We start from the raw sequence: 72089 nt of genomic DNA, 5'->3' as shown, positions 1-72089 counted from the left end.
ACCATAGAAATAAATCTGTTAATTAAGCACTTGACTGAGGCCCTGATCTTTTGAAGTACATAGCATATAGGATAGACAATGATCATTTCTACAGAAAAAGATATAAATTCAAAAGCATCTTTTAAGCTTGCAAATATTTTTTCCCAGATTGATTTTTATTCTATACCTGAAGAATTTGGGGATACTGAAACGAATTACTCAGGTTGTGGTGGTTTCTTGTCACACTGAAACATGGCTTGCCAGCCGCTGTGTAAGTAAACATCCAGAAAAATTTGTATCTCTGAACAAATGAGCACTGAAAATATGTCATGTTTCACACATTATCATTCAGCACACACATTTTTAGAGAAATTGCTTTCCTACAGCAACTAGATCGTTCATAGGCCTTCTGTATTTTTCTGCTTCTGCATTTTCTATGTCTGCTTCTACACTTTTTCCATCCATATCGCTGAAGGGTTAACTTATTTTGTACCCTCCTCTTCCTCTGCATTTATCTCACAGGGAGCATCTGCGATATTTGCAGCCACCCTACAAGTGAAATGGCAGGCAGGCTCCTCCGAGATTGCATCAGCACTCTGTGAGCAGCTGCTAGGGGAGCGCACAGACACAGTGCACTCTATCTATCTTTTCCCAGAGTCTCAGACTATTTTCTGTATGATAGCCCTTTTTCCAGCTGGTTGAGAACTGGAAGTCCCAAGGCACCTCCAATAACTCTGCTTGTGGGGTGATAGGCTGTTCATTGAACTATTAGCAGAAGCATTAATTTCTCTGACCAAGAGTTAGAAATTATAATAAATCTGACTGATGCTTCATCTGATAGTGATTTGTGAAGCCTTTCATTTTGAATATATTAATCTAAACTGCATTTGATGAAATAACGAGGAGGAAGTAAAACCATCTTTACTTAAAACAACATAAATACTTCACGGAAAATGTCCTGCTTCTAGACAAAAAGTAATTCAAAATACACATGCATACATGCAAATTTGTAAAACTGCATCCCACAAGAACTCTCAACAACTGGCTTGACAGTTTTACTTTAAAAGAGAGAATAATTGTTCATAATAGTGCTAAATAAGTTGTTTTCATTCTGGAAAGTTAACTATTCAATTTCTATGTTTGAAGCAGAATATCAACTAGGGACTCCAGGGGATGTTGTCTGCTTCTTTTCATCTTCAACAGATGAATCTTGCCTATGGTGCTTGATTCATGACTCAAGAGAATATAAAATGCTATTATAAAATAAAAGATATCTACAATGAAAATACAGTTATAGATTATTGCACAGAACTGTGATGCTCTTCAGAGGGTTTTATAGAATAGAATCTTCAAATTCCATCTTTTTTTCTGCAATGAAAAGCAAACTCATAAGACTTTTAGTTGACTTATAAAAGAATCAATCATATTTGGAAAGTTTGTGCATGGGTAGCTTAGTCTTTTGTTCCTTAACTTTTTGCTTCTGAGAGACAGATCCTCTGATAGTTTTAAATATCTTAGCTGAGAGTGGAAAAACATAAGGCAGGATTACAAGACCAGAAATATTGATCAGATTTCAAATTCAGATCTAATTTCCTGTACCAATGAGGGCTAGCTAAAGATGCTTTAGAGGAAGTCTAAGAAACCTGTAGCAGACAGCATGAGATAGTCTCTTCCTGCTTTTAGTTTCAATCCAGTGTTAAGCTGAAGATTTAAGCCTGAAAATTAACAGGAGACAGGAGATTTAAATAAGAAAATTTAGCAATCCTCATCAATTAGTGCTACCTGTATTGCAATTAACTCAGTAGACAGTGTCCTATTATTTCTCCATATATCCAGTCCTGTTTCTTTGTTCTGATCCCTTTCTCTGGCAATGGATTCTGCATATTTTTGAACAGTATTTTTTATTAATTTCCTCTTTGCTTTTCAGGTCTACTATGTGGTACCATTGCTCTTGTATTATTACAAATGAGAACAAGCAGTTTGCCTTAAGTATCTTCACATATTTTTGAATAATTTTCTTTTTTATGCACCTATTTCCTTGGCTAAGTGACCCTAATGTTTTGTCTCCATTTTCATACAAGTGTTTTGTCAATTTCTGACTAACCTCTCTTCACTCACCTGTGGCAAGGCAATGATTTTCTTAATACAGGACAATTGGTCCTCAAACCCATATTAAAGGTGAAATCTCATTATCATTTAATTTAGTTTTACTGCAGCCATTTTCTTATTATTGACTACTGTTTATCACATGCTCAAACACTGAGGGCTTTTTGCTGTTGTTTTTTAGTCAGGCACTGCTTTTTATTTGGAGCAGATGAGCAGATGAACATACTAATATTTAATTCTTCAAATTTAGAAATATGAATTGTTTTTTCTTTATATGTTTTCTCCTTTGGTTTTGAGATTTGAATGTAGGCAGGAAAACAACAATTCTTTGTTTTAGCTCCAGAAGCCCTTCTTCCATCAGCCTTACAGCACAGTAACAACTCTGTCTCACAAGACAGGCTGAACACAAAGTATTGCAGGTCTTCTGTCCAGACAGTCCATCCCAACAAGAGGCTACATCCCAGAAGATATTGTCTGGTCAACATAAAGAAAGAACTGCTAAATCTATAGAGTTTGTAGCAAGCACTAAAGCAAGCTAAGCAAGCTTTTTTTTTTTTTTTTTTGAGTTCTTTATTTGTATTTAATAATGTTTCTTTAGTGAGAGAAAGACACTGTAGCCAGCTAGTAATGCAGATAATGTAACTTTGAATAATAATGATTTACATTTGGTAAATAATTTTTTGACTCTTCCTTGGAAAAATCCAGGAATTCAAACTCTAAAATTTCTGATATCAAAAAAAATTTCTTTTTTTTTTCTCTACAGAGTCTGACCAATATTTAAATTGCTTTGCTTAGTGTAGGTGAGGTCAGCAGATACACCCCTAGAATGTTACACTTTGGGAGGATATGGTTTTTTACGCATGTCACAATAGGCCAGGTTACATCTGTGCCAAGACAAAAGAAAGCACCAGGAAAACATCAACCCAGGCTGTTTTCTTACTGTGTTTAACCTTCTGACCCTCACTGCAGTTCCTCATCCTGTCTATGAGCTTGATAAAACAGTAGCACCTACATGGTCACCCTCACCTGTGCCATGCCAGAATCCCAGGTACCGTTAAGGTCAATACACAACATGTGCCACTGAAAAAAACCTATTCCCTGATTTATTTAATTTGTGGAGTGGTAGAGGGAGAATTCGGGGTGGGTGTAAATGCAATTTCTCTGCACTCACATATGGAATTTCTATGAAAGACTGGAGGGCAGATGTAAACAGACCAGAATGTTGGGACTGAATCTGAAAAAAAAAAAAAAAAAAAAAAAACAGGGAAAAAAGTGTTTATACATGTTACAAATGGATGTGGGAGTCTAGATAAGTCCTTGCCTTTTGCCCAGGCCTCTGGCAGCAGGCAGTAGCTTTGTGGAGGTGACCAGCACCCCAAAACTCCACTCTCATTTGGAAGTTCTTAAATAATGGCTGATTTGGTCTATTATAGAATGAATTATTTATTCAATAGACAGAAAACTAAAAGATATGAGACTTAAAACAAATAGTACACAGGAATAAAGACAAAAAGAGAAGCTACCAGTAGATACATTCAGCGCAGGGTGAAAGGTACCTGTTAATGTTACAGCTAGCGAAGAAATAATAAAAGTTGGATTCAATGTATCTCACCATCCAGTTGTTGATGGTGCACACATCGAGATCCTTTCCCTCAATCCCCAAGGAAGTAACCACAAAACCTGTGTCCAGATTCTGGGAAGAAGTCTCCCACACTTTCAGGTTGTGTGCGTAGAAGGCGACTGTGATAATTCGTGTGTCTTCTATAGTCTGTAAAACAGCGTCTCTTCATCAAGAGTATTTCCTTTATCTCTTCCTACATTTTCTCTCCACACTAAGATGTTGATTCTTACCTGAGGTCTGAGACCTTTTGGGGCCAGAGATAACCATTCGCTGGACCTTTCACCCCAGGTTTTCTCTTTAAGCTCAGCTGTCTGTTGTAGAGAGAAGGAGGAGGCAGATGTCCTGACATGATACATTTACATTTCTCTTTAAGAGCTCAAAGTAAAACTCCAGGGAAACATAGATGGATGGATGGATGGATGGATGGATAGATGGATAGATAGATAGATAGATAGATAGATAGATAGATAGATAGATAGATAGATAGATAGATAGATAGATACATACATACATACATACATACATAGACATACATACATAGAAGTATAGAGATTTGTTAGAAATCCACAATTATTTGTTAAGCAATGTCTTTGCTGAGGAAATTTCTCTGGCAGGCTTGAACTCCACAGTTCATTCCACAGAGCTAATTTATAAGTTGTTTTCATATGTCCAATAATGTTCACAGCTAAAAAAGAGAAAGAGCTTAAAGTTTTTTAAGGCAGAACTTGTTTTACTTTCTATGCCTGCATAGTTTGATAGATATATACTGAGTTGATATAATTTTCATTGTGTGAATAATGAAATAATAACTATAAGTGCCTGGCAGAAGTTTATTTTTTAAAATAAATTGGATTAATTATACACCAAAGGCATGAGCTATCGGCATAAATAGTACTTATTATTCTTGGAGTATACTGAATAATGGGAGTGAGAACAATTATTTTTCCTAAAATGGTGTCTCCAAGTCAGGACTGAAAAAAAAGAGCTATAACTAAAAACAAGTGAATGACAAGGAGTTGTAAACTTCCCTTTATACTAATACAAGACTGTCTCTCAAGCCTAATCAATCACAATGTAACACATGATAACACAAGTAGCTATTATGACAAAAGAACATCTACATGATAATTGACATTTCCAGGCCTATTAGATTGTTATTAAGAAAATTGTGATGTACATCTAGGAAACATAACCCTTCTATTTTTCCAAAGTGTTATTCAAAGATGCATTTATTTAGACAGACATTATTAAACTGTCAGTCCCTGTGCCAATAATTAGCAAACAGGAAAACTCTACAAAAACCTTCACACAGACTTGGTTAATGTCACACTGTTACTGAGCAAATAAACCATGATAATTAAAATACTTACCCCTGCAACTCAGCCGTCATCTACGGGTTTGGGAGTTTATCTAATGTTCATTGTGGAAGTCAGTGGCACTGATAAAATTCAGTCACATAATCTTACAATAAAAAGACCATGTAGATATTAATCATATACATGTTCTTTGATCTGCACAACCAAGGCAATTGCAAAACTAGTTGAAAAGCCACATTTCTATATTCTTAGCAACTAACACTTTGCCAAAATACAGCTATTATTTGGAGCTTAAGAATTGCTAGATATATATTTCATGTCCAGCTGAAAACCTACTCAAAATTCATAATTTTTACTATAAACTTGTGCAAAAGATGCAAGTCCAAACATTTGTGGATTCAGTATTGATATTGCTCATTGAAAAGACTTCTAATAATATCTGTCTAGTTATAATTTTTTTACCACCATAATCTTTTTTTAAATCTAAGAAAATTATCATCACTTTCTCTTTAGAGATGGTAAGTAACAAGGTGCTTCACAGAGCATAAGAAAATGTAAAAACCTTCTCAATTAAAAAACACTCAAGAAACACTAATTTATACCAAGAAATTATTAAAGGCAACTTTTTCCTTTAACAGAAATTTGTAATAGGTGTGGTTTTCAACATATTTTATAGAGAAAAAAGATATTTCTTCAGTCAATGATAGATAGTCATCTTGCAGGTCAACATATGCTTGTGTGGCTGATATTGAAGTCAGGGCTTCGATGTTCGTGATTTCTCAGAAATGAGGACTGTAGGATAAAGATTGAATTCAACTGGGAAAAGAAAAAAAAACAAAACAAAAAAAAAAAACCCAAACCAACCAGCCAACCAAGCAAAACAAACAAACAAACCCCCAACCAAACCAACCAACCAACCAAACAAAACCATCAAAACAAAACAAACCAAAAAACCAAGAAGTTCATATCAAGATGGAAAAATAAGGTGGTGAAAAAAGTGAAGTTCTGCGCCAGAGGTTGAATAATCCCATGCGGTAATACAGGCCGGGCTCTGCTTGCCTAAGCAGAAATGTTTTGTCCATATGATCCCAGAAACTCTTTTCCAGTCTAAATTATTCTATAAACCTATACCACAGTAACAATTTAAAAAAACTGTACAGCTTGACAGACGGCATGAGGGGAAGAGCCACTGTAAGTAGTTGGCATACTTTAAAAGAAATTACATGAAATCTTATTTATTCTTCTCTCTCCATAGAATTAAAATTCTCTGTAAACAAATTCCATGTCACTGGATTTTATTTAACTTGTTGCTTATAGCTCTTAACTTGTCTTCAGCAACTCTTCAGATTTAATTAATTGCCTTGTTCTTGTCATGAAGTCAAATTAGAGTGTTCACAAAATAGTTTTTTGTTATTCTAAATTATATCTTCCTTTATTCTGAAATTCCAGCATGTGGAGAGTTACCATTCTAATTGCTCCCAACAAAAAATGTACAAGACGAAAGTTTAAATCACTTATTTTTACTGTCCTAATTGCCAGCAAACTGTTGGGATTTGATCTAAGTAGAACTCTATCTGGAGTCAAAGGAAAAGTCTTATAATTTAGACAACTTGTAGGATTGCATTAAATATGCTCACTGAATGAGTGTTCACTGACAGCTAGAGAGGGATCATGAATAACTAGATAATGAACATCAAATTTCTACACAGATAATTGAAATTATTATCATGGCTTCTCCCAGTTTTACTCTAAGTAAAGTAGTTCTAATCTTGCGGGGCTAAAGCAATAGAAACCAAGGTAAGAATATACCCATGCATTGTGTAGACTCCTCAGGGGAGTATTTATATTGGGAGCAATGAACCAACTGGAAGTACTAGGATTAAGCATTGAGCATTTGCAAGATTTTTATTTTTGTACTTCCATGGGCCTCTTACAGTGTAGAGACAGCAGGCCTGACATGGAGGTGCCTGCATGGCCTTCCCTGGAATCCTGAAGTTTGCCAGAGAGACATATGTGACGTTGGTGACAGGTGTCCAGTGACACCAAGGCATCCCTCCCATGTCACCGGCTGGGTGGTACAGCTGCTGCCACCCACAATGTCTAGAAATGTGGCAGCCAAGCAATGAAAGGTCATGTAATACATGAAGGCACCAGCCTGTGGCTGTGTGTATTACCCTGTTAGGCTAGAATCTGTTTGCACACAACTGAAGCTTCATAATTACCATACAGTTTTTACTCAGAAAAGGGCTAGTACAAGTCAGTGTTCCTCAGGGCCATTCAAACACCATTTTCTGTGCAAATTGACCTTTTGGTTTCAAAGCTTTGATTACCCTGTGAAATGGAGGTATGGAGAGGAAGGAACTTATCAGATGGCTTAATGAGCCCAGATAGCCCTGTGCAATTTGAGTCTGAAAAGCAATAGAAGTGCATTATCTTGGCACAATACCAGAGTGAAGACAGTGTCAGGCAGCTCCATGTACTGAGGTCTTTTAACCAGTTCCAGGCTGGCTGTTTAGGGCCATTACTGATCAACCATGCTATGTGTGTCTTTAAGATCAGTTTTCTAACCTGCTCTGCAAAGACACTTGGACAATATTAAAAAAAAAAACAAATTCACATGCCTGTATTTTTTCTGATTTTAAGGAGCATTTCTCCCTTCCAAATGGTCAGATTTGCATGAAATTATACATAATTGTTTCCCTCACTTGTTTTAGAATTTCCCATCGCTAATAAATATTGCTGAACAAGACAGGTTTCTGCCAAATTCTAACACTGAACACTGACTGCACTGAACAGGACATTTCTCTGTGGAAATCCAGTAGAAAAGACTTCAGGTAGATTATTTAGATGAAGGCATTATAGAAATTCAGCTTAGATCCAGGGCAAATCTGAAGGACTTCATAAAATGTGGTTGGCCTATTTCTTGTTGTGATTACACATTTATTACTTTTTTCCCAGACTACTCTTAGTTTTGTTTGTTTAGGCAAATGAGCCCTCTTATTTCTACATGAGGTTTTATTTCAGCTGTTCAGTACACCGCTAGCCAATACGAAATCCAGGTCCACATAAGGACTTGGTGAAGAAAATTATTCAAGTAATAAGTCCATTCACACCTTCGGTGAATAATGGTTAGATATCAAAACTCAAAGCACTGATATCCTCTGGTTATGAATATTGTGCAAAATACCCAAATAGAATATGAGAAAAAGAAAATACTAAAAATAAATATTTGAATTATTTGCATATGCCTGACAAAGAACAGAATTTAATGGCTATTTCCCATTTAGAAATACAAATGTTTTCCCATAACAGTTTCTGAACTCATGGCAGCCCTGTATATTGACAGTATTTGTTGCTGGTACATTCAGATTTTATACATCTATGAGCACACGAAATGAAAGGTATTTCATCCTGCACAAGTGGAAAATATGCCTATTGCAACTTACCAATTTGTTAGTGAAACTAACAATTCACTAGGGTTAGAAATGTCAGAAGGTTGCAAATATGTGGGAGGGGATGCTATTTATGGTAAAACAAAACATAATTTCAAAGAGTAAAATGATAGCAGTAATAATAATAACAATAATAATAGGAATAGTAATAATAGTAATTTAATCTGAGTGTCAGTGAAAATGTCTTGGCGTAGAATATTAACCTACAGTTAGTTTCAGAAACAATATTTTCTGGCATATTTTAAAAACAGATAAGAGAAGGAAAGACATTGTTAAATACAAGATAGCAAATATTCAGTAAATACTACTTTGGGGAAAAGTTCTTTGTATGAAGAAATCATTAGATCATTTTCATCACTGAATTTCACTTTTCTAAAAACAAAGATCTATCAGGATGATTCCTGCAAATACTGAAATCAAGAGGCTGCAAGAAATTAACATATTTCAGATGTATTTTTTGACACATGCTTTCCAAGCTGATGTAAGAAACTGTGGGAGATGGACTGGAACGTGACAGTTCCAGTGTAACTGTCAGGATCTAACCAAAAACCACAGTGAAGAACACTAATGGCTGTGAACCACGTTCCTCAGAACAGCTTCAACCAGTCTGCACTAATAACAGAGCGTGTACCCCTCGCTGATGACGCTGTGCTTAATTTATAGAGCATCCACCACATGCAATAGGTTACTGCTATCACCTGCAATAGTGAAATCAAAACATCCAGGCTGACATAGACAGATTTGTATCCCCACCTCCCCGCTTTATAAATAGCAGCCAAAAGAGCTATAAGCAGCTGTCAACATGAATCTTATTCATCTGTCCAACAGCTAGCACTTTTCATGCCACTGAATATCTAAATGGGCAGGTTCTGCTCCTATGAAGCATTTAAAGGAATTTAAAGAGGTTGTCATTCTGACACTTTAGATCAGAACATACCTGTTATTTATACTGTGTGCATTAGTGCTTGTGCTTGTGTGTGTATTTTAGCTCTATATAAACACAGGCAGACTTTTTACCTCACTCAGCTTTTCCTGAGTTTCTGTTAAGTGAATGGATTATTAACTTCTCTCTGGAAGACTTTGTGGGCCAGATTCTCTCAGTAGAAAAAAATAATTATGACCAACTTACAAATAAAGAAAATTGAGATTTAAGGAATAAATGTCTATGGACTATAAACTAATGCCTTCTAACATCACCTGTCTCAATACTTAGTTAGAAAGAGGTAGGACAGAGGTGTTGTAACCTTATTTTAATTATTCACATATTAAAGAGATGTGGAGTGGGAAGACCAAGTTCTCCAATCACGAAGGTCTCAATTCTGTTTCTGCTGAAATCAAAGTGACTAGAAGTAAAAGGGTAGAAGAACAGGGGAACTCATAAAAAGTGCAAAATTGTGTATTTACATATTGAAGTTTTTTTTTTCCCTATGGAAAAATTAATATAATCAGGAGTCCCAACATATCCAATACCTGATATGTAGTTAAGGATATTGCATTCACAATAGACTGGTTATTTCAATAAATGGATTGCCACAATCTTTTCTGCTGTGTAAGGGAGTCAGTGCACAACTGCTTCCTTCTTCTTTCCCCACACCATGCCAGCTGTGACCAATTATTCCATTATCTTTCAGATGTTTTTCAACACCTCACAGAATAATCTTCTCCATAAATTTATCAGACACTGAAGTGAGACTTCAGTGACAGGCCTGTGGTTTCCAGGTTTTCCCCTCTTGTTCTCTTTGAAAATCAGGTTGACACTGTCCAGCTTTCATTCAGCTGGGACTTTTTGTTCTTAAGCAGCAAGACTGCTGAAAAATTATCGAAGGAAGTTTTGTGTTGACAACATCTAGCACTTTGAGGATCCTTCGACAAATATCATCAGACCCCATAGATCTTTAGGGATCTAGCTGTGGAAGACAGAGGCAAAAAATGTGTTAAATACCTCTGCCTTGTTAATGTCCCTGGTTGTGAGATGACCATCCTCATCCTATAATGGATTAAATGTTATTTTTACTGTTTACTGCCATTATTTTATTGGAAAAAACTCTTGATTTTCCCCCACAATTCTGTCAGCTTCAACTTGAGTTTTAGCCACATGAATTTTCTTCCTACAGTGGTAAGCAGCATCTCCATATTCTTTTCATGTCACCATACTTTGCTTCCACCAATTGACTCACCTGGAACATGTACTGTTACCAGAATTCTTGGATAGCTGTAACAGAAATAAAATCACAGTATTTGCCTGTCACCACAGCCAGAAAACAATATTCTTACCGTCCAGTACTTATAGTACTATCAGTGCAGCTCCCTTTTTTTGTCTTTATGTGCATGGCTAAATTATTTCATGTTTTTTCTTGCTCTGAAAGATGAAATGTAGCATGCTGTTTGATGTGGTACAAGTACTTAATTGGCAGGCATGGAATTGTACTAGCTTTTTGGTAAATTTAACTGAAATTTTCCTCTGTAGTGGTGCTAGCATTTTAAAGGGAATTTTAAGACAAACTGCAGTCAGCCATAGATTGTCTGGTTATAGAACTACACTGGTAGGAGCGTGTCAGGGACCAAGAATTAAATGCTAGACTGTAAGCAGCTGCATGTCGCAGGAACTCAGTGTAGATGTAGGATCTAAGAACAATCTTGTTTCCTTTGATAACACGAAGAAAAGATTGATGATTAGATGTCTCAAGCCTTCACTTACAGTTGTTATCGCAGTGTAAAAATTAAGGTTATCCTCAAAGACGTATTTAAACCTTTTTAAAGTGTGATTAGTCATCCTTTGAATGTAATGCAGTTAATCATTTGCTTAAAGGCAGATACATGCCTTAAATGCCTTGAAACAATAGGAAGCTAATTAAATTGATTCAAAGTTTATTAGTTAAATAAATTGAACAGAATCACTTAAAAAGCATTGATCATAGTAGCAGGATGACTGATTGGCTCTGTCTTGGTGCACCAAATGAGACTCAGGCAGAAAATTGTGTGCTGTGGATAGGGGTAAAACAAAGATGCCCACACTGTTAGTCACGAAAGTGAACTCACCACCCACTCCTACAAGATTTCTTCCTCTTTCTATAAGAGTGTCCATATGGTGGACTTCGTATTTGAATACAGAGAAGATCTACAGATTTTCTACTTCTCTTGAAAGTAAATGAGAGATCAGTAAACTGCATGCCACAAATGAAACCCAGGAGCAGATAAAAGGTCTTGGTGCCTTTCACTTGTTACTGCATGCAAATTCTCATCATAGAGGAGAAACTGTAGAGCCACATGTGTGATACAGGTGTCAAAATAGTATGACTTATTTTCAAGGCACAGGAATTACCAGTTTTGAAGAGAGATGGAATAATCTGAAAGCGGGTGTGATGAAACAATCAGATGATATGCAAAGGGGCAAGATGTCTTAGAAATAGTTTTCAGTAGTGGGGGCTGAACCAATAACTTCTGGAAGAATATTCAGATTGGATAAAATGTGAGTGTGATGTAAATTTAAAAAGAATATCAGAAACACCTAAAACATTGTAAAATGCTGCTGTTACTATTCCAGATGACTCCTGTGTTGGGATTACATGGCAAGGTTCTGGCAGTGGCGTCTACAGGGCTGGCTTCAGTGACAAACTGCCAGAAGCTTCTGCAGCTCCAAAATGGACCCACTGCTGGCCAAGGCCAAGGTCATCAGCAACAGTGGTAGCACCTCTGAGATAACAGATTTAAGAAGAGGAAAACACTGCTATGCAATTGCAGCTGAAGGGAGAAGTAAGAATATGTGAGAAACAGCCCTGCAGACACCAAGGCTGGTGAAGAAGGAAGAGCAGAAGGTGCTCAAGGCACCAAGGAGAGATTCCCCTGAAGACCATGGGGAAGACTGTGGTGTGACACGCTGTCTTCCTGCAGCCCATGGAAGCCAACGACAGAGCAGATATTTACATGCAGTCTGTGGAGGAGTAGTACTCCATGCAGGAGTAGGCGGTTGTCCCAGGGAGACAGTGACCCTTTGGGAATTTCATGCTGGAGCAGGCTCCTGGCAGGTGTATGGACCCATGAAGAGACAACCCCACACTGGAGCAGGTGTACTGTCAGGATTTGTGACCATGCCAGGCCACTCTGGAGCGGCCTGTTTCTGAAGGACTGCGCTCTATGGGAGGGAACCCACTTTGGAGCATTTTGTGAAGAACTGCAGACCATGCGAAGGAGAACATGAACTTCAAATTATAGAAATTCATGGAGGACTGTCTCCTGTGGAAGGAATCTGCTGGAACAGGGGTAACATGCGAGGTGTCCTCCCTCTGAGGAGGAAGAAGGAGAAGAAACAAGAAGTGATGAACTAACCAAAATCCCCATTCCCCATCCCCCTGAGCCAGAGGGAGAGAGGAGGGAAAGAAAATTTAGGCTAAAATTTAACCAGGAAGAAGGGAGCAGTGGGCAGAAGGTGTTTCCAGGAGTTGGCTTTAGTTCTCATCCCCCCATTCTGATTTGGTTTGCAATAAATTAAACTGATTTCCCTGCATTTTGCCCATGACAATAGCAGGTGAGAGATTTCTCCCTGTCCTCATCTCAACCCACAAGCCTTTAGTTATATTTTCTCTCCCTTGTCCAGCTGAGGAAGGGAGTGGCACAGTGGCTTCGTTAGGCACTGGGTATCCAGCCAGGGTCAAACCACTACATATATGCAAATATGTCATATTGTTACAGTTTCTTTAATTATTCCCTACTGATAATTATTTAGTCTGAAGGGAGCATACAAGAGTTTAAAATTTTCGTAGAAACTGTGAAATCCATTTTCTACTAACTTCATAGTTACCTTCTGCCAGATGGATTTTTCACTGTTGCTGCACACATTGACAAGTGAAAACTTTGTCATTTCCTAGAAGTGCTGATATGAGCCCTCATACTTAGTCTGAAACTTGTGTGGGAATTTGCTTTTCTTGCATCTCTTGACTCAATTTCTTGCCTACCACAATAATGAAAAAGACAACATCTACAAAATATATACTACAATACAGATAATGTTTAGCATTCCTGTGACAACATTCTAAATTTCCATGTTTTTCTAGACTCTATTACAGTGAAATAATGGACTGCCACTTCTTCTTAGAGTCAGAGAGCCCTGAGCCCCAGAATGCACATTAAACCACCTAACAAGCTGGTACTCAGGGCATTCAGTGGGCATGTGGGAGTCCCCAGTTAAGATTGCTTGTTCTGCAGTCACCTGAATAAGACAGCATAGGTTACTACATACTATACCCCACACTTCCCTGGTAAAATACTAAGGTATTATCCCGTGGACCAATAAAAGTAGTGTCAAAAGTGAATTATCTCAAATAAGGATGATTAAGAGAAACTTTTACAACTCTTGAGGACTAAAGAATAACCTGAACTTGACAGAGCAGTGACCTGTATTTCCATCCTTCTGTCTTCTCAGCAAGAACTTTGTAAATGTCTTCATAGTCCAAAATGTACTTTTTACAGTAATATATTTCATTAAAACATTTCTATGTCAATCCAGCATTTAATAAGTATAACACAGCTGTGTTTCATCAGCAGGTATTCAAGAACCTACTAACTGTTATATTCAATTATATTTCTGAGATAATTGCAGAAATTGGAGAGATATTGTAAACACACTGTTGTACTTCCACTAGGAGCTTCCCCAGCCCATGCCAGAATAGATCTCAGTACAGTAAATTTTGGTGAAAAAATGTGCAATGCTTTAGTTCAGTCAGACTTACCTCTTATTTTGTCAATTCGTCAAGAAAATATCAGTAATATAATTGGGACAGTTGGAGAACAGAAGTTCCTGTAGATGAAGAGTTTAGCTTCTCTTTTCTATGAAATGTGACTATGTCTGTCATAGAAATATTTGCAGTCATTAACAATCTCACCACACTAAAATGAAAACTTTCTGTGAAGTTTTAACAAAGTGCCTTACTTTGTCTATTTATTTGTTTCATAAAATCATGCAGCATGATAATATTTCAAAATTAGTTCAATGCTAAATTTGGCATCCCCAAAAACATGTTCCAAACTAGTTTTCAAATGCAGAAAGAGCAAAACAACTGATAAATTTCAATTACCTACAAATAGATGAGCTCTGGTGAAGTGTGCAAAGAATAGAAAATTTCAAGTCTTTAAATTCGTTAAATTGGCTAAACAATTAAAACAGATCTGTTGATACATAACAAGAAAAAATTATTTGAAATTAGGATCTCACAAAAAGAACCCTATTAAGACTTACAAGTGCAATAGAATCAGAGAGTACAATAGAATCAGGATTTTATATGCAAAATATAAACAATCAAGATGTGCTCCATAGTTCATAGAAAGATGAGTCTCCTGTTGAACACAGTTGCAAAAAAAAAAATGGTTTTACTGCATTAGATTTGTCTTCTCAGGCTAAAGAAAAAAATTTCAATAGCCTTAGATATTATTAGTTACTTTTAAATTTTTTATCTCAGTTATGGTATTTTCTTTTTTAAAAAAAATAAGGGTACACTTGTATTAATTTAAAAAATCTCAAACAGCTGCCTTCAAAAAAACCAAACAAACCAGTTTACATGATACAAGTTTGTTGTGGAAAAATATAAAGCATTGATAAAAAAGAGAAAAGGTTATCCAAAGCCATTGTGTATATTCAACTGTCCTTGCCAATTCTTATGTGAATTACACCAATTCTAGAACATTCCAGGTACCTTCTTGGACTCCATTGCTTATTGTTAACTTAATCTTAAGAAGATAATGAGATTCCCACTTTTGCCAGTGCAATGCAGCATACATCTGAAGAAGAAAGAACATGCAGCCATGACTTACATTCCTCAAAGGAGCAAAGTAAGTAGAATTTAACCTTTAAATTAAACTATTAAAAGCAAGTAACAATTATTAACTTCCCAACTTTTATCACTTCATTTCCAGAGTTTTTCTGCATTTCATTTAAACTTTTTATGTCCTTAGTCATATTCTGTAAACTTTCCTACAGAATAAAAGCTCAAATGTGATTTATAATTGCATCTTTCAAGTCTCTGAACCTCTAGGTGGGTGTTGGGGTAGTGATGTCCCTCACTGCAAGCAAAAAGCAAATTAAGGACCACTTTTAATGAAGCTGAATAGCCACAAGTCTAGGGGTCTAATGAGATGCATCCCAAAGCAAATGGCTGATTTTGTCTCCAGGCCATTTTTATTTTCACTGTCCATAGTATTTGAAAGGTCATGGTGGTCAGGCAATATCCCTGGATATTGAGAAAAAATAAATATCATTCCTATTTTTGCAAAGAGGATGAAGGAACATCCTGTGAACTACAAACTAGAGGACTCTCTTCTGTGCCTGGAAGGTCATGGAGCAGGTCCTCACGAAAGCAATGTTAAGGCTCATTTATGACAAGGAGGTGATCCAAGACCTCCAACACATCTTTGCTGAGGGCCAACCATGCCTGCTCAATGTGGTGTCCTGCTGTTATGGAGTGACAGTCCATATTACTGGTTGACAAGAAAAGATGAGCCATGTCATCTACCTAAACTTCAGTAAGGCCTTTAACATGGCCCCATGCAGCATCCTTATTTTCAAATTAAAAAGACATGGCTCTGAAGGGTGGACTATTCAGTGGCTAGTGAACTAGATGGATGAATGGATGGAACTAGAGGGTTGCGGTCAGTGGCTCTATGGCTAGGAGGAGGCTGGTGACAAGTGATGCCCCTCAGGGCTCTGTCTTGGCACTGATGCTCTTTAATATCCTTAGCAATGACAGTGAGATCAGGAAAATCAACCACATAATAGGCTGAAGCACAAGAAAGGTGGCCCGCAGGTCAAGGGAGATGATTTTCCCTCCCTACTCTGCCCTTGTGAAACCCCACCTGGAGTACTCTGTCCAGTACTGCATTTCTCACTTGATATTCTTTTATCAATTTGTTATGTCCTTTCAAAATCCTGTTTGTGTGCATGGGAAAACTGTGTTTCACAAAGTATTACTTTTGTTTTGACATTTTCTCTGCTAGCAGTATAATGATCAACAGAAACAAGCATTTTTTTTATATTTCCATTTCCACTGAAGGTGATTAAAAACTAATTGTCTGTCATTTTGTGTAACTGTGGTTTTATGTGTTGAAAATGTTCATGACAACATAAAAAATGGTTTTGATAAAAGCATAATATTTTTGAAACTCAGAGAGTGATCAAAAGTGAAGATGGAAAGAAAAGAAATTCAAAACAGCAATGCAATTTTATATGAATATTTGACTATAAAGTTTTCCAATTCAGTCTGAGCTTCACCTTATTTTAGAACAAGTTCACAAGCATTTTGTTTAGAGTGTGTGACCTGGTCTCATTAGTTATGAAGAAAATTCAAATGGTTCAGAAGTTGGATGCTTCAGTAAGTTAACTAAATCACTTGAGACAAGGACATGCAGGTAGTATTCTCCCGGGTAAAGAGCATTTTCGAGCCTGTCAGAAGCCTTTTTACTTCCAAAATAACAGGCAGATTATTGCTGCTCTTTTTCATGTAATAAGGATGATGTACTGGACATAATGGCGTGCTGAAAGTGTGTTACTCAAAACACTGAGACAGAAAAAGGTTGTCAGGTGTTAGCACTTCTATTTTAAGGAAATATTTTCATGGGGAGGCAGTATTTTTTGAGACAAAAAGACTAGGAGAACAGAAAAGTAAAGCACATTCTAAAATTTTTCTTTCCTCATATCATGATTGGGAAATATTCCATTGAACTTTTAGAGTCAAGTAATACAGTGTGCATACATACAGCTTTTGTGGACTTTTAGGAGTAGAAGAGAGGGCATGTAGAACTTCAATACAGATAAACCCTTAAATTGTGGATCCAGAGAAATTTCTGTAGTTCATTATAGGGTATCCATTAAAAATGGAGAAAAAAACTCCAAATGTATTCAGAATTTCCTTCATCCAGTGTTTGCTAAGAGCTGGTTCAGAAGCATCATAGGAAGCCCACAAAATGATTTTGTGAAAAGTTCATAACCAAACCCATGCATGTATACTTCCCCATGGGCATCCATCTACTGCATCTGGGCAGAATCAAACTAGTAAACAAATATTCAAAGTTATACCTAAATTTTGAGCAATTCTGTGTGAAAGCCAGTCGTGTAAATGAATACAATGGTTTTGGAAACCACTGCCAGTGGTTACAACATGGTGAGGTGGTATCTTCAGATATATACATATATCAATCATACAATTTAGAGGTGTAGAACAAATACTGATATAATTCCCTCTCCTGACCCTAATAATTCTTCAGCTCTACTGCCTAATCTAAGCTATGGTATCCATGTCCAAGTCCTCTTGAATAAAGAAGTTACCATGTTTTCTCTCAGCAGTAAGGTTAATTTATACAGAAAAGTACTTCAGAAATTCTTGAGTGAAAATTAAAAAAAAAGCAGAAGATCAGGGACCACAAAGGCATTTAAACTGAATTTTAATACCTAATTCTGTCCTGTTTCAGTATTTACCTCTGTAGCAAAATATTAGGGTGCAATTAAAAAATGAACATGAGTTACCACTTTTAAACAGAAATAAGAATCCCAGCTACAGGGGCAGTTGACTGCAACTTTTCTTTTGATACTATTCCCCTGAGTCTGTAACAGTGTAATTGAAAAAAAAATGACAACTAAAAGAATCCAGACCAAATTTCATCTTCAGTTTGTTTTCTCTTATTTTTGGCATTTCAGTTTACCCTTCAAAAAGCAAGTGAGATCACTGTTGGGGAAATAGCGTTTTGTCTTTTCTTTTAAAATTTATGAAGCTTTCCTTGGGGTAAATTTAGCAAACTTTTTTCTCAAAATAAGACACTTATTTGAGAAAATAATTTATTTAATGAAGGGGGAGTGTTCTTGTTCTTTTTCTTCATAGGCAGGAATCAGATATTAATCTAAGTTGAATTCTGTGGTGATCCTTAAGTGATTAAGATATTAAAATTTGCTTAATAAGCAGCTTGACATGCCCCTGCTTTTAGGTGGCCAGATGCTTCTTAAGTTATAGCAAAGTGTCATGTTTTCCACGGTATGAATTTGGTCATGTGAATATAGTAAGAGGTGGTTGGTTGCTGTAGTTCACGTTGACCCACTACACATGGGTGCAGCCTCATTTCGAGTTTTGGGTGCCACAGTAGAAGGACATCAAGGTCTTAGCATCCAAAGTAGGGCTACCAAGATGGTGAAGGGTCTTGAGGAGAACCCATACAAGGAGGGCTGAGGTCAATTTGTCTCTTCAACCTGGAGGAGACTGAGGAGAAACCTCACTGCAGTCTACAATTTGCTTGTGAGGGCAGGAGGAGGGGCAGACACTGATCTCTGTGATGACAAGTGACAGCACCCAAGGGAATGGCCTGAAGTTGTCTCAGGGAAGGTTTAGATTGGATATGAGGACAAAATTTTTCACCTTGAGTGTGGTTGGACACTGGAACAGGCTCCCTAGGGAAGTGGTCACAGCACCAAGCCTAAGAGAGTTCAAGAAATGCTTGGACAATCCTCTCAGGCACATGGTGTGACTCTTGGGGTATCCTGTGCAGGGCCAGGAGCTGGACTCTATGATCCTACGATTCTAAGAGGTCATGTGTATATGTATTTGCCGTAAAGCCACACATTGAAAGACCCGATTTAGAAAGCATTTCCTGGGTATAAAAAGATAAAAATAGGTTTCCATAAAATAAATATCTTTTCTTTCTTCTCATTAAATTATACTGCTTTCTCCTTTCTCTTTCTGTTTTTTTCTTTCTCTTTTATGTCTATCATATGGGCAAGAATTATCCCAACACATAGGAAAAAAAAAGGGATTTGGGATACTACAGCAACCCTGGAATCAAAAAACAATATGATACTTTTTGGCGGTGCACATATTTGAGATTTCCATTCATCATAGTAGCAGCATTCCAGAAACACCAGCTTGCTAGCAAATGTTGGCAAACAGTTCCACTCCAAAGCTGTTCCACTCAAACTATACAGTAAGTAAATTTGCCTTGACATGCCAGAATTTTGATTTTCTTTGCACATTTTATCTATGCATTGGTACAACAAAACTGCATGGGGTGTTTAAATTTTAAAACATACTATACTAATCTTTCAAAAATTTTCATTAACTTCCATACTGTAAATTAATACTTTCATACAGTTAAAAATACTGCAGTGAAATGGACTTTCAGCATATGATGCAGTGTCCTGCAGAGTATCAGCAGTAGAAAATGTGTCCTTAATAACATGTACATTAAACTTATAGGATTACAGTATTTGCTTTGAAAATTTAGTTCTATACCTGTCAACCTTTCAACTAGAACAATGCAATTTCTGTAGAGGATGCTCTTTGTCTTATTTTAGAAGGACAAGAACTATACAGATTTAGATATCCAGAAGAATTGCAGTGAGCCTGTGTTTCTATTTCATTTGGGGACTGCAGAATCTGTTGGTAAGTATCTATTCTGTGTGCCATTATAAAATCTACTTTAATCCTAACATTTTACCATACATTTAATTGCTATTTCATTTAGGGTAATTTCCTACAGAAAGGGTCTATAAAATTTAACAGGCAATGATAACTCTCTTACTTTCAGTTAACCAAGACATGAAATTTGAATTTAATTCATGTTATATAGTTAATTGTCCTTGAAAGTGAAGAAAGAAAGGCAAGACACTGGGAAAAAGATTTTAAGATAGTATGACTTCATTGTATTTCACATTTGGGAGATATCAGTCTATAAAACAGTCAGTGTAGGTCATTCCTCCTGCATAGCTTTGCCTAGACAGGAATGTCATGATTCAGTTACAAGAAGCTTTGTAGAGGTGGTAGGAGCAAGGACACTGTATAGAAGAGGAATTTAAAAGCAGGTCATGAAGAGATGGTATGAGGAAAGCCAAAATTCAGCTGGAATTTAAACTTGAAAGTGACAATGTGGGCAACAAGAAGGTCTTCTACCATTGCATAATTTCAAACATTTAAGGGAAATGGAAGCCTATTGCTCAATGAGGATGGTGATTTAATGGCTGGGGATACAGACTAGATTGAGGTATACAGTGTCTTCCTTGCCTGAGGTTTTTCAGACAAGATCTCACAGGTGTCTGTGAGCAGATGAAGAATTCAAGGAGGGGGATGACCACATGTGGATGAGAATTGAATCAGGGGTTATTGGAGAGATTTCAGTCCATACAAGACACCCATGGTTAACTCCAAGAAGTACAGCCAATTTTTTATTGGCTGTATTTACAAGGTCTCAATCTATCATCTTCAAAAGTGTTTGAAGACTGGAGAGACCACTAACAAATGAAGAGAGGTAAATCCTGTAGCCATTCTCAAAATGGTACAATGGTGGTTCGAGAAACAAGAGTCCTATCAGTCTCATTTAAGTCCTTGGAAGAATCTCAGAGAAAGTATCATTCAGACATCATTCTTGTCCTTCAGCAAGAAAAAAAAAAATCTTAAAGGGGTTGTTTTTTAAGAGCAATTATAATAGCAGTAAAAGTTATTTGGTTCTCACATAAATGACAGATGACTTTCCCATAGTTCTCATTGGCATGCTAAGGAGGACACCAAAATAAAATTATTCAATTGTTTTACTTATAAACCTAAAAGATGCTTGTGGTTTTGGTGCCACAAGCATCTTGCTAGTCACCTACTTCATTAGAGAGCAGCAGATGGATTCGCCCCTTGGGAGGTCCTTCACTCTTAAAAAAATTACTGAAATTTTTCACAGAATTTTTTTAACCCAAATGCAAGGCAAGAATTTTTGATTATGCAAATAAATGAAATTATGAATTCCTCTACGTTCTTGAAAGGAAAAAAATAAATAATTTTCTTTGTCTTTCAATTTACCCTGAACTTAGTGCATAACAAATAGGCAAAATAAAGTCTGAATATTCGATTTAGTCAATTGCAGGTTTTTTTCCAACTAAAACTTTTTTTGCTTGCATGTTTGTTTTTATGCACTGTGTAAAAAATTGGATTTCAGCTACAGCTTTACTTTTTTTCTTATAAGAAGATTCATTTCTGCCTGTGTTGTAATTTTTGGTAAAATTTTAAAAGATTTTTTTTAAAATGCATCTCAAAATTTAAGTTTAATTCTCCCTAACTTTTCTTCTCATGAGCTACAGCATTCTTTCCCACCAGATTAAAACAAAAAAAAAAAAGTCGTTTTTTAAACAGTTGTAACCAAATAAAACAAGAAATGTTTGCTGCAAAAAAAGTCTGAAAATATATGAAAAATACAAGTAACAAAGACTCTTCTATCTGTTCTATTTTGTCAATGTCCTTGAAGAGCTTATTCCATTCATTGGCTTTACACTTGATCAATGTATCAAAGCTAAACATCATTAATGTACTATGACAGTTAATTCCAGACCACTTTGTTTTTCCTCCCTTGACCTTACCTAAGTTTCTGACTTCTTCTCTGATGTTCAAATGTACAAGAAAATATACCAGTGGATAACAGAATATACAAGGTTGCATGTAGACACTCCTACAGCTATCCCACTTTCAGCTCAGAAATTACACTGTTTTGCCTGTTCTGTCTCCGTATTCCTTCTTGTTTCATTAATGACAGTGAACAGGTGCCACACTCTCTGTAAAACAGCTTTCACCTGGATGGAACAATAGAGCTTTAACCACTGATAAATAACTTAGGAGATTAAACCAAGCTTCAAGCAGCATAAGCCCATTGAACAAGTCGATTGCATGAATATAATGAGATTTTGTGTAACAGTTATAGGTCAGAAAATGACAGCCATGAGAATAATTTTAAAACCATGAGAGTTCAAGTAATAGCTTTTCATCAATGGGGAAAATAATCTGGTGTTTTATAAGGCAGTAACAGCATTTTAACACTGATTTCCAAGCATTTGATGTGTCCTGCATATTTTCCAAATTAATTGAATTTATAATGCCAAATTATAGCACAAATTTAATTTAAAACTGTTGTAAAAAAAGACACAGAGCTAAGAAATTATTAAGCACATGAGAATAGTATTGACTGGACAGTTTCACACCATGTCAGATTTTTAATATTGGGCTGAGACCCCAAGAATTAAGACATCTGTAATTCATCAGTGACAAAACTAAATAAGAAGATAGGTACCAGCTGCCCTCTGATCAGAGAGAAGAAAACTGTTTCACTAGCAGAGCTCCAGTAAGAAACTTGCTCTTCAGATTTGAGAGCTGTGACAAAGAAAAGCTCTCCAAGAGTGAGAGCTCGCTGCTATTAACCTTGTTGGCCTGAAACAAGCAGGAAATGATAAAAAATGTCAAGCTGCTCCAGTCAGGGGAGGCAAATCAATTGCAACGATCATACAGAAATCATGTTTTTAACAATGTCACTTCATTGTGTGCCTGTGATAGTATGAGTACGAGGAAAAGAAAATCCGTGGAGGCTGAGTAGATCTGAGAAGCATGGAATAAAATCTCTAAAGAGGACGCCACAAGTGTCACCATTCTGTGGGCATCCAAAAGAGCTACAGATGAGTGAAAACTCATACAAAATGGAAATGTCTGATATTTTTCTGCATATAAGTTTTTTCATTAGCTAATAGCATGGGTATTTGGTGAAGCTCAAAAAGCAGGGGAAGAATAATCCTTGGACTTAGTAGAAATTCAGTGCTCATAGTTAATTGTTTCTCTGTTATTTTCAATCAAAAATATGTTTTAAGACCAGTAGATTGCAGGAAATTTTCCTGCTTCATTGCCCTCTCTGTTCCTCTGTGTTGCCCACAAATTATATAGTGTTGGAACCCAGGACATCTCTCTGGCTGTGCTGGATGGCTCCTTTCAGGGGGCTCAGAGACCTTGGCACAGAGCCCAAGACCCCTGTGCCTTTGATTTTGACCCATGGAAAAAAATTACCAACCTTATATGAGGAATTACAAGCCATGAAAGTTTAAGTAGAGTGATAGTTAGTTTATCACAGGGTGAAAAGTAGCATTTTGGGGTTTTTAGAATGGGGACTTGGGGTCCCAAGATACAGGAATTTGGGCATACCTTATCCTTCTTTGTCCTTCTTCCTAGCCTATATCTTCTGGGTGATGGTGGTACTTTTGGATTGGTTTAGAGTAGGAACACAGTGTCTAACATAGGTCATAGGTATTGGAAAATAATTGTAAATAATGTACACATAGCTTTTAGTATAAAAGATAACTCCGCCTCTGAAGGCGGTCAGTGTGCCTCAACCCAACCTGCCAGACAGACCTCATCAGGTTGGAGAAAGACTGTAATAGATAAGAAATAATAAGCAACCTTGAGAATAAGAACAAAAGAATCCTGACTCCCTCTTCGGCTGCCGGGCTGGGAAAAGAAACTCTCTAACACATCTCAGGGTCATCATGACCAGCAGAGACCCCTGAGAATACAGAGCACATCTCAGACTCTGCACATCACTCAGGAGAATACCTCTTTTCTCTTAGGAGGGTCAATTTTCCCAGCTCATTTGGATTGAGAAAAAAATGAAATTATGTTGTTTTCCATTGAGATATTTCTGTTTAGTGTCTTATGGAAACGGGAGCCTCTGTGTGAAAGGATTGTGTGACACAAACCTATCATTCTGGAAAAATAGTGTATCTTCTGTGGGATTCCTCTGTGATATAAGAAAACGCATGTAAAAGGTTTTGACAGATGGCTGCTATTTAATTTGAGATTCCTGCAGAATAACTTGCAGATATGCACTGTATTCTTCTCTTTGATGATGGTCACAGAAAGCTGTGCTCTAAACACAAAGTACTGAATAATGTTACTATGAATCTTTTGTGTTCAAAATCATTAGGAAATTTTAACAATTTGAGCTTTAAACTTGCTTTCATATAATTCCTGTGTCATAGAAAACGTGAATAATAATTCTTCACTTTATGTGGGTGTTCTGAAGATGAGTTCTGGAAAGGAATAAGAGCATTGATGTTGAAGCACTTGAGGAAGAGTTGTTATAAAAGAAACCAAGCCAAACACCACAAAATCCCAGACTCAGTTATGTTATATTTTGAGATTGTTTATATAAAGCAAAGTAATATGTGAAAAGGACATGAAGGGAATAAACAGAAGTTCTAAAAAATAATTTCTCTGTGAATGATAGAATGACATTATTATTGAATTGATCATAAAAATATATCACTATTGTGAAAATACATGCAAAAAAATACATGGAATTATGTTGAATTTTCTCTTTTGAGTTCCTGATTGTTGGCATTCTAACAACTTACTTTTCTTTTTAAATCTGTATTAGAAGATAACTGAAGATATATGTCAAAGTAATGCAGAAAATAATAGCGGCTATTTTTTTAATAAGTGGGTTATTATTTCAAGTAATTATAAAAAGTGTTGCCACTGTTCAGTATTTTGTATACCTTTATAAAAGATTTCAAACAAAAATGGAGTTCATTTATAAAGTAGAAATACACAGAAAAGCCTTAAGTCACCCACTGCAAGCACTAAGCTTAATTTTACATGCTTGGTTATTCAGGTATCCAAAGGATACTTTAATATTCATTCAGGAGTAATTTATTCAGTTAGACATTAACTTAATGATCAGTAAGCTAAAATCGTTGTACAGACTGTTAACAGACATTTGAGGTAGAAGAATAAAGCAATGAAGCAAATCAAACCAATAATCTGTGACAAGTTCAGCTCCTTAAAGCGACAAAAAAGACAAAGTGGTTTGGACAAAACACTTGAAATACCAAGTCTGCCATTATTATTCCTGATGTGCCATGTGCGGTCACTACAAAAAGGCAGAAGTAATCTCTATATTTAGATTCTAAATCTAGCAGAGCAGTTACTCCTAAGTACAGGTATGAATGGTTTATCACAGGACAACTTAATGGTTGATATTAGAAGGGACCTCTGAAGATCCCCTGGTCCAATACCTCTGCTCAAGAAGGACCTTTACAACCAGTTGCCCAGATACATTTCCAGATTTCTTTTGAATGTGTTCAAAGTAGGAGACTCCATAAAGTAGGAGACTCCCAGGGCAATCTGTTCCAGTGCTTGGTCAGTCTCACATCAAGCAGGCATAACCAAAACTACTGTTCTATTGAAACACCATATAAACAAATATTTCCCAAACATAAAATCAGAAAGACAGTGTAGACATGTAATAAAACATTATGTTTATACAATTTTACATATACATGCAAAATATGTGAAATTTTGGGCAAAACTGCATAAGTTTAACAGTATAGCTTGTACCATGGTGCTGATATGGATGAGGTTACTGGTGAAAATGAAGAAATCAGAGAAATTCAATGGTAACACGTGAAATTAGAGTAAGAGAATGGCCCACAATGAGAAAATGTCATTTTCTAACTACTTAGAAAAGTCTTATACAAATAGAAGAGGATGTTTTAAACTGAAAAAGTCTAAAGAGACCTTATGAGTCTACAAAGTCTTTAAAAGGAATTATAGACTAATATACACTAAGGAGCACGCACAGTGATTAACAATGGAGACAGCCTCTGTGACTGTTTGGACACTTATGTACTAGAACAAACTGCCATGGGAGAACATGAAATCATCTTTGTATGGGATAATAAAACCTAAACAGAATCTCATGTATTACTGAGGGGTGCAGAATGAATTTTTTTCCCAGATAAAAAACAAGACAGTGACCACTCAGGCATTTTTATTGCAGAATTATTCTATGTGCTTTACACAACTCTCTTCCACACCCTTAAAACAAGCAACTACACAAATGAGTCCCTTCATTTCCAGCTTGGTTTATACTTTAAAAAGGGCACTGTTTTTCAGAAGCTTTGATTATTATTATTCCAGAATTTTCCTTATGTATTTTGTGGCTTATATGAGACAAGATGATGAACTGAGTTGAAAATGTTTCTCTTTTTTTCATGAGATCATGCTGACAACAGAATTACTCTAGAAACTAAATAAAAAAGGGAAATTTTTAATATATCATTGGAATTAGTAGATATAAAATTCTTCTGCAAGCATTTAAAAATATTTTTCATTAACAATTGAAAAAATCCCTTTACTCTCATTAATTTTTTATCTGTAGAAACACAGCAATATAAAAATATAAAAATAACACTTAAGAAAATGTTTGTGAAAGAAAGAGAAAGAAAGGTTTAGAGTAGAAAGACACCACCATGCGTTGATTGAGACAAGACCTGATAGCTGCAATTTTGAGTCCTTTGGTTGAACTGATGGTTGCTCTCTTGATCCGTTGGGGTGGGGGAAAGCCCATGAATCACAAATTTTAGTGGGTTAATATTAGCTCAGATTCAGGTGGAATGCCCAGGTACTTCTCCTGCAGTGGGTAGAGGTTTGCAACATCGTGGATCTGTTGCAACACTGTGGATCATGTACAGTCCTCTGGTGGAAGGCCCCAGAAATTATTCTGGGGCACTTTGAGAGAGATCTTTGGTGGTTCATGACCCCTTCTAAGACATGACAGCTGCCTCTCACATTATCATATTTGAGCCAATTAGGCACCATCAGAGGGGATGAATGCCTTCAGGCCTACGTGTCGGTATTTGGATGCCTTTCCTGGGGGATTTTCATACCTGAGCCAGTTGTGTAAGGGAGGACACTGCCATGATAAAAAGCACTACCCCACCTCACAGAATCCACTTTTTATAGGCCTGTTCCCTTATCTGGCTCAAACCCCAGCTTGCAGCCTTCAGAGGTGTGCCTGGGCTGTTACCTCACACCCTGTCACCAAAGCACCTGCTGCTTTTGCAAAGTCATTAACCATTGTTAATGAGTCATTAACCATTAACATTTCAGTTTCTCACTATGCTGTTCTGCTGTTTTCAGATTTCATCATTTCTGGTTGGTGGGTTTTTCAAAGCACCCAAACTTTATATTCCTTTCCTCTCAGACAAGATGGATAGTTAAACAGACAATGTAATCTGCAATCTGATTGACAATGCCTTTGTTGCGGTGACTTTTCTCTGCTTGTAAAGGAACACAATCACCTTGTTAACTTCTTCCATTGAAGATAAGAACACAAGTTCAGTTGCTGGTCTTAACAGCGTAGCCAATCATTGCAAAATAGATAATATTAAGACATATCACCATTAAACAGAATACCACTTTGAGAAATTATGTCCAGCTTTTCTTAACGTGAAACGTATTATGGGTTTTCTTTTCAGAAGCATCATTGCAATACTTCTTATGTTAATGAATTAATAAGAATTCTGTGAACTTCAAAAGGCAAAAGGCATTTGACTATCTACTCTTTATTTTTTTTTCCTGAAGTTTCCTTTATAACTTTATTAATCTCCACCCACAGAGGAAACCTGAGTTTTCCAGAAAAAAAATACCTTCCGTAATCATTCTTTTTCCTCACTTGCACTGAAATATGTCTTTCTTTCCCTTCTCTAGAATACACTTCACCTCCTTATTGATCGACTAACAATTCCAAAATGATGCAAAACAATTAAGACTAACTAAAGAAGAGACAAAGTAAAAGGAACTGGATTAACACAACTAAAATATAGAAGCTGGATAAAGAAAAGTCAACAAGAAAAATGTGGAGAGCAACATAAGTCACACAGAAAATATGCATGAAGATGCATTAAGGAATAGAGAATTTTGAAATAAGGCAGCTGGAAAAGGTCATAAGGAGCTATATGTGTTTACACACTTAAGATTCTTGATGGAATGAAGACACACCATGGCAGTGGAGCTGCAACCAAAGAGAAACAATTGAGAAACAACAATTTGATCCTTCCAGGTAACTGCTCGGAAGTTATCAGCTGTGATCCTGCGGAGTCTGTAAGTTTGACCAATAGAATGTGAGAGAATCATAAAACACATGTTCTACAGTGACTCTTTAATTTGGAAGCTATATTTTTTTCCCTGTGACATCCTTTTTCACTTTTCAATTTTATTATTTTGCAAAATATTTAGCGTGAGAAAGTTTTGGAAACAAGTAAGGAGGATTTGGGTTATTGCTTTTTAGTGACCAAAATTAAAGAGTGATGCTTCATTATTGACTAGACCAAAATATTAATAATAGAACATACTCCACATTAGTATTTTAAGAAGAATAATATTGTTTGCCAAATCATAATATAAAAACAACTACAAAAATAGCAAGCGTTGTGGAATTAATTCTGAAGACCTTAAAACTTATGGTGATTTAGACATTGAACAGCATCAGCTCAGCAGGGGATGTTCACTGGTTCATATGACTTTCCACAGAGGCTGCTCTTACTTCATACAACCAGACTTCCAGCTTTGTCTCCACATAGAGTACGTGCTCAGAAACGACAGCTCGGAGTTTGTGCCATGAGGTCTGATGGCAGTGCTCATCCAGTTGCTTTAGAGGTGACTTTTTAAGAATGCACAAGGCTCTCTTTCTCTATCTCCCTTGGGGCTCGCAGGAAAGATGTTTCACTCGTGTCTCCCATGCAATGATTCTCTGGCTGCTTTTTGGATTTTTTTCCTTTTTTTTTTTTTTTTTTTGGCATAGGTGAATTCCATGCAGCAATTTAACTAGCTCTGAACTCCTTGCTTTTAATCATACAGTTCCTTATACCTGTATATTCTTTTCATATCTTAGATTACAGAATCTCTTGAAAGTCCTATAAATTTAGATATGCCTGTTTCTGGGAAGAATTATTAATTAATTATTCTATTTTATTATATTCTGGGAAGAATAATTAATAATAATATTACTTATTATTAATTATTAACACAGCCACATTATTAATATGTGGCTGTGTTTTAGATCAAAAATACATAATGTTTGACAATTGTTCACAGGGAAATTGCTTCTGTATAATTTAGTGTAACTTGAAAACTGTAAAAGAACTGTACTGAGATTGCATATATACTTTCATTTTTTAGTAGAGTCTGTATTTTCCTTGATAAAGAATGAAAGTTGGTGTATTGAAGTGAAACAACTTATGTTAGGGAGTTACCTTTGAAAGAGAAGCAAGCTTAAAATTGCCAGTGTTAGGATTAATCTTCTTTAGAGAAATGTTTTAGTCATGTTAGGCAGAAGACTGGGACTTCGTCTCCCTTTTTTCATTCCTATTCATATTTCCAACTGACCAGTTAATAACCTCTTAAGAAATTAATTGCTGCAGTTGGGTACCTTAGACATCCATGGACGTATAGAAAAGGATCCAGGTCAATGAACATGAAAAATTCCAGACAAAAAGACAGAACAATAATGACAGAAAAAAATAAACAAACAAAAAAACCTTAAAAAAAATAAAACATACAAAAAAAACCCCCAAAGAAACCCACTCCATTTTATACTGTTTTACTTAATTTTCATGATTTAACTAAAGGCATCAATATGGGGCTCTTTCTTGTTTAAAATTAAACAGCTAGGGTGTTTCTGTAACCATTCAGCAGCTGTACTGAAAGTGTTCAATACAAACATTTGACTGAATTGACTGTACAGTTTAATGATTTGTCAAAATTTAATTTTAATTTTAAAAAACTATTGAATGTAATTTATTAGCACTTGTGTGCACCAAAGCTGTAGAATGCTACAATTTGACATTCAAAGTATTTTCTGTCCAACAGATGCAATTATTCTGAAAATATTCCCATCTTATGAATATTTTGAAGTGGATTATCAAAGGTATTTTGGTATTTATAGATGTATGTGAATACTACAACTGGGTAGCATTTCCTCTGTTGCTTTTTCTTAAATGAAGCGTAAGTATGATACAAAGAAAGTTGTTTATCATCTAATTTGTAAAGCAAAATTTTTTGTCCCACACATCCAAGAAAACCAACCAGCTCAAAATAATTTTCTGGTTTTATAGTGTTTTTATGACATGGCAGGATGGGTTGAGGAGGGGACAGCAGTGGATGTTGCCTACCTTGGCTTTTGACGCTGTACGTAACATCCTCATGGGTAAGCTCAGAAAATGTGAGTTGAATGAACAGTGAATCAAGAACTGGCTGCATGGCAGAGCTCAGAGGTCATGATCAGTGGAGTAGAACCCAGCTGGAGGCCTGCAGTCAGTGGCACTGCCCAGGGATCAATACTGGGACTGGCCTAATTCAGCTTGTTTATCAATGACCTGGATGAATGGAGAGAATGTACCCTCAGGATGTACCCTTTGATGATGATGATACAAAACTGGGAGAGTGGCTGATACAGCTGGAGGCTCTGCTGCCAGTAAGTGGGACCTTGATAGGCTGGAGAGCTGGGTGGAGAGAAACCAAATGAGGTTCAACAAGAGCAAGTGCAGTGTCCTGTACCTGGGGAGGAATAACCCCAAGTACCAGGGCAGGTTGGGGGCTGACCTGCTGGAGAGCAGCTCTGCAGAGAAGGACCTAGGAATCCTGCTGGATGACAAACTGGCCAGGAGCCAGCAGTGCCCTTGTGGTCAGGAGGGACAATGGGACCCTGGGATGCTTTGGGAAGAGTGTGGCCTGCAGGCTGAGGGAGGTGATCCTCCCCCTCTGCTCAGCCCTAGCCAGGCCCCATCTGGAATGCTGTGTCCAGTTCTGGGCTCCTCAGTAAAGGAAAGACAAGGAGCTACTGGAGAGGGTTCAGCAGAGGCCACAGAGATGATCTGGACTCTGAGAGGGGATCTCATCAATACATATAAACATCTCAAAGCTGGCTATCAAGAGGATGGTCCCAGAGCCTTTTCAGCGATGCCCATCAACAGGATGAGAAGCAATGGCCATAAACTAAAACAAAAGGACTTACAAATCAACATGAGGAAGAGCTTCTTTATGTTGAGAGTGGCAGAGCACTAGCAGGCGTTGCCAGGGAGGTCATGGAGTCTCTGTCTCCGGAGATATTCAAAACTCCTCTGGATATATTACTGCATAAAGCTCCAGGCGACACCAACTTGGCAGGAGGGGAGGAATAGATGATCTCCAGAGGTCCCTTCCAATCCTAAAAAATCTGTGATTCTGTTTATCAGAAGACAATTTTGTTGAGGAATATTTAAAATACTAGTGTAAAGATGTGAAATACTCATGGAAATGGATAAAAACATCTAAATCTAAACCAGTTTATTTTGCTTTGAAGAAGAGTTTTCTAACTGACCTAAACTATCACTGTTAATTTTAACAAAAATAATCATCCATATTTTTATTCTTGGTATATGTATTGATACACAATATCGTATGTATATCAATTATAGAACTGTTTTCCACCAACTCTCACAGTTTGCTGTGAATGCTGAAAGCTGGTAATATTTCACTGTATTAGATAACACTGAAATTATTTCTGAAGCATCCTAAGGACCTGGTACAAATGAGGTGAGCAGGTTTTAGATGTCTAACCTACGTAAATGCACATCTAAACAGTATAATAGAAGACTATTTTCGGGCACACAGTTGTATTTTAAATCTGATGCTTAAAGAGCAACACAATATAAAACAGTATCTTTAGAAAGAGATAATGAGTAGAAGAATAATATTATTAATTGCTATGCCCTAACAGTACTGTCATGAGATAATTAAAGCATGAAAAATAAAATGTGAAATTGCAGGGGGATAATGAGAGGACAAACAAGATCAAAGCTCCTTAGACAAAAAGGCCTGAGTGGTAATACTTTGTGGGCTACTTTTCAACTGAGAAACATGACAAGAAAACACTCTGTCTCATTTTTTTAATGCATGAGAAATGCTAATACAAAACCAGAAAATAAGCTTTAGGATCTCTGTCTCTTCTAAGCTCTCCCCTCATTAAAAGCTCAATAGGAGTTTTAATCTGTTGACACAGTGTGAATAGAAACTATAAAGATCACAACTATTTCTGTCATTTATTTTGTGAGCAACAAAGAAATTTGGCATAAAGAGCACATATACAAAAAATAGCTGAATTATGCAGGGGCAATAAATTAACACGCATATTATGACTGCATTGGCAATTATTCCAACCCGGAAAAAGAAATATTCTTATTTTAATTTTTCTCAGCTTGAAATCAACACCAAGATTGCAAATTGAAGGGTTAAGTTGGTTTTTTTCACCTCTAAAGAAGAAGTAGTTCAAACCCCCACAATATACATGTACATCCAACTCAAACTTACGATGAAAAGTCACAATATTTTAAACTTTTCATTTAAACAACAAAAAAGGTGGTTTTAATTAAAAAAAAAATGTTACGTAGATTTATAGATGCAATCGCTTTATGACTAATATTTCATTTTTAAATAAATCATCCTTTCTTTTCAGTTTTCAGGAAGGAATAATCTCCAGATAAAGTCCCAGTCTTATACAGCATGCTTTACTTTGAGCAAGGTATGTTCAAGTACATGCTGAATTAAGGAAAAGTATATTAGTCATTAGCCGTGTCCAAATGATTCTTAGCAAAATCTGAGAAAATGTAGGGCTTATGGAACATCACAATAACCTTGTTCAGTATCACTAAAAGAACCATATTCCAGTGAAACAAAGCAAAGTTCAACCTGTATCTGCTGATTTTAAGTTTAGTGTTGTATTTGTACAATTTCTGTGTGAATCAAGTACACCAAAGTGTCAATTACTTTGACAGAATTTCCTTGAAGTCTCATAATTATATTTTAACCACTGTCTCCATCAACACTGAAAATAAAGCATTAACAGACTTTGTAGCCTGAGACCTAATAAATCAGATTATCCAACTTCAATGGCCTTTATGGCCTAGAGATATAATGCTTTTCTCCTTTCAGATCCCCAAAAGCAGTGCTTCTAGTAGCACTGAAGTTCTTCAATTTCATCTTAAAAAACCACAAAAACAAACACAAAAAACCCCAAAAAACCACAGAAACAAAACCAAACCAAACCAAACAAAAAAGAAAAAAATAAACAGAGAAAAAAAAAAAAAACAACCCCAAAGCAACAACAAAAAAAACCCTACAGGATTTTTACTTTTCAATGAACTGTTTTGTTCAGATCGTAAAAGTTAAGCAAAGAAGAGAAGCACACAAATATACATGGGCTTTATTCTAGCAAGATATTCTGATAGTGAATTTTGACTTTGAAAAAATCAAGGACAACTCCTTTGTCTTGTGCAAAGACAGTTCCTCAAAAGTATGACCATTGAGATGAAGAACCTGGGTAAATTATTTTGCCTATCTCAATCAGATTTCTTCCTTCTTTTCAAGACAGCATCACTGCTGAAAATTCTATATCGTCTCTGTTTGTTTTCTTTGGAAATTTGTCTCCATGTCATAATTTTACTTGCTTATTTTCAACAACTAGATAATGGTGTTACCTAGTTCCCTAGTGAGGGGAACTGTGAAGGAGGGTTTTCAATATAATGCTCTGTTGGGAAAATTTTAACCACATTTTTATGACTTTTGAGAGTAGTAAAGAGTTAAAAGGCACCATGCTGCAGTAAAGGATGGTAAGAGGCTTATTTACTATTCAGCAGTATTGTTTATCCAAATAAAAAATATTGCCATTAACCTACAAAGCAAGGTGTTTCTTTCAATTCAAGTTGTTTTGGTGGGTGCTTGGAGCAGGCTGTGTCCCCATTGGAAGCCTGTGCTGGAGGCAGGCTCATGGCAGGACCTGTGGCACCATGGAGAGATGGACCCACGCTGGAGAGGGTTTTCTGGTTGGACCTGTGATCCCACAGGGATCCCATCTCTGCCTGAAGGACTGTACTCTGTGGAAGGGCCCCATGCTAGGGTGAAGTTGAGTCTGGGAAGAAGGGAAGGGTACGGCAAAAGCGCACAAGTTCTGTTTTTATTTGTTGTTAACCTACTCTGACTTTTGATTGGCAATAAATTAAATTAGTATCCCCAAGCCAAGTCTGTTTTACCCATGATAGAAATTGGTGAGTGAGTTCCCTGTCCTTTTCTCAACCCACAAGCATTTTATCACATTTCCCATCCTGTCTTGATAAAGAGGAAAGTTGATAGAGCAGTTTGGTGGACACCTGGCATCCAATCAAGGTCAATCCATTACAGAATCTCAGATCTTTTGATGAAATAACAAAACATGTGCTTAAACTCTGATAACTGAGTTTGAAAATGCCTTATACATAAATTCAGACTGTTAAGTTCTAAATTGTTATTGTGCAACCTATATTGACTTATTTGCAATTGCCCTTTTCTTGAAAATCATCTTATTAGTGCAGAAATGCAAGATTTATGTGAAAATAATGTGCAGGCAATAGAATATTTCACCTTTAGAGATAAAAGTGGTCTACTACTATCTAAAGCTGGAGAGAGTCGGAGTAGCAGAGGCATAAACTCTCCTTGTGAAATCCCACCACCAATTTTAGATGTTACATTCCAAAACCAAAGGTATTTTGGTATTTATAGAGGTATGTGAATTCTACAAAGTCTGGATTTAAAGAGAAAAAGACAACCTACCATAAAAAAAACCCTACAAATATACATATGCTGACATATTATGATAATTAGACTCACTAAATACATGTTCAGATTGGGTTTTGTAAAGGATTTGAAACCACTGTAAAAAGATGGTGACAGACTCTTTACCACTAGAGCACTTGTACTTTCTTGCCCTAAGATGTTTGCATACTTTTCAAAATCTTCTGGTGCTGAGATTTGCTTTTAAAAAAACAGCTATATTTGAACAAAAAAGTAATAATGCATTGGTATTTAAGAAAATAGAGTGTTCCATGTCTTTGCCATCTTTTGAGAGAGAATATTTAGCTCCAGAGGGAAAAGCTGACAAAACTGAAGTCAAAAGAGGAAAAGATTTGGAGGCTATGACTTATCAAGGGAAGGGAAGGGAAGGGAAGGGAAGGGAAGGGAAGGGAAGGGAAGGGAAGGGAAGGGAAGGGAAGGGAAGGGAAGGGAAGGGAAGGGAAGGGAAGGGAAGGGAAGGGAAGGGAAGGGAAGGGAAGGAAGGGAAGGGAAGGGAAGGGAAGGGAAGGGAAGGGAAGGGAAGGAAGGGAAGGGAAGGGAAGGGAAGGGAAGGGAAGGGAAGGGAAGGGAAGGGAGAAAAAGTAAAAAGTAATGCAAAGAATTATGGAATCAACTTTGCTTTCCTTCCAATGTGAAAAGCAACAGAAGCCTTTCGTAAAGTCAGGGTGTAATTCTGCTCTGTTGAATAAAATGATTCAATTGTAACAGTGGAAAGACTGTGTACATAAGCCATGAATCAGTTAATAGACAGCCATGAATATTGAAATGTGCTTTCTTCAGAGATGAAAGACTTGGATATGAAAGTAATCACCTATCAGCCTTTTACTGTGACAGAATAGGTCATTGTACCAGACAGAGTGTTTGTGCAGAGTGGAAGAAAAAAGAGCCATGTTGTGCGTTTTTTTAGTTTAGTTTGTGGTTATTTGTCTGAAGGTGGGGAAGCTCTGAGTCAAATAACTCAGCCTTTGTTTTGCCATTTCTCTCTCTGTTCTACATAAAATCTGGGATTCATCAGGCCCTTTTCCCTTCATAAATCATCTAATAACTTTTGTTATATCTATCCCTGGTATGGTTTTCCTTTCTCAATGTGTCTCTGTGCCTTGTGTCTTGTCTTTTGGATTTTTCCAAGAAGCCTTCTGTAACTCTCTGTACTCTTTAGAGAAGTTAACTACTATTAACAAAGCACCAAAGTCTTTAGGTCAAGCTGCCACAGGTTAGCTGGACTCCAGAGAGTAGCTTTACTCCCTTCTGAACAGTAACAAAACAAACCTTAAAGTTCTTCCTGTAAGGAATCAATAGGGCCAATTAAAACTATAGTCTGCCTTTCTCAAATCACTCAGCCCCTCAGGAAAAGCCACTTCCTGCACTAAAGCCCTAGGCAGCTACAGTCAGATAAACAAGTGTGCATTTCTGGTTGATAACAGTCCTATCAGAGACATCATCTATGTTTTCATCAGCTGCGAAACCATAAGGTTTTATTTCCAGTTAGAAAAAAATTATGTGCAGTCATACCACTGTGAGAGCTTTATAACTGAGAGAGAGGTTAAATGAGACTTAAATGTCAGCACCACATTTTGTCTCTAAATGGCTTAGGAAGGAACAGTCTCAGGATTGAAACGTGTACACATGTAAGTTGCCTTTGCCTACAAGTACAAGTGGGATTAATGCATTGTAGAAAGTGACTCAGAGTAGCTTTAAATTACATTGAAATATGGGGACTAAAAAGGAGTAGTGGGCATATCTCTGTTCCTAAACATAGGAATGGAAAAGGCCACAGGTGGATTGTTATATTAAATATATGATCTAAGGATTCTGAAAAAGATTATGCTTAAACTGAATGCTAGAGCAGTTAAAGTACAATATTTGTATATTTTCATTTTGTGTCTTTGCAAAAGTAAAATCAGAACAATTCACAGCAAGCCAACACGTCCACAAGTTCTAAAAAATCCTGGGAAATTCTGCTTGTACTTCAACTTTTGTTTTAATGAAGCTGCAGCTTTCCCCATGGTTAGAAAATAGTAGGATATTACACACAGTAGAAATGCAGTACATGCATAGGTACAAATAAAGATTTTTTTTTTCACTTTATAAATGTCTGAAAAAAAATCAATACATTTTTTTATGACTCTTCTATTTAAAAATTGAAGTCATGCTATGTTTTTTTGGGGTCCTCTGTATTTTCATCTGGCATGCAAGATAGAATTGAAGAAAATTATCAATTCTACTAAATTAGGATTGTTGTTTTATTTCTGTTTGTTTAGTTTTTCTATTTCTAACTAAAAAAAGCCCCATCAATTTCCAGACATCTCACTGAAGTCTCCTGAGGCTTGGTCACACCATCTGTTTGGGAACTTTCTCATTATAGGATAAGTAAATAAGCATTAGATGCTGTGTTCATACTGTGAATGTCTCTTACGCTGTGGCTTTTCTAGAAGTCTACCAGATCCACTGCATATTTTGTGTTTTCACCCTACAAAGCACTATGTGTGGACATGAAGATGGTTTATTTCTGCTATGTTGACTCTCTGTTTAAGCTTTAACAAATGGCTTACAATTCTGAATTTAATAACAGTAAGAAAAATTAATTTCTTGGAGAATCTATTAGTGACACTAATGAACTCACAGTAATCGTGCTTGAAAGAGACACATTTGAGAGCATTTGTAGATATCGTCCCTCCTTCATACATGCCCCTTTAGTATTAATTTTTCCAGATAAATGGAAGACTAAAACACTTCTCCATACATACATTCTTATTCTTTGTGTTTTCATACCAGATGTTACTTTTTCATTTCTTTCTGATATTCAGGGGATGATGAGGAGAAGGAAGAGAGAACAAGCAAAGTGCTCACACTGATCTGTGTTTACCGTGGGGAAGACAGAGCACGTTGTACTTCGTATTTTGTGATTGACTTGCTGTCAGGAGCAAGAGTTCCATGGTTTCAGATGCATCCCCAAGAAAGCCCCGTTTCAGGCAGTATGGATATTACCCTTGTAAAAAGATCCATACTTCCTGAAGTTTCATTACTGTGCTGGAAGCATTTGCTCCCTTTGGTAATTGGGACTTAAGACTGTCAAGCTGCTTGAATTTTGAACAGCCATGAATTTGGTGAAAAACTATCCTCTGTACCTAAAATATATCACATTTATACATATGCATTTTTTACTCCTGAATTTTGAGCAAACAAGGTCTGACCTTTCAACATGGCTCACAAATTGTTGTGACTCTCCATGTTACTGCAGTATCAAATTGTAATAAAAACAGCTCTTGGAATAGTCAAGGATTTAAGTTAGATTAATGCAAGTACTTGTTTAGAAGATATTACAATCAAAGTCAAACATCTTTCCCTCTAGTTTCCCCAATCTTAATTTCTTTCACATTATTCCATTGAAATATGTATTTTATTGTGTACATAAAATGCTTTCAGGATTCTAACCTACTGTATGGATCATGTTGACTAGTTATTCAAATAAAAGGTGTCTGAGACTGGGAGATGTTAAACAACTGATGAAAAATGCTTAAGAAAAGCTGTGGAATCAAATCAAGTTTTAGCTGAGAAATTATTGTGAACAGCAAACACTATTTTCCAGGAATAAGGCTCTGAGGAATACCAACAACCAGAGTTCAGTCTGGTTGGTGAATTAGTCATTTCTTTCTTGAGAGAGATTTTCATTCTTCCTGCCACTGTTTGTCCTTTCTACAGCCTTTGTATCAAACAAGTTAATATCTCACACATTTCCCTGATGTCTTCAAATCTCAGTGGAATGATTCTTTGCTCTTTCTTTCCTTCAGAAATTTTTCATCTCTGATGGGTATTTTCTTTGCCTCACAATTTCTTTTTTCTATTTAGACTAGCAATTGTGCCCTGTCAATTTTTTAACATATTCTTTTTTATATGGCATTTTAAAAATAACTATACTTTTGTCATCCATGACCACTTTTTAAACTTGTACCCCTTGTTCCTTTATTGCACTACACTGTTTTTTATAGTGGGGTGGTCTAATGAAGATAATCAGAAGTATGCAAGGACAAATTGTGGGTCAAAAATGTATTTAGTGCTGCTTATTGCTTCACCTCTTAGTTTTTCTTCACTTTTCAGAGGAAGAATTAATATTCCTACTTTTTAATCATAGCTCAGTTATCACTTATTTTTTTAATCAGCCAATGGAATACATAAACCACCAAACTAGCATACCCAGCGCTCACCAATGGAGTCATAATCATAAAAAAAAAAGATTCTGTGATTAGTAGATCTCATCAACTAAGAATGCTGTTGCTTAATCTGCTGTGGCAGGAACTTTTCACTACTTTGTCTGAATCTACTAGTGTCAATGAAAGAATATTTCTAAGTGCATGCAATTAAGTTAAAGAAGTAGTACACCCCTCTTCCTCACATTACCTATTTCATATTGCTGCTGAAAAATTGCCAAAATAAAATTAGTGAGTAGCACCATGTTTTGTGCTTTATGTAAAGGAAAACTTAAATCAATAGACTATTTTAATGAATATAATTAATTATCTGTATCTAGACCTAAACTCAAATGGAATGTCGATAAATTCCGAAATATTACAGTTTCCTGAATACAACATGTTACTTTTATGTGCATCATACAACTTCATGTAGGTCTTCCAAGTCACAAACATCCAAATGGTAATTTGCCAATCATGGATATCTGAGGACTACCACAGAAATGAAAATAGTCAGATAAGCATAAATTCTTTTCCTTTCATGAGACTGACAGTTCAAAGCATATGTCTTACAAACATTGGGAGAAAGAGATGAAAATTTCTGCCAAACCAGAAAAATGAACTACATTTTTCTCTAGAGCACTTCAGCAGTTAGCCTGCTCTTAAAATAGTTCTCTGGTGATGGAATTCAGGACAAAGAACATTGTGAGGTCTGACACTACCCTAGCAATATAGGAAGTGCTAACAATATATGAGCAGAACTCAGCTGAGATACTCACAGTAACTACTGCTGGGCACTTCAGGGGCTCAATGTCTCCATATCTGAAGTCCTCTACTGTATTTTGGTACTGAAGAATAGCTCACAAAATATCTGGAAGATTTGTTTTTATTTTGGTTGTTACAAATAGAAAAAGACCCCAGACTAATCCCAGCATGTTTTTGTTTTCCCCTCCATATCTGCTTTTCTGTTGAAGGGTAATTCTGATAAATTGCTAAGGAAGATAGTGTTGAGATACGATCGAAAATGGATAGAAACTTTACTGTATTTGGCATCTATAATTATTATTTGGCAGTTGTTTTCATCTCTGTTGGAAAAGTCTTTTGTTAATAGAGTTTATAAAAATACTTAAAAATATCAGGTTGTGGTGGAGATTAATTTTGATCTCCTGGTGCTAGTGCTCAGGCATATTATAAATGTTTAGTTAGTGTCTGACTATTCTAGTTGAAGAATCTGCTCTCAAGTAGAAAGAGACATGTTACCTGGTTTGAGTGTTCACTTTTCTGCTTTGTGATGACTACAAATGGCTTTGAATATTTCTTCTCAGTTGTAAGACCTTCTTGTGAATGCTTGCAAACTTAGGCTAAAAAACCACATTAAAAAAAGCGTTTCTGAGAATTTCTTATCTTTACTATTATGTCTGTTACTTTTAAGTGTCTATCCATTTCTAATAATTATAAATCTCAACTATAACTTTTTCATGTGAGTATAGGGCTTAAGTAGCTCATTAGCAAATTTCTCCCAAATTTTGAAACTGCACTTTAATGAGTAATCCATATTAATAACAATGTGTGGATGAAAAGTCAGATTCCCTCAGATTTTTCTGTCTCTCCATGTATGTCTTAGTGTTGAAATTGCAAGAATATAGTAAATTGAAAATGCATACAGAAAAGTAATAATATTGGCAGAAAATTATTTCCCTACTTCTAACAGATTGCCTCATCATTTATTCTTTAAAAATCTATAGAGTGAGTATTTTCTGTTATATATTTAGCTGGATTGATTGAAGGACTTCAGGAAAAAAGTAACAGGGTACCTCAATAATTATTATTCTTTCATTTCACCTATTTTATTATATGAGGGTAGATTAAACTAATAATTTGAATTAAATATGAAAAATGTTTTTTGTCAACATTATTAAATATCAGATTTTAAATTGGTAAAATGGTGACCAGATCAAAATTTAGTGTTGATCCTCCCCTTGTAGAGAGGAACTCCCCTGAATCCTCACTTTTGACATTTTGGCAAATACCTTCTTCAGTGAAGGAGACTAGGGAAAGATTTGCCCTAAGCTCTGTACAGCTATCATTCCTAATACAATAAAGTACTTATGTATTTATTTTCGTTTAAACATGTGACAGCCATGGCAAAGTAAACTAGCTTATTCCCATGCCCCAAGACTTGGCTGGCCTGGTTGCCAAAGCCTGACCTTTAAAACCTTGGGAGTCAATGAAAAGTCTGTGTTAGCGGCTTTTGCTGGGAAGCTGTCTAATTGCTCCATTGTTAATTTGGGATAATTTCTGATTTTTGCATACTGAATTTTCAACCTCCACATAAAATACTGGTATAAAGGATCAATCATGTAATATAACAAAGTAGAAAAACTCAGAATTATTTTAAATTCCATAAAGTGCAATGCTTTCCTACTGCTGAAAGCCTTTTAGAACCTCAGTGTTATTTTGCAGAAAAGAATCCACTTCACAGGTGAATATAAATCATTCAGTTAAAGCAATGTCTATACGATCCCTTATAAATGTCAAATTTCAATGTTGTGATTAATCTTTCTAAAAAAGAATTATTTTAACACAAAAGTGTTGGCCTGTAAATGTAATTAAATCTGAAATATAACAATATTAGTAGTATGATGACTATAAAGGCTTAGTGTGTGTGTGCATACTGACATTCAAGAAGTTCTTGAAAGGAAATAATTATAAACAAATAAAAAAATAAAAGAACCATAATTCTGTAAATATTTGCAGGCCCTAAATTCAAGCAATCAATGATTGTGCTTTTACTCCTTTCAAATTCTACTGTAAGATCTATTAAACCAAAAAAGAGTAAAAAAAAATTAGTGCAGAAAACCTAACCCTTCAACCAATCAATGCTGATTAGATTTTACAGTCTAACTGCAGTTTTTATGGTTTTCATCTAAGCATTTTCTCCTAGATTATGTTTCTGGACAGATCTATACTATAGGAATTGCTTTAATCTCATTCACTGACAGGCTGACAACTACCATGCAATGCAATTTAGCTCTCACAAAAGTCCAATATTTCTTCTCTTGCTCACTTATAGCAAAACTCACTTGGTTTCAATGACATTGTACAATAATTTCCCACCAGCAGTTTCTCCAGTTGTGAATTTTCTGATCAATTCTTATCTACAGGGATGACCATATGCATCCTGTTAGACCTTTCATGCTCCAATGAACAATAAAGTTTTAAAATGTGTCTTAACAGTTGGCCTCTACATTAATCTTTGCTGAGCCTTCCAGAAACTGTGTTTGTGAAGAATATCACCCTATCCAGGAAAAGATGCCACTGCTCAGCAGGGCTTGGGAAGCATTTCCTACTCTGGTATAGTATGAATTACTCTTGCAACATTATCTGGCAAAAGGGCAAGTGATACACACAGTTTGTTGACATCTCACATTACTTACACCTGAAGGTCACAAAATCACAGAATCACAGAATCATTGTAGTTGGAAAAGACCTCTGGAGATTATCTGGTCCAATCAAAAGCTGGCAACCAGCTGCAATTTATGACAGGCAAATCTTATTAAATGAGTTAGTGCTTCTTGCTGAATTGCCAAAGAGCTCTTAGACATCAAAATTCCGCCATGACTCTCCTTGAAGTTGAGACAAAAAACTCTTTTCTTCCTTTACAGATCTTTTTTGCATCAGGATTGCATTAAAAAAATAAAATATATCCTCTCTGAATCTGGAGGAACCTTACTGGAGAGGTGTGAAAAGCTGATAAACTTTTTAAAATGCCTTTTGAAGCTTATCTCAGAATTTTGAAAATGAGACTTGAATTTATTGTAAAGATCTGTCATATTATATCCTAGAAAGAAGAAAAAGTAATAAAATATGAAAAGCCCTAGCGACTGAAAGAAGGTCATGTCCAAAAAGATATTTGTTAAGAAATCATGTTACTTAATATTCAATAATTTAATGCACAAACAGTTATTGATGATTTAATTAATATTTGTAAGATTACCTGGCAGCCAGCAAGATTTAATCTAGTCTTTTTTGACTGCTTCAAAGCCACCCTGTGCTGGAACAAAATCACTGAGCTAAGTGGCACATGTTTTTAAACACAGGATTAGCTACTACCAGTGACCATAATTAACTTATTTCTTCTGGATTAATTTCAACTTCAAATCATTAAAATGGAGTTCATGTAACCCTAAATGATTGGGAGGCCAGTGCAACTCCAGCACACCAGTGTCGCTGCTTTCACACCATGATCTCAGTGCCTCAGCTGCAGCGTCTACTCCTGGCCCCTGATGTGTTCCCAACACAGAGGCAACCCCACCTTTCCCAGCAGCTCTCTGACGTCCTTGTCACCATGCCATGCCTGCCCTTTAGGAGCTCTGAACGTGCTGAAGACGTGGTGTGAACCAGACTCTTTCCCATGGTGGTGAATCCAGAACCTGACCTTACCTCTCCTCCTACAGATGATCCCAATCACAGAGAAGTTCTGCACAGTAGTGCAAAAATTTTGTAAAGAGAGGATCAAAATCCAGTGATGCCTAAATTGCTCTTTATATGCTCCTCTAGGGATCCTCTACACAAGGGAGGAACTTTAATTTGATTGATTGGAAGTTTATTATTGAAAAGAGTACATTAAGTCTCTAATATATCCTCAATATTACATATAAACCTGAATGATAGTTCAGGTAATTCTTTTGGGAGATAAGGTAGAATAAATTGTTCTAAGAGAATCTGTGATTATCAGTGGTTCTGCAACCCACTACCTTAGGATTTAAATTGCATGACTGTTTCCTACTTGGAAACTTTTCCTTTGCTTTTATTAATTCACTCATGATTTTCCCAGTTAGTATGAAATATGAGAAGACAGGGATAATAACAAAGATAAAATTGGTTATAAAAGTGAGAAAATAAGTAGAACATTATTTGAAAGGCAGGAGATAATTTGAGATATGATCTTGTCCTATTTCACTGTTTATCAGCCTTCCAATCTTAGACTCCTTAAGGGAACACAAGGCTAAATCACACTGATTTCTTTATGTGCTTGTTTTTGCCTCAGTTTTGCTTTCGGAAAAAAAGAAGAAGGACTATTGGGCAAGCTTCCCTTTATCATATCTTCTCTTGTGAATACCAGCATACAAATTTCTGTGAATAAAAGACTTCCTTGATTTTTTTCTTTTCTTCTTATACCAATAATGCTCAATTTTTCAAATTTTTTGTCTAAAATTTGCAATTTTCTTTTAGGGTTTTTCCAGTCTTCTACTTTGAGGGATGCTGGTAATGGAGGGAGGGAGGGAAGGAGGAAGGCAGGAAGGAAGGCAGGAAGGAAGGCAGGAAGGAAGGCAGGAAGGAAGGAAGGAAGGAAGGAAGGAAGGAAGGAAGGAAGGAAGGAAGGAAGGAAGGAAGGAAGGAAGGAAGGAAGGAAGGAAGGAAGGAAGGAAGGAAGGAAGGAAGGAAGGAAGGAAGGAAGGAAGGAAGGAGTCCTGGGTTAGGGCAAATTTGGGAAGAAACTTCCAAAGGGGTCCCTCTAGAAAGCAGATTCAAGCAGCCCCTCCCCCAGCTGGTTTGGGAAAAATTTCCTTGGAGAAAAGTGGAAAAAATTGTTTATTTAACAAGCAAAGTATTCACAAGCATAAAAAAATGAATAATATTTAAAATTAAATTTCTCACTGCTCCAAAGAGATGACAAATTCAAAAAGTTCTTGTCATGGGAAGTAGCTCGGCTCACTTAGTTTCTTATCAGTCCCTCCTGCACAGGAAATGTCACGTCCCAGGCCCTGGTGGGCTACAGGTGTGAGCTCCTGGTGTTTTTCTGGGTTTTCAGACCAGAGCAGGTTTGAACAGTTCCAAGAAAAAGAAAAGCCACATTCCAAGGAACTTCTCTTCCTCAGCTAGCTAAAAAACATCCTAGCTAAAAACCATTCTAACTAAAAAACAAAGGAGAGCTCTCTCACTCTGTCTGTCTGTCTGTAGACAGCACAGTCCAGAAGAAGATGGACAAACTCTGCGCTTCTTCTCTCCCCCTTTGCTCTTGGAACCAGTCTTAAAGGTGCAAAACTTAATATCCAGCATAAACAGAACAGATGACTGGGGAAAAAATCATCATAAAGTCACCCTAGGACAGAAGGAATTATGACAAGCAAAAAGACAGGTGACAGTAAACGTTTACCAGAAAAATGAAAAGCCCAACTGCACATGGTGAAATGTAAGAGATCTATGATGCTTGACCACTGTCCATGCAAATTTGATCTCACAGGCCTTGAAAATGCATTATAAAGGTTGTTAGTTCAATGTTTTATGTGCATACGTAATTCTTTTTATTACAATCCTGTGTCACATTTGTCATCTCAGACCTTACTGTTTATATATGGCTCAAAGGTTCCCTGAGGTCCATGGGAATCTTTGAACAGATGAAATCAGAAGATGATAACTACATCAGAATGCACATACATAGATTACAGGAGCTTGTGACTATCAAATGCACTCTGAATATGGATAGCAATCAATTCTGTGTAAGACATTATTTAGAGATGTATTTGGTAAGAGTGCCATCAAGTCAAAATATGACTTTTTCTCTGGATTGACTCACATAGTTCCATCATTCCAATAACAATATCTAAAAGCTTCCTAATCTACTAATGTAAACTGTCAGGATGGGTTGTTAGCTTCAAATTTAGGAACTTAACATGCGGATGTAATCCATGTCTACAGATGAGAGATGAAGATCAAATACCGTGTATGTAATGCCACAAAAAAAAGATGGCTTAGAAGTCTGAAACCAGTCTGACTGCAATGATACCTCCCTATAAGGAAATTTGGCAATAAAATCTTGAACTCAAGAGTGATTTAATTTTCTTAAAAATACAAAAGTGCAAATAAGAATTATTTACAAAGGATGTCAAACTTTTATAAAGAAAACAGAAGTTCAAAGACAGCAAGAGAAATTGCATAATGTTGTAAAGGTATTGCAAAAAAAATAAATCAGACTATTCTGGAAGGAGCATCAATATGAATAAGAAAATTCTTTCACCACTGGGCTTTTCAGTAGGACTGCCAACAAAGAAGGTCTGCCCCAGAGATAGTTTGTGATGTTATTTCCCCATGGAGAAAAGGAAGAAACAATATTACACTCTATGTCAAAAAAAAAAAAAAAAAAAAAAAAAAAAAAAAAAAAAAAAAAAAAAACAAAAAAAAAAAAAAAAACAAACAAAAAACCCAAAACCACTTGCATTTTGAATATACAAGGCATATTTGAAATATTCTCCCTCCCATATTTCCATTCTCAAAGCATTTTCATCTTCATGTAGGCAATCTCAAAGCCACAGTTTCTCCACTTATTTAGACTAGTATTTTGTGAGTTTCCTTTGGAAGGTGCTCTTCTGTTGTCTTTCCACACAAATCATGATGCAAAGCAAAGAGCAACAGCAGCTTGGTGAGTATCCAAGGATTTAGTTAGACATATCTTGAATTGGAAAGGGAGAAGCAGATGTAGATCCAACTGAAATTAATTTTACTCTCATCCTATGTCATAAATATCCAGCAGTTAACTAAAATGGTGAGGAAGGAAACACCTTGCTTAGAGATGAAAAAAATTTAAAAAAGTTAGAAGATTGTGAGTAAAAACAAACCCCTTGTGTTTTAGCTTTGTTTTACTGCAAAATCCTCTTTTTAATTTTTTGGGTTTAGTTTTTTTCTTTAATGCCTGTACAGTATTCCAGATGCTGTGTTATTTAGGTTATAATTTCTATTAGAATGTCAGTCACAGAAATAAAAGTGTAGTCCTTTTTTCACTGCTTATATTAAAGAAAAAAATAAATTATAAGTGATGTCATGTTATCCCCAAATAGTTCAAAACCCACAAAGCTATTTGGTTCAGTAGGCATGTGTTGATTCTGGAGATCTAGTCAGAACACTCTGTGGACATAAACAATATACTTCTAGTTAAAGCATCTGTTGTAGTTATCAAATTCAGTTCTTGTAGTTGATAAGGAAATAAGCACCTTCATCAGAACAAAAGATTTTTTTCTCTCTTATGAAGCAAGAAAATCCAATTGCTTCCTTCCCTATGCCACTTTCCTACCCTTTCCATTTCTCCCCACCCCCCAAAAAATCACAAGAATGACAGATTTGAGGTTTAAATTTTATGTGTTTATTTGTTTACTTTAAGTTTTTACATTATTTTCTCTGTACTCAGTAATCATCGTGATTGTGGCTTATTTCCTTGTCTTGCATCATTCCTGGCTTTGTCTGTGTGAAGGAAGAGCAAACTTGTCTGGTCAGCTGGAGCTGCTGCCTAGACATCTGCTGAATGCTGCCTTGGGATTGTGTATCTCACTATCCCAAAGCAGAGCCATCTGGCCCTCACATAACAGAAAGTAACTCTGAGATGCTTGTAATTTCTAAAGAGATCCAAAGTTCAAAAATAGCTACTATCATACCTCTTATTCCTATGAACAGTTTGGTTTGTGACATTGTGTCTCCCCACAGTATATAGTACAGAACTACCGTGTGTTCTTTAAAGCACAGAAATCTTCAAAAGAGATTAACAAAATAATGAATATATATTTATAGTAACATGACATCTACATGGCTACAGCAGACACCAAGATTTTTGGTACCATACAATTCATTTAATTTTTTCATGGCATGTCACCAGGCAAGGAAATAACTTATTTTTAGAGTATTTCATCTATGGGATGGTGTAACAGAATTCCATAAGAAAAAGTATGACTGAATCAATGTGCTCTTATTTGATCATGTTTCATGATTTAGATACAATATTAATTTATCCAAAAAATAGGAATAAGGAGAGATCTTTAAAGTAAGCGGTTGACAGATGATAATATAATATATAGATGGTAGTAGTAATATAATATACGACTTATTAATATAGAAATATAATATTCATATATATATATGTGAGTATAATTTATATAATATATGACTTATTAACCAGGGTGAAAATAAACTGGGTCCTTGGAAATTTCACAGAAAGTCTATTTTGTAATTAAGCCATTTTGAGGTGTCTTGAATAGATGTTCACTTTATTTTGAAAATTTTTATACTGATATACCTGAATACATGATGGGTATTTATCTTAAGTAAATTTTCACCAGCATGGTTGCATTTATTATCAGAAATGTTGTGCATTAGCTGATTAGACAATCAGCTTTCATTAGGCTACTTGATATCAAAAATCATTCAGATAGAATTCAAAAATACTTATTGTTTTTAATGCTGGCAGTTGTGAGTAAAGAGACAATTTTATATTTTCTTACTGAACAGAAAAAAATAACAGTTTCCATGAGTTATCAAGTGCAAAACTGAATGCTATCTGGCAGTCACAAAAATTTCACAATGACATGTGTTTCATGAATTGTTTGAACATGTTGCCAATCATTTTTCTCTGCCAGTTTTAATCAGTTGACATTTACTGGGCGCTGAAATATAGGGGCTCAGTTATCCCATAAGCTGAGACCTTTATTCTAGATTTCTGAACTCCTCTTTATTGCAAAAAAGATTCCTCCAGTGCTGGAAGGAAAAAGAAGAACATCACCTATATTATATTTTTATATTAACACCATAAACATTATATACATAATGTACATAATACAAATACATTATGTTTTTGTATTAGCACTGTGGACCCAGTATTTAAATACCTTCAAAGAAAAAGGTAAAAAGAAAAATTATTCAATATTTTGTATACTTTATCTTTAAACAACCTAATCACTTAATTTTAAATAACTAAGAATATTGTTTGGGTATTTTTGGTGTTTTTTCTGAAAAAAGAGCCGAACTCTTTTGTGTAGAAAAAGCAAAAAAAGGTGCCAAGAACACTATACCTAGTGAAAAAACTTGATGTACTTTGTCCTGAGCAAGTCAGAAGGCTTCCAGGTGGTGGCGGGGTGTTGGAAAGCAGAGACAAGGAGGTGCTCATTACTGCAGTGTAAGCTCAAAACCAACCTTGTCTAAACTGGACTTCTTGTAGTGTAATAATGCATTTCTCTGGGATTTTCTTAATTACTCCAGATCTCCACAATTTATAGGCTTCTGAGTATTGCCTACATTTTCTTACTTAGCCCCTGCAGTCTTGACTGAAGGGACAGAAAGGTCAGAGTTGCACTGATGCACTTGCTCATGCTCTCCAGGACCCTTGAAATTTCTTAACCTGTCTAACTGTGACTTCTCTCAATGAAATCAGCTCCTGTGACATTTCACCAATCACCAGGAACATATATATATATAAAATATCTGAGTGGCTTTTTTCCTAACAGATCAACTTAGTTGCATAATACAATCATGTGTCTATTTTGAACTTGAAAACCAGTAATCCACTTATGATTTCAAGTAAAAGGTAACGTGCAGAATATATAGAAAGTTAATAATGTTTCTAACTAAAATATAAGATAATAAATATAATAATAAATATTCATAAATATTTAAAAAGTGAATCAGAAGATAGATATTTTCAGTGTTCTAAATATACAATAGTTGTATCATTTACTATAAATTAAAATAATACGCTAAATTATGGCAACTAATATAGCAATCTTATCGCATTCTTGGTTTAGAGATTCTAGTATAGGGTACTAGAATCTTTTGATACACTTAAAATTTTCTTTTTTACTTTATTTTTGCATTGAGAATATTCACAAATGTCTGTGGAAATCCAGTCACCATTTCATATACACTGAAATTAGCTTCTCTACATACATTAAAAATATTTAAATGCAATCCACCAACTTTTCCATATCACTACTATAGTTGTAGGTGTTTGGTTTTCATCTCTTTATCTCACTGAGGAAGATAGGTGCTGCTCTGAAGCTCTGTGATAATGGTCCTCAGCCAAAATCTCCACCATCTGTAGTCAGGTGATACTCGTCCAACATACCTAAATGAAAAATTTAGGCAAAAAGAATCCCAGGACTTTTTTTAAAATTACTATTATTTCTCTCTTGTAAACATGCAAATTTTTATTTAAATAAGTTCCATTTTCTGTTTAGGAACTTTTTAAAAATAATTGTGGTGGGGAGGGTGCTTGATGAGGGACTGAGAGATGTTATGTTTGGTAAATGATCTCTTGAAGATTTTGCGTTTTCTTTATAATCATGTTGGCCATTTACTATAATTTTATAGTAATGTTCCTAGTTTAATGATAATTTTAATAGCCATTTTTCAATTTGGACTCTGCTAGATATGTTTATCCCCTTAGATTAACAACTAATTATTTCAATGATAATATTCCAGTTATACTGTCTGTGGACACACTATATAAATTAAACTACTCATTGCTTCTAGAAAAAAACACACCCCAAGTTATTAATGTGTTCATTTCTGAGTCATTGTTTATTTCCCTTCATTATAAATGATTTATGTGATTCATTAGATTGTGGTAATTATCATTTTAGACTCATAAGTTTTTTATTTATGCAAGCTTTCCTTGTGATGAAGTACGCTGCTTCTTGCAAGTCAGGTTGGATAAATAGTAAATGCAGGATAATGAAACCAGTCAAAATATGCTTAAAGGACAACAAAATATGTTGTGCTTTATTCATAGAAACACCTTAGCTTGACATTACAAAACAACTGCATTGTATCTTAAGAAAAAAGAGAAGTTCTTGGATCTATTACTGTATCATTTCTAGAAAAAACAAAATAGTCCTAAAAAAATAATAACAGCTATACTAATACCACATCATCTTCAACATAAAAAAGAGATTGCCCTGTTTAACACATCACTAAAAAAGATATTACATGGTGAACTCCTAAGCTAACCATTAGCCTTATCAGCCCTCCAGTGGTCCCCCAATGCATTCATATCCTTTTCCCTCTTCTGCCTTCTGCTTGGCAATGTAGTTCTGCTGGCAATGTAATTCCGCTTGGCAATGTAGTTCCAGCTGAGGCCACCAGTTTACCTTTGAGCCTAGAGGCCAAACTAATGAGCCCAGCACTCCTTTGAGCTGACCTAGCTCACCAATTTCCAAAGATTTTAGCATGCCAGTCTAAAATTGTAATTTCCATACATCTGTGCGTCTACCACCGCTTTTGAATGACAAAGCTAAATCATTTATAAATCATCAAATAATTTAGATCTGTCCTGTAGTCCTTTATCAGGAGCTATGGTTTGAATTTTCTCCATTGTCCTTCCTCTGGTTATTCCAAAGTACTGATTATTAGTATTATACAAAGTTGCACACAGAACATTTTTTCCATTGCCTGTTTGAATTTGTCAATGACTAATTTTAAAAATTAGGGGAAAAAAAAGGAAACAAACAAAAAAAGACGAGGCGGGAAGCCTACATATAGTTAGAAGGGACTAATTTAGCCTTAAAATGAAATAGAAAATGTCACTTAAATTTGGAATTTAAAGTGGAACACTTTCTTCCTTTGTAAGTATAAGTTTTGTAGCTAAAACAGGTTTTGGGGAGTGAAAAAATCTTGCTCTTAAAAACCACCTTAAGATACCACAGGTATGTTTTAATGAAAAGATAATAAAACAGAAATAATCTTTCTATTGGGATTTCAGAATTATTAATTAATCCATTTACTTATTTTTAAAAGATTTGAACTAAAATAAAATAACAACCAGGATGTCTTCATGCTAGGAAAAGTGACAGTTTTATAGCTTAGTAAGTTGCAGCAGAGGTATTTTTTAAATTAATGTGAGTCAAACTAATCAGTAGGGAAGTTAAATTCTTATAAAGGCAATTTGGCAAAGAGTTTACAGCTCTGGCAGCAGGGGAAAGAAAAAGCAATTTTTTGTCTTCCAGTTAATTGTCTTGAGTTACAGTCTGAGTGCAGCTGACATTTATTGTTTTGCAGACCAGAAATGGGCAATATTTATCATTATTCTTTGGATTTAAAACTGTAGTTGACGCCAAGTACACTACCTGAGAGACCATGTAAGCAGATAATATCATAAAACATTCAAAGAATATATTCATGTTAGAACATGTTAAATATAACTATAATAAGACTTTTTAAAATGGCAGTGTAAGCCAACCTCAAATGTAGCAGACTGATTTAGGGGTTGGTACTATGCATACGTACTCTAGTTTATTATTTTCCAAATTGCCCCCTGATATTGTCTTTGTGTTTTTTGGAGGGTCTGGGACCTTAGAGCTAAGATGTGCATTGCATTTCCCACAGTTCCACAAGTCACTCCGTGCCAGGTGAGCAGCGCGAGTTACCATTTACCATTTACCCCATGGGTCATTCAGCTTCTCTCACAGTGAGTCAGACCAAAGCAAAATCAAAGTACCCCGCATCCTGGTGGAACAGTGAAGGATCTGTGGATCTGCTTATGTATATCATACACACATAAGCATTACTTTGGCTCAGAGAATACAGGGAAGCAGCAAAATGTGGGGTAGTAGGAAGCAGGGATTTTTTGTGGCTATGGCTTCTCTCTCCCCATGTAGCTGTTAACTTACGAAGCTCTGCTTCTCTGGAAATGGCTGAACATCTGCCTGACAAAGGGAACTGTGAATGAATTCCTTTCTTGTTCTGCTTGTGTGTGCAGATTTTCTTCCTTTCTTTAACTGTCTTGATATTGGTCCATGAGTTAATTTCTTGCTTTTGCTCTTCTGCTTCTCCTCCCCATTCTGCTGGGGGAGTGAGTGACTGGGTGATGCTCAGCTGCCTTCTGTGATTTACCCACAGCACCTGTGAATATCAGTGTAGCCGTAACATGACAAATATTGATTAGTTTAATACTAATTGCTTTGATGATGGACCATTGATCACCTTTTTAGTTTTCTTTGATTACTTGGTGGAAACAACAGAACAACATCAAAACTCATAAAGTATTATTTGCATAATACAGATATTTGCTTTTTAAGTCTGAAACCAATCATCCTGAAGTGAACAAATTGCTTGGTTTGAAGAACAAAAAATGAGAAGTCAAAATTCCTTTCCACGCTTTATCGGTAATTTTAGAAGACAAGGCTGCAAGGTAGAGATGTTTTCATTTGATTTAGTGTGTTGTATTAGACTATCATGAACTTCATTTTTAATTAAACATACTGTAACTCGGTTGGGAAAGTTGAGCTTTAATTGCATATGAAAGTAACTGAAATAAAGTTCAGGATTTCATTCTTGATGAGGTAATAACACAGTTTTCTGGAATTTGCATATTTTTGCCATTGACCTCTCTGAAAATTACAACAGAAACATGAGGAAAATATATTCATAATGATGCAAATAGGAGAAGGAAAGCATTTTCTACATAAAAAGTATTTTGAATTCAACAGAGGTTGTGCTAAAATAACCCCTGTTTTATCACTCTGCTGCTTTTATCCAAGCATACTTTGGGAATAGTGTTAGATATGAACAAAAATGATTAAATTTTGCAAATGAGATCACTCACTTTCTGAGGGAGAGGAGGGTTAAAACTAATACATCTAACATGTACTTTCCTCATTTAGTTGACAAATTCTGAGGATAGTTCAAAGTTAGGTTAATATGTCTTAGAAAAGTCAGGAGTTCTTAAAAATATGTGAGCTCATTTGCTGCTCCACAGTTCTATATGAGAAGTTGGGATGTACTTTTTTTTCTCTATGAACACTGATAATGTTGCATATGCATGGTTATATGCATATATGAAAATATGCATCTAATGTAAATTTCTCATTCTACCATAACTTTAGTAGTTTTTTGCTTAAAGCACATTATTTGAACAAATAAAATTACAGAGATATTGTCCATGATAACAGCAACTCCCTCCCCATTTCATTGCATATTTCTATATTAGAAATCTCTGCTCTGTTTTACCACAGTTTAACTTTTTAAAACATATTTAAAATTTTGGAATATTTATGCTTCATAAAAATTCAGTCCATTTAAATACAAATAACTCAGGCATATTAAGAAAAAACCAAGGCTGAATAAAATTAGTTGTCTGCCATATATATAAAGCATCAGTATGAAGAGTTTTAAATAGTTTTAGCATCCTTATGCCATGAAACAGGTATGAAAAGAAAACCCCTTTTTTAGATTAAAAAACCCAGATACTTGAATTTTAATACTATATCATAATATCTGCTACCACAAGCGCAAAGAGATCCACTAGATTTTGAAAACAGTATTTTCAAGTATCTCTGAAATAAGAGCATATTTTACTCTCTTAACTTCTGAAATGGGGAGGAGGAAAAATAAGACACAGATGGAGACCTGAAGTCATACTAAACACAGAGCTGGAGAAGTAGTTCAGAAAAAAACTTTGCCTGCACTGGTCTGTGCCAGTTGAAATATGGAGGTAATAAAAGGTAAATTGATAACAGTTAGGATTTGGAACAGTGACCGGAGAGTGCAGAGGCCAGAGAAAGAGCTGGAGAATGCAAGCAATACCAGAACAGTGGCAGGAAGCCTCAGCAGCAGGGAATGGACATGAGAGGACAGCAGTTTTTTCAAGCAGGTGCAATGGAGGCACTCATGCCCAGGAAGATCTGAAATCAATCTGCTGATACTTTCAAACACCTGGAAACCATTTAGCTGTGTGGCAACGTGTCTGACCTAGAAGCAGCGCTGAGGAGCAGGACCTAGAGAGTAAGGTTTGTCTGTGTACCCTTTTGCACTTCTTGCTCTGTGTGGCTGATCATTGGCTTGAAGCACAGGCAGAAATAATTAGACTTACTGCAAAAAAACTTCTTTATAAACACAGTCCAAAAAACTCCTTCTGAAAGATACCTTGCTATTCATCTCTCATTCATAAAATTAGGACAAATATTTGTGATAATTTTAAAATGTCTGCAGAAACTATTACTGTCCCATGGTCATTTGTTACTGTCCTGTGAGTGAAGCCTTTAAATTTCTGCCTCTGTGTGCAAGTAGCTGAAACTACAATTAAAACATATTAAATATCTGTGATTGATTTGACATTAGTATGAATTCAAGCTGCATCATAAAGCTGATACATACAACACAGACACAGGCACATGAATGCAGATAGAAGGATCTAACCTATGGGGAAAGTAGCTTCTTCAGTTTTGACAGTTTACTCATGAAAAGGCAACTGTTTGTACCACCAGATCAAGTAGCTGCAACCTTAATTGTGATGACACTACTGAAAAATCACATGATGTTATGCTTGTTTCTGTTGTTGTTTTTCTCAAAATATACAAAAGAAAGAAAGATTTATGACAAAATAATTTATTCATACTACAAAGTCAAAAGCTTGAGTGAGAAAAAAGCTTCACAACCTGCCCAGCCTTTAACCACTTAGTAGTAGGCAAAAGAGGATGAAGGAGCTGCATATATGAAACAGTCTCAAAAATGGTATTTAGAGAAGTAGAGAGAAGTTCTAGTGAATTTAAGCAAGTTCAGCAATGCTATTTTTTGCAGGAGGAACCAAGTTTCATTAAGTGCACAAAGCAGAAGGATTATTGTATAACAAGGGCTATTGCTCCCTGTAGAATTTCCAGTTAATTATTTGCCCAGATTGGAAAATCTGCACCTAAGAATAGATGAGGAATTTTCATAGCTAAAGCCACAGAATTATGTTCTGATAAACTGCCTCTATATCAATTTCAAATTTTGTGGATGATGCTGTAGATTTTTAATGACTATTTTATTCTTTGAGTGATGTAGTAGATACAGGATGAGAATCTACATTCCTTACTTCCTGATAGCAAATCTATTGAAAAATGAAGACTGCTATCCTGTGGCTCTCTATTCCTGCAATTTCATATTTGTGAAACAGGAGAAATATACTCTGAATGAAAGTTAGTAGCTATGAGACAGGAGTATGGTAAAAATATTGTACAATAAAAACAAACCAAACTGGACAAAATTAAAACAAAACAGTTCTGTGAAATTAAAGACCAAGACTGCTTCTTGAGCAAGGAGAGAGTGGTCATGGATCTTCTGTGATTGTGTGAGCATGTTCCCTGTTACCTGATGTATCAAATGAAGAAGGGCTCAGGAACAAATTACATCACTAAAACCAGAGGCTATGCAAAAACACTTTTATGTCTTGTTTTAAAAATTCGTTATTTGAATAACAGCCTATCTACTTTGAAATACTCAAGCACACTAGCAAAACAAAAGGTGCAAAGTGCAGATAATTCATATTACATCTATGAAGATATAATAGTAGCGGCACTTCAGACATCCATATAAGTCTGAAATGCTGCCAAATCAGTGAACTATGGAATATTTCAGATCTGCTGAGAAATATTGGTAAAGTTAAATGCATATCAAAGCATGGTCAAGTAATAGGTTACAATTCCTGGTTCACTGAGACCTTAACTCTCAATTTATATGTTCCCCCATGGAAATTCAAATTTTTTAGACAAAATGAGATGCTTATGGCTAATTTTTGATCATGCCTGATTTTGTGAAGCTTGAAGGATTTCACCCTACGTATGACTTTTAACAGGGAGTTGTTCTTTCTTTTTGTGATTACTCTTTGCTCCTGCAAACTCCCTGTTGGAAGTAATCCTGGAACAAACCCTCTCTTCACTCTGAAAAGTTAGTCTTTCCATTTGATACATATCCCATATGAACTATAATTTAAATTTTTTTTCACATTAACAAAGTCCTTAGGATAATCAGGATTTTTTCTTGGACATGGAAAGCTGACTAGGCTGCTGTGCTGCTCATTATTTGCGTGGATATATTCTGTGGGATTTCCATTCCTTCACCAGAATGAGCACTTTGCACACTCTGCATTCTGAAAGTTTATAAAGCCACAAAAAGCCAACAATATTTATCTTCAGTACAGTTAGGCAGCTATACAACAACTCCACTTGTATGAATTTCATTGCTCTCATTTGTTTTTCTCTCTTTAGCCTTGGCAGTCTTCTGATTGATTTTATGACCTGCTGTCATACAGTATAAAATTGGTGAACTTAATTTAATCTTTGACCCTATGCTCTATGTTTCTGTACATTTTAGATCTGTTAACTTAATGAAAACCAAAAATTCCTGTTTGTTTCTTTGGTTAATAACTTCAGTTATAAAACCATTAAGTAAATCTTTTCTAAGTCATTCTTTTACAGGGAATTTTTTTACTTGATTCTACTGAAGAAATAAACAAACCAAAGCAAAGAAACATAGAAACAAAACAATCAAACAAAATAGAGCAAACCAAAACCCAAAGAAAAGTAATCTCAAACTCCAGCATCTTATGACTGACAATTAGGGTGTGATGCATATGGAAAGGACTTGCATGGAGCTTCATTTTGCATCACAAACCACGAGAATAAGAAAAACTGGAAGCATCAAATTAAAGATCAGATTTAGAGAACCAGTCTCATGCTCTGTATCTCATTAAATCCCCTTCAAACGAACTCAAGGGAGAAATTTCAAGAATGCGTTCTGGTATTAGAGACTATTCTTTAATATTGGCAAATTCAAATTAAGCTCCATCATTCAGTGATAGTTTATATCTCCCACACGGATAAAACAAATGCCTCCTAGTATTTTTTTTTAAAGCTTCATGTCAAAAGCAAAGTTTCCCACAACTTCTGTATGTCATAGTAGTAACCAAGATAACTCTTGGGATCTTAAGGGTTCTGGACAAAACCATGTTTATTGTCAAATATAATTTTTTTTTCAATTATTTATGGAGACTTCTTTTTTTTGAATAGCACTGAATTTGTATAAGTGCCCATAACCATATTCAAAAACACGCACACAGGTGAAAACTACTGGTTAGTTTCCTGCAAACCACAGATAGCTTAGGATACTTCAACTCTATTGATCCTTCCTGTTTAACAAATAAATTTTGCAAAAAATTCTTACTTTTAGAAGTTAATATTTTGTATAGATCTGCTGGCATAGACACACATATATACATATACAGAAATCTGAGCTTCAGAGGACCAGTTCCTTATGAACTTATGTCTTATCAACAGCTTAATGGTTTTTTCCTAAGCTTTTCTTCATGCTCAAATGAATACTTCATCTTTTTATTCTTAATCAGGTTCATGACTTTTACCTTGCAGTAAAAATAAAAGACACTGGGTAAAACCATATGACAAGATTTAGTCCTTTTTTGATAACCCAGTATGAAGCCAAAACCACATCAGCAATTTAAATTGTTTGGTTTGGGTTTTTTTGCCCTAGTTTTGCACCCTGAGTTTTTGGGTTGAATAGAAGTTCAAATTTAATTTTATAAACTTGGGGAGAAATTTAGATGTTTAACTCTCACTAAATGGTGGAACATATAGAAGTGACTTGTTCTGAAAATATAAATGGGTATATATTCATACATTGTATCCAGGAGACTTAGGTAACAGCAAAAGACCTAAAAAAATAAATGGAAACATGTCTATCTTGATAGAAATTCATTGATTAAGTGACAGTTTCGAGAACAAACTTAAGTACTCTCAAATATAACTCATGTTACAAATTCTCATAATCAAAACTTACATTTTTATACTTTAAGAACATTTGAGGAAAGTGAAAAGGCAGAAATCGTATTTAACTCAGTGATGGGAGGAGTGTATCTTGTGAGAATGTGTGGTGATACATACATTTTCTTTCCCTTAATACTTAATAATATTGAGTGTCAGTTACATTTTCTGTGGGCTTGAAATGCTGAACCTGAAACACTCAGGCCTCTGCAGAATTGGTGAGATCTTTATCAGGATGAATATCCCAGTTAGCGGTCAGTTCAGCTGTTTCTATGGTTACAGAATAATTCAGTGGTTAGAAAGGCAACCTTCAGTATATATATCTCTTGAACTGGGAACATAAGTCAAAGTCAAATATCTTGAGGCACGGCTGCATTTGTAAGGATGGACTGACTGTTGTGTAACAAGGTTTCAGCATCTATGATTTCTTAACTAGTACTTAATAAGCAACATTCACATTCAGAATAATTAAAAAAAAAACAAAACAAAACAACAAAACCCAACCAAACAAAAATTCCACTAAGGTAGCTGTTTAAGAAAATGAATAATTTAGAAATAAACATCCCAACACTTACAGTTTGGGAATTATTTTTAAAACAATTTTTAAAGTCTGAAGAAAACAAAGATAATGACAGGATTGTGGCTTCAACATAATGAATAACTATATAATGAATATTATTTGATTAAATCCCAAATAAATTAGAATTCTAGTAGCACTCTTTATTAAAGTGCATTTCTGGGTAAGATCACACTAATTTTAGACTCTACTTTATGCATGACTTTAAGAAAATCAAAGTTCAACCTCCTTATAAATATGTTTACTGAAACATAACTTGAAAAGCAGGGAATTCTGACATCCCTTCCAAAATCTTCACATTAATACTCTGCATGATCTATATGAATATTGTACTGAGTATAGTGACTATGTCTACAGAAATGCTAGGGGAAAAAGCCCACTAGTTAATAGCCAGTGAAAAGAAAACACAGATTATCTTAGTGTTAAGGATACTTTTCCCCTCACCTAAACAGCCTTTAAGCAAGAACCATATGCATTTTAGTCTATCACTACTAAACACGCAAATGGCTCTTCTATTATGGTACACTGGAGGAGGAATAATGTTCTTATCCTTCTGGATATGCATTAGTCAGAACAGAAAATAAGTTTAACAACATCAGAATATATTATCTATTCTTAATTAAGTCTAAAGTGAAACACCTTCACATAGCGAGTATTTCTAGTGTTGTTTAGTCAAATGCTGATGCTACATTTATTGGGTGGTAAATGTTGATACTCAACCTGTAGAAGCTGAAAAATCACTAAAAGAATTCAAAGAAGAACAAAATTAACAGAAAAAATTATATCCAGAGCAAATATACCTACATAGACAAAGCCAGTATTGCATCAAATAGAGATAATGTCAGTGTTTAATTTTATTATATGTTTATTAAACACATCTTTTTAACTTTAAGACAAAAATTATGTGGAAAATATCATCATAAATGGCCCTGTAGAGCCTGGGGGGCTAGACAGCAGAAAGTAGTCTAGGATACTTGGATTCTCTGCTTCAGGGTAGCTGATGTATCAGATAACTGATGCACAAAATCTGAATTAATATAATAGGAATTCTTCTCGTTCATCCAGTTGCAAGGTAAAAGAGGGACCAGAGGACCTATAAAACAAGGAATTACTGGCTACCCTTTTTTTTGTAAGTATCTATAAAAAAGTTTAATTAAGATATTACAGGATCTTATATGTAAATTAACACATTTAATAAAAAGAATATGTATGAGCAATCATGTACATTTTTCAAATATACACTGTATTAAGTTTTAATACAAAAAGTGATACATGATACATGATAGAGATGTGATACTTCCTGGAGCCTTATAAAAGGTTTTTGCCATCAGTGGAACTGGTCATCATATTATGAAAATAAAATGAAAAATACACAGGTGTTTCTTGAAAAAACAATTAGGAGTTAGAGGATGATGGCTAGAGTGCATTAACTTCTACTTTGGAGCTAAAGTACGACTGTGTAAATCTGAAGTAAGTAGATTGTCTCTTATGTAGAAGTGACAGTAATTAACAATTCCATAAAGAAACAGAATGATGCACTGCATCTTTCCCCCAGAGCTTCCTATGGGAAATGTCTTCATGACCTCTCTTGGGGAGTAAAATACAGTCTGCTCAAATTGTGCCTGCACTTACGAGCTTAACACTTTCTATGTCCCAGATGGTTAATCCAGACTGCTTTTTTTCCAGGTTTCCAGGTTTGTACTCAGATATAGCACAAGTAGAGGTACAAGACAGAAATACAATACATTCATGGCTGTATCAAAGTGCATGTCATGAATTCAATTGATCTTAGAATTGCGTTGGGCAGATGAAAATGGGGGAAGAGGTACAGGGGAAAAAGAGACAGATATGTGAAATGAAAAAGAATATAGCAGCTCTAGCATGATTGCTAAAGTGCATTCCTGAAATGGTTTAGAAAAAGTAAACCTGTATTCCTGCCTGTACAGCCCTGCATCCTAGAGCAGGAGGGGTAAAAAGTGGCAACATGGCCAGAGAATTCTTTGAAATATGTTTTATATTATAACACAGCTGGAAACACAAGAGATACCATTTCTTGCATCCTTAATGGAAAAGAGAGGCACTCATCTTAAGCAAGGTTAAATAAACTCCCTACAAGCATTTTGTGGCTCTCATTCATCTCTATGCAGAGGAAAGAGAGCACAAGTGGCCGTGTGGCTAAATTTCAGTAAGGCAAAACCTGAATTGAATATCAATGTTAAACAACAGTATCTTATTCCAGAATAAAACTTTATGCTGAACTTATTTTTATTGTAGGCTCTTGTTTTTCTTTCAGTTTTTTTAAAAATTAACAATATATTTAGGTGATTTTATGGCAGCAGACATAGGGACAGTAACACACACTCATGCATCACAAAGTATAAAAAAATTTGGAGCTGTGGATGCTGAGTCTAACCAGTTCAGACGAAGTCCTAAAAACTTTGTGGGTATGAAGTCAAGTTAACAGAAATTGGTCTTCCTAAATCCAGAAGCCATAATAAAACACTGTAGTTAGGCCAGTGTTCAAGTGCTTAAAAATGAATGAGAAATCTGTTTCTCCTTAACACGAGTGATTGCCCATTTATTCTACTCTAGCCAGTATAGATCTCAGACTAGGGCAATAGCATAACACATAAGTTTTCTGTAGCAGAGATCCTGGTGAGCAGAACTGGTTGGCAGAAGGAAATAATACTATTGATCAATTGCTTCAGTGACTATTGGTATTTTAGTTGGTAACAGAACCAATGAAAAATGTGCTTTCATTGAGAATGATTTGCAAAATACATTTAGGCAATTAGAAGAAATCTGCTACTGAAGGTACTTGCACCTACAAGAAGAATTAAGTATAAAAAATGAGGAAAGGAAAATACTCTAAAAATCCATTCTCTATTTTTATGTGCTCACAGCTAAAATATGCTCAGAGATATGTCAACAATGTCCTTTTTTTTAACTGAACAAATTTCATTAGCATTAAAAGTAATGATCATTAAGGTGAATGAGCTACATGAAATAGCAAATATTGCAAAATTAGTTATTAATACAAACCAAATTTTACCTGGTTGAATCTCTGGTTTGAATAATATTAATTGTGAGTTCATACTAGTTTTTAATGAAATAGCTATTCACCAAAATAGATAATAATTTTTTTTCCTGCTGACTACAGTGATTATTATGAATTTTAAAAACTTTTTCTATTATTTGTCTTTTTTTTTTTAATTGATATTATTACTTCCAAGCAATGTTAAGTTCTGGAAAAAATATTTTCAGACATGACTTACCAAAAGATTCCTGATCTAAGTGTAACTTGACACATGACGTTACATTACGGGTTAATGTTAACATCTTTTTTCCTCTACTATATTTATTTGCATCACCAAATTAGGGGTAATTGTTTGGAGGAGAATATGAATTAATGAAGAAAATACATTACAATTTATGGATTTAAAAAATTATATTAACATGTTCCAACTCTCTTTTATCCTTAATATATACAGCTAGAGGGCACATCTTAGTAGTTTCCATACATTATCTGGAATGACTAGGTTCCTAAATATACGTGCATTCAGGTTCCAGTGATTCTGAGTCCAGCCTTCTTACAAAAGCAGATATGTTGAAAAATGAACCACTTATAATCCAAATGACACCTGTGTTCTTCTTGACACAGGTTTTAGATGAAGTCCCTTGCAAGTAATTTTTTCCAAAATGAAGGTAATATGGTTAAGCAATTGTTCTAACATGTACTGAAGAACGATTGCACTATATGGCTCAAGTTTCAATCTCTCCTTCCACGTTTCTTGTAGAGATTTCAGGTTATTATACATTGGAGTCCAGAGAAAGACATATTGACTTAATAGGACCACAGGGCTGAAAGAGCATGTCTCAGAGTCTAGGGGAAGCATGACAATTTAACTAACTCTGCCTTTAAAACAGAAAACAAGAAAACTAACCAAACCAAACAAAAAGAAACAAAAAAACCCACCAAATTTTGCTATTGTGCTGTTATTCAAGATGAAACAGTGAAGCTGGTTAAATCTAGTCTGACCATCAGTCAGGCAGATTTTACCCTAATTGTTTAGGAATGCTATAACATCCAGGCAGGATGTAAAGCCTGTATGCTTTCCTGAAGGTCAGAGGATATTCCTTTCTAAGCAGAAAATCTTGATCTACCTTGTAACTGGAGCCACTCATACTTCTTCATAAATCAATAGAACAAAATAATAAGAGATGTCCAGATTCATTGCCTTTAACAAAGAAATCTAAAATTGTTATTTCTCTCTGCATGGTGAAATCTCATTAATCCTTGGAGAAAAACTTAATCCTGGTTTCCTTCTCCCAGATAAAGAGGAGGGAGAAGAATGAACAATTTCCTAATTAATATTGAGCTTTTGCTCTTTGTGGTTGATTCCCTGTTCATTTCAGAAGTTTCAACCGATGTTTATTTAAAGGAAAATTCCACATGGGGAAGTGGCAACCACTTTGTCACACTAAAGGCAAACATTTCTTGCCATCACAGCTTTTGCACCACTTTATTCACTTCATGGAACCTGTTTGCTTTACCAAGACGTACAAGCAAGGTGAAAAACATGATAATAATGAGGGAAAGACTGGTAATAGGTTATTCTGCCTAACTGAATTGACTATGGACATGTTTGGAACCTGAATTTTAGGAGTCTGAATTGGTTTCAAGAGAGTGCACTAGGAGTTAGGTACCAACTCAATTTCCAGAGTCTCCTGATTCTTTCTCTAGGGCTTTGATGGACCACACACAAGGCACTACACCTTGCTCTCTTTCTGGCAGTAACATCAAGTTAAGGCCATCACTGACTTTGTGCCATCACTGTAAAAACTGCTGGAACCATCACTCTATTAATTTCTTACAGAGATTCCCAAAGTTTATTTAGTTTATCTCAACATTGTTTATTATTGACTCTCATTCTTATCTGAGCTTATGGATAATGAATTTATTAGTGATACATTAATTTAAAATTATCTTTCAGAAGAGTCGAGCATGCCAGTGAATTCAATTTAACAGTGAACATCTAGCCAACAAGCATCTAGAAACCAAGCAAGTCTATTTTGTAGTTTACAAGGGTAGGACAGAAATACCGATGAGCCCTTTTGTACACTTGTAGTTGACTCTTTATGAATTGTGCCATCTGTTCTTTCTTAGGTGAATGATTGATTAACTGAGCAATATATGATTAGTGGCTTGCCTTGCTGCTGTACTGTACAAGTTGTTCTGGATTGTGCTCTCAACAGCCGCCATCTGTGTGCTTAACAAATCAAACAGTGCTACGTCCTGTTCTGTGCCATCCATGCAACCCTTGGGTCTTCTCTCGGGTTACTGATCTCTCTAGTCTGTAGGGCTGTAGTTGAACAAATCTGAGCAAAAGTAGGAGTTTTCTGTCTGATTTACTATTATCGTATTATTAGTCCTTCCTCCCTCCCTTCCCCCTTCTTTCCCTCCTTCTCTCCCTCTCTCTTCGCTTTTCTCTTGTTCTCCCCTCCCTGTAAACCAGAATATTTTACTTTTACCTTTTCTGCTGAGATTATAAATTGTTGTTGTTGTTATTATTGTTTTTACTATTATTACAATTTCATTATTTCATAATTTTACTATTATTAAAATTTCAAATTATTACAATTTTTCAGGAAGGGATATCTCAACAGAAAATTTTCACTTTGTACTTGAAGTTTGAAAAAAGTATTGATGTTATAATGGGAGATACTGGGAAAGTTATAACATCAGAATCACACCATGGTTGAGGAAAGAACTGCAGAAGAAGGGAGCTCTGGACTTCATCTTGTCCAGCTCACCTGCTCAAACAAAATCTCCTAGACCCCATTTCCAAGGAGCACATCCAGGTCTTTATGAGTATCTCCACAAGCTCCCTGCGCAAGCTGTGCCAGAGCTCAGTCACTCACAATAAAGCAGTGCTTCCCAGTGTTCAGAGATAACTTTCTGCATAACAGTTTGTGCCTGCTGTCTCTGCCTTGCTACTGGGAACTCCTGAATGGGACTTGGCTCCATTCTCTTCACACTCTCGGGTATTTACAAACCATTCCCTTCTCCAGGCTTAACAATCCCAGGTCTCTCAGGCTTTCCTCATGGGAGAGATGCCCTTAATCATCTCTGTGGGCCTTCTTTGGACTCTCTCCATTATGTCCAGGCCTCTCTTGTATTGAAGAGCTCAGAACTCGGTCTCAATAGTACTGGCTGAAAAATCTGAGGACTTATCACACCCACATAAGCAATCCTAGAACTACTACATGAAAACATGCAACACTTGTCATGGCTCTGATCCTTCTCCTTGAGAAAAGCAGGGTTCTAGACAAGATCATAAAGTATTTTTTAATTCTCATGTTGGCTAAACAAGGTACGATCTGATGCGTGACAGACACAAGCAATAAAGTGAAATTTCTAGGTTAGATTTGTTAATGATTCACAAAAGACCTTATTTTTAAACTGTTCCTATTAAGGTATTGAGTATGTGAAAACTAATACCATCATCATTCATTCTTAAAAATTGCTGTTTCCAGTAATGACGATGTAATGATATTACCTGTCAGTAATTTTGTTAAAAGTTAAGAAAGTTGCAGTTGTTATTTAATAAGAGGGGAAAAAAAAGTTCAAGAGGTGTTTTTTCTTCTACACCTACACTTTTTTTTTAAATATAATTTGAGAAAAAGGAAATATAAACCTCTCCCTTTCTCCTTCTCTCATTATGTTTTTTTGCTGCATAGTCAGAAGCTGAGCTTAATGTCCAACCTATAGACTGGTCAGAGGTGAAATATATCTTTTATTAGGAAAAGACTAGAGTATATTTAATTAAGTGTACTTGTATTGGGACAGAAGGGGAATTGTATTACTGGGTCAAATAGTTCCCAAGTGTACTTTGATTACAGCTGTAAAATGTTATATTTTTTATGTTGGCATAGGACCAATTAAAATATTGCCAGTAAAAAGCTATGAGCTAGAAAAGAAACTCCAAAAATAACATCTTGTTAGTGCACATATCTGCTTTCTGTGTAGGTTCTGCTTCAGGGTTTTACTGCTGTCAATACTGCTGACAAAAACCTGTAAAATCACAAGCTGTGCTCTGCTCTGCCTTGTGCATCATCAACAAAATTGATGGTTAACACTGATTTTAAAATCTGTATTACTGAGGGGTAAAAATGTATATCAACAAATATTGAATTGCAAGACAGCCTGCAGTCCTGTGCTGAAAACAAAAGGGTTGGGAAGAAAACAAAAAACACAGAGAATGAAAACTACTGTTGTGTAATGATTCGAAAATAGAATTAAGCTTTTGCCTCAATGACTTTTTAAAAGATCTTCTATGTCTGATGGTTAACAGTTCTGTCTTCCTATAAGCCAGAGTGATGAATACAATGATTTGGGAAAACAATGACCCTCTTTTCCCCTTAGCTATATTTCTCTTCTTGGCACATTGAAACACCCTGAACCACAGCTCAGAGCAGAGCAGTATGTCATTGAGTTTACATACTAATTCCTCCAGAAGACAGCTGCTAGTTCAGATACCTTTGCAACTAATTCAAAATGTCTGTCAGATGTATGCAGCTTGTACTTCCTCACTGGCAATTTCATGGATAAATATCAGAAGGTGGGAGTCAAACCGAGCTCCTGTAGCACAAATATTTATGAAATTTGTTCATTGTTCTTCAGTTTTACCTCTTAATCAGACTCTGGTGTCTGACACAGCCCAATACTGCGCTCAGAACTTGAGGTGAGGCAGCATCAATGCTGAGATAGAGTGGGATAGCCAATCCTTTTGACCAGTCAGCTGTGCTTCACTTAAAGCACCTCAGGATACTTTTGGTCCTCTTGGCTGCCAGGGAACATCATTAGTTCATATTGGACTTCACAGAAAACAAACCTCTCGGATCCCTTTCTGCAGAGCTTCATTTCAGCCTCTTGTCCCCCAGTCTATACATGCACCCAGGCACAAAGCATTACACTGTCCCAAGTATAGGATCCAGTATTGGCTGTTGCTCAGTTTCATGTGATAGGTATTTACCCATTATTCTAATTATCAATATCATTCTCTAAGACCTCTCTGCTCTCAAGAGAATCAGTGACTCCTCCTAATTTGTTACCTTCAGCAAACTCTGCGTGACCTATCTCCTGTGTCCAGGTCATTAACAAAAATATTGAAGAGAATTTTCTCTCAAATTGAGCCCTGAGGGAACACCACTTGTGGCTGCCTGACATTTAGATGCTGCCTCCATTACTGCATCACTTTGAGCCCTTCCTTTCAGCCAGTTGTTCACCTACCATAATAGTGGGCAAGTTCAGCTATATGCTGGACACTTTTTCCATAAAGATGTTGTGAGAAATTGTATCAAAACCTTCGCTAAAATAAAAAAAAAAAAAGCCCACTGTCTTCTCTCCATTCACTAGAGAAATATCCTTGTAATAAGTTAATAAGTTTTCGCTTCATGAATCCATGTTGGCTTTGACCAGTCATTGCATGATCTTTTCAAGGGTTTGCCATTACCTCCCAGGATAATCTTTTTTATAATTCTACAAAGCCCAAAAGCAAAATATCAGGCCTATAATTAGCAGGGTCTTCTTCATTGCCCTTTTTGAAAACTGGAAAAATGTTTGCCTTCTTCCAATAACCTGGAACTCCTCTGGACTCCTAAGACTGTTGATATATAACTACAGTAGGTCTTGCAATAACATCAGTGCACTATTTCATTACCCTGGGGTAAATCCCACCAGGTCCCACAGACTTATTTGCACTCAGTTACAGCAGCAAACTGTACCAATTCAAAGTCATCTGAGAGCTTATCATACATGGTCAATCATGGTGCTCCATCCCAGGGCTCCCAGAGCCCCAAGGCCTATGACTGGTGTTAAAGACAGAAATGAAGAAGGTAATAAATATTTGTGATTTATCTTCACTCATATTCCTAAAGTGATCAGCCCCATCAAGTAACAAATCAATATTTCTTTAGACTTCCTTTTGCTACCTAAAACCTTCATTTCTTGTCCACCAATATACTCGCCAGCTTTAACTCCTACTGAGCTTAGAATATAGAATTCTCTTCCTGTAGTTAACAGCATATCTACAGTCCTATTGTATAGCCTGACCTTACTTCCAGAATCCATATACTTTCTTTTCCTGCCTAGGTTCTAAAGGATGTCACTGCTCAGACAAGCCAGCCTTCTGCTTCTCTTGCTTGACTTTCAATGCATTGGGATTGCCTACTCCTGCACTCTTAAAAGATGTTTCTTAAAAACAGACTGTGGACTTCATTTCACTCAAAACTCAGATTTTCATGGAAATGTACTAACTAGTACTTTGAGCAGCCAAAAGTCTACTTTCCCAAGATATAGTATAGTAGCTCTATCGCTTTATTTTTTTATTTTATTCCTTTTTTTTAAGTTTTGCAAAGATGGTATAGATTGAAGTCCACAGGAATTTGGCCAATTGATTCTAAAAATACTAGAACAATGTCAGATGAAAAAACCTTGTCAATGAAATGAATATATAATTCTATCACAGGACCGTGAGCAAAAGACATCCGCATGTTTTATCTTTAATGTTTTCATTAGCACTACCTTGCTTGTCCTTCCACAGGTGTTCACACCTCAAGCCAATTGGGGATTAATGGATTATTTCATTAATATATCTGTGAAATTAGTTTATAGTGTTTACAGTTTTTCTCTTCCTCAGGGTTGACTTCTCAGCATGTCTCATATAACTCCCAAAAGCATACCTATGTTTCCTTAATTTTCATGTGTTGATTAGCAATGTACAGTTTCTAAAGCTAGGAGTGAACCTTTTTCTCAATTCTGCACAGTTGTAGGGGAAGTACAACTAATTGCATTGTTCTCCCACTGTTTCAATTGCACATTAGAGAAGATCTATCTGTAGACTAACTTGAAAATACTGCAGAAATATTAAGAGAATGAAAAACCTAGGAATATATTTCAGAAACTGGCTTATCCAGCTCTGGCTATGCTTTCACTTAAGATCTAATTTGAAGAAGACCGATAACAGGAATATACATTTATAATATTTCTGTAATTTGAAGTCAATTTTTAGACCCCAGAAGGATAATTTAAATAAAGATAATAGTCGTAGAAAAACAGAAGAAAGCAGCAGAGAAAGAACTGAGGATCATGGGGGACAACAGGCTATCCATGAGCCAGCAGTGCCTTATGGCCAAGGGACAATGGTATCCTGGAGTTCTTTGGGAAAAACACTGCCAACAGGTTGAGGGAGGTGGTCCTTCCCCTCTACTTAACCTTGGTGAGGCCACATCTGGGGTGCTGTGTCCAATTGTGGGATGCAGTGCAAGAGAGACATGGAGTTCCTGGAGCAGCTCCAGTGGAGAGCTACCAAGTTTATCAAGCGACTTGAGCATCCCTCTGATAAACACAGGCTGAGGGAGCCGGGCCTGCTCAGCCTCCAGAAGAAACACAGCAAGGGGACCCTATCAATATGTGTAAGAATCTGAAAGGAGGATGTCAGGAGGATGGAGCCAGGCCCTTCTTGGTTGTGCCAAGCAATAGGACAAGAGGCAACTTCTTGGTGGTGCCAAGCAATAGGACAAGAGGCAACAGGCAGACTTGGATGCATAGGAAGTTCTACCCAAATGCAAGGAAGAATTTCTTTGCTGTTCAGGTGACCATGAACTGGAACAGACTGCCCAGAGAGAATCCCCCACTTGGAAATATTCAAGAATTGCCTGGACACAATACTGTGCCATATGCTGTAGGACGACCCTGCTTGAGCAGGGAGGTTGGACTGGATTATCCACTGTGGTCCCTTACAACCTGATCCATTCTGTGGTTCTGCATTAAAAAAGAAATCATTTTTCTGCTATATATAGATCAACCTGTCTGATGAGCAGCATGTTTAATGCTGCTGGAATTAGTAATGGATATCCATGACTGTTACTGAGAGGAATTTAAACAGTGATTGATCCTTTATTTTGTTAATAGTCTAAACATTGTTACTGAACAAAGTGTACTGTATTCTCAAGTAGGAAGGAAGGTTTTCAGCTGAAGGACAGAAGTTATAAATCCAGCATTATTAAAAATTTGCATTTGATAACTTTTTAAATATTTATGGCAAATTATGTCTCCCAAAATGGGATGAGTGGGAAGGAACAACTCTAAATAGTTGCACAGTAACTTTAGAAAACTGAAAAACCTGACCAACTTTTAGCTGGCATAGTTAGTCTTTAAAATAATGATAAAAATATAAAATTATACAGTAAGTCGTTAAAAGTTTCTTCCTCTCATAGTAATGATTTATTCAAATAGAGCTTCCAATCTACAGTCAACACAGGATAAGACCTAAGTTGATAAAAAGAGACAGAGGTTCATGTCCTCAGTGCTAAACATTGAACAGTGTAGTAAGTTTTTAAAAGTATAAAAACCAGTGTAGATATTGTCATAATACTTTCTGAAGGAAACCATCTCCTGTCATTCTTTTGCCTGTTTCTAATTCTATTTATATAGATTTCTGTAGATTTACTGTGTTTTTAAAATTGAGATTCCCACAGCACCTGCAACATTAGATCTCCAGATACAGCAGTACACTGACTCTGTTGATTTGAGTAAGTTTCTAGTTTTAATGGAAGAAGAAAACTCAGAATATGAAGGCCCTAAATCCTTGCCCTGCTGCTGGTCTGTTAAGGTAATCCTTGGCAAGGTACTGAAAAGTCTTTGCCTTAATGATACCTTTTGACACAGGGAAGTAATATTGCCGAATCTGAAGTTGCAGAATAACTTTGCCATGTAATTATGCTGTCATGAGGATTGTTTGCACCTCTACCTTCTCGTGTTAATAAAACCAAGACAGCTACCTAGATGGTAGAGCTCTAACAGGAGTTCATGAGAATGTTCTGAGAGACACTAGATGAGTTAACTATTTAGAAATTCTTGGAAGATATTTATTTAGGTAGAAAGGGTTTTAATATTGGGTAAACTGTTGTCTTTGTATAGTAAAAAGCATAAACTGGTGTGTTGTATGATACAAAGAATAAATCAATGGATATTTAACTTTTCATGGAGCAGTGCAAGAAAATGCTTTTAACTCACCTGTAAGTGGTTTAGGATAAATACTCTGATTGGTATATTTGAGGAAGACAGAGATATCCAATGAAAAAGTATCAACTCTGACACCATCTGTTGAGCAAAGTGATTCCATCGGAGGTGAAATCAAAAGGTAGAGAAAATAATATTTTTTATATCAAGTGGCTCTAGTTTCAGTCTCTAAGAACCAGGAAAAGGAAAGCTATAAAGTGTCTTTCAAAAGATGTAAGGGCAGCAAAATAACAAGGCATTATAAAGCAGTTACTCTAGCATGTAATGAGATAGAAATGGGAACTACACATCAAATATACATTTAAAAGAATTGAGGGAATATTAAGGAAGATTTAAAAGCAATGTGAAAGAAAATTCAGGAGAAACTAAACAAAAAAATCTAGTAAAATCCAATTTACTCCTTTCATAGGGTAGCTAAAGTAGTATTTTAAGACCACAAGCAGCAAAAGTGAAAATGCCACATAAAGCTTTTGACATGCCATCCTTCCACAGAAATGTTAATAACAACCCCCTACACGCATTCATTAATGAAAGAATATATGTTATAGGTTAAAACATTTCTACAGAAGGAGATGCTATATTTTATATTCTGAGAGGGCCTCTAGCTTAATCCTTTGAAACATTTTTGTTAGCAGGCAGATTGATGAACTAAAAACAGCACTTAGACCATTCACAGATGGTAAACAGATAGGTAGAAGAGCAAACACTCTTCTGGACAGGATGAAAAGAATTTTGATAGAGTGAGAGAAGTTCTGAGATCAACAAGATTATATCCAATAAAAACAAGTGCATAGTTCTACTCTTTAAAGAGAACAGACATAAAATAAGGAATATCTGGGAAATGCTTGCAAGCTTCATAAAAGTCAACCACCTTAAGTCCTATAAATGAGAAACACAGTCTTTTGGGTTATGCCAGTAAGACTGTCAGATGGAAAACACAGGAAATAATACTTCTACTCACTGTGAATATAAATCAAGACCAAATTAATAAATTTGGAGTTCAGGAGGAAGACAGTTTTCAACCTTCTCAAAAGTAATATTATTTGGGCAAGAGGTTTATCTAGAGCAAAAGATACAGGGATAGAAGGGTAACAGTATGATATGTTAATAGTGTTGTCGTAAAAGTACCAGTTTTACATTATTTTCCTGAGTCCACCAATGACAACAAGGA

This window comes from Camarhynchus parvulus, chromosome 2 (genome assembly GCF_901933205.1).
Source record: "Camarhynchus parvulus chromosome 2, STF_HiC, whole genome shotgun sequence".
In the NCBI taxonomy this organism is placed as follows: domain Eukaryota; kingdom Metazoa; phylum Chordata; class Aves; order Passeriformes; family Thraupidae; genus Camarhynchus; species Camarhynchus parvulus.
This window is presented reverse-complemented; position numbering follows the sequence as displayed.